This window comes from Anabrus simplex, chromosome 1 (assembly GCF_040414725.1).
Source record: "Anabrus simplex isolate iqAnaSimp1 chromosome 1, ASM4041472v1, whole genome shotgun sequence".
NCBI lineage: Eukaryota > Metazoa > Arthropoda > Insecta > Orthoptera > Tettigoniidae > Anabrus > Anabrus simplex.
The window spans coordinates 780,572,738-780,644,826 of NC_090265.1; the positions used below are offsets into that span (position 1 = coordinate 780,572,738).

The window sequence follows — 72,089 nt, forward strand, 5'->3', positions numbered from 1 at the left end:
GAAAGGGACTGTTGAGTAATATCACCATCATTGTCATCATAGCTGCTGGCTTCTTGTACATGATTATAATTCATCTACTTCAGGGTGTTTCATACGTCCACGGAGGAATGGCCAAAGTGGTGAGGGTGCTTCTAGATTTTGAGATGTTTGTATTGCTAACGGTCACCTTGATACCTTTCTTAACCAATAATATCATAAAGTTTGAACAAATGTATCTCAAGTTAGCTAAAGTGGAATTGGTATTACGCGTGAAGTTCGCTGTTGAACATAAACACTCTCAGAGGATCCCATCACAAATTCTGTTCCACATCGCTGCCCTGAGTGCTATGTATGCGATCGGACTCTATGTCACTCCTAAACCAGTGTATATTATACACAATTTTGCACACATGATTGCAACGGTTGTTTATTTGCAGTTTATTAACAGTATTATTTTTCTAAGAAGACTCTTACGAATTCTCAATGAATTACTTGATAGGTTTGTTCGTGATTGTCATGCCGTTGATGAGAATCGTGGTGAGTACGATATCTCTAGTTATGGCAGAGAGAGTGCATCAGTTCCCAACAAGAGGACAAGTGGAGACCTGTGTTCTATCAGAACAATTCGCTGTCTACATGACAATGTCAAAGAGGTAGCTCACCTCATCAATTCCATCTACGGTCCTGATATCCTTTTTAGAATGATGTACTACTTCATTGGTTTAATATCCGATATCTACGAATTATATCGCTTATTCCAAAGTGAGTTATCAAGCCATTTGCCAGATGCCTCGTCTCTTGTGTTATGGGATGTATTCCACCTGATACAGTTGATTACCATCACGACAGTTTGCTTCTTGGCTTCGTCTGAAACTAACAATACGGCTTCTTCAGTGACCAAATTAATCCTTCATCAACCAGTAGGGAGTAGAATTGCCCAAGAATTAAGTTCCTTCTCACAGCAATTAGCTCATTCTAAACTGAGATTTACTGGTTGCAGCTTCTTTATACTAGATCTCAATTTACTGTGTGTTCTCTGCGGGGCTATGACTACTTATATCATGCTCATTATCCAGTATTCTAATTAGAAATACAGTGTCATCAATGTTAGCCAGTTTATTATTTGTGCTGTATTAGGACTCTTCCTAAAGAAGATATTTTCAAAACGATGCGTTTGAAATGTTTGAATTTGAAATGCCTGCAGGCTTACAATCTCGGACAGTCATGTCTGTCCATAGCCTGATTACCTTTCTGTGCTTCCCATAAATATGAAAATACTATTCAGGCCTCTGACTTGTTTCTCATTGAGAGAGAACACACGATCACGCGGAATAAATGAAGAATGTATGTACTTTGTGTGGAGTCTATGTAGTACTCCACTTACCATCCATGCCTAATCAGAAGTAATGCCTGAGATTGGAGCGCTTTTCCAAAAATGTATTCCTAAGAAATAAAAGTATATACAGTGCATCTTATTTGAAACTAACATATTACTGAAGGGCGCGTGCAACGAATTTGTCAAATGAAGCCCTAACTAGCAAGAAAAATGTACCAGGGTAAGCTCAGAGAACTCAACCTTCGTTGGTCAGTAACTCTTCTGCTGGAGTATCTTGGGAATTGCAGTTATTTCACGAGCAGAAGGGGCTTGTGTTATTCTTGAAACTTTCCATCCTCACACCAGACATGTAATGTAGTCATCAGACCAGACCACATTGGATTTTTTGCCAGTATTTAATTTTTGAACGAACCATTTCCATACAGATTTATAATGTAGAAAAAGCAGCAGTTAAAGCGTACTCCCAGGCGTTGACATCGGCAAATATTGTCAAACGTGCTGAAGTATGCGGATTGTGTCCTTTAAATTAATTTGTAACATGCAGTGGTGGTAGTGAGGGGAGTACAACCGGGCAACCATCCCCTGTTAGCATTCATCAGAAGGAAAATGGAAGAGATCTGACACTTTGAATAATGAAGGACTCGGCAGAAGGAAAACAAGGGTCAGACTCCCTAGGTCTCCACACGGAGTAGAAAAAGAACAACGGTTGACCAAGAGAGGTCGGATAGGACAGATGAAAGTGAGGAGCCTGGCACAAACACAGTAGGTGGAAGTGATTATTATTATCAGAAATATCATTTGAACAGTTTCATTATGCATACTAAACTACATAACAAACTATAACACAGATACAAAGTCAAAGCACTTCACACCAATCTCGAGCAGAACCTAGCAACATCAAGTGAATTCCGTGTTGCATGAAAAAGATCGTATTCAGTGCAGGAAGATGGTCACAATGAACACTGGAGCATATGCTGCATAGTTTGTTCTTCGTCACAGTCCCATTTGATATAGCCCCATTTTGCTAGGTTGAATTTGGATCTGCCCACTCCTGTTCCCAGTCTGTTCAAGGACTTCCAGACAAGACCAGTCTTTATGGGATACAGATGGAAAACGTTCTGTCCTCTGTCCTGGGATGACGGGGACTTCGGCTTTTACAGTGTCAGGCGATCCAGTTAGTTCCTCAGACGTTCGTAGGAAAGTTTTTCTTGACTTCAGTCTCTGGGATGAAGGTGTATGGCCATGATGGTCCACTCTAGTCCTCTCCTTGCCTGCAGCTACTTTCCTTCGAATACAAGGTGGAGCAATCCCTGCAAGACAATTCTTCTTCTTCTTCTTCTTAAGCCGTCGTCTCCAAACGGAGGTAGACGATCCACACGGCCAGCTCCGATCTTAACGTTGCAGCCATGCTATGTGGATTTATTGGAATATCTCTCAGGATCTTTAATGCAGTGGTTTCCCGTTGTCAACTGTAGTAGACTTTAAGCAGCCAGTCACTTGCTTGCATGTCTCGTTGAGAGCCACATCTATCTGTCTGGCATGGGATGATGAATACCAAACAGGGCATAGAAGTGATCCCAGGACGAAGCTAAGGGCCCCGTAAGCGTCAACCAACGCTCTCAAACTAAGAAACCTTAGTCGCTTCTTAAAATAGGAAGGAGACCGTTCCCATCCACAGAAGGATCTAAACTCGAGTACATGTGTGTGTTCCGAATCAAGCAAAGAACACTATGAACCGCTTCGGAGCACGGCATCAGCCATCATCATCATCATCATCATCATCATCATCATCATCATCATCTGCATTAATTCCTACTACCTCTGGTACTTGTGGAACATATGTACTCGAGTGTGCTACAGCTGAAATTAAAAGGAGGAAAGAAATCCTTCGAACAATCAAGGAGAAGCCTGAAGAAAGAAGGAGAGTAAATCTGGGTTGGAGGATATGTCAGTGATGATTCAGGCGGATATAGAACAGTGATATCTGCGTAGGGAATTTTATACTTACCAAAAAACAAATGAAACTAGCAAGCAAAACGTTGGTAAAATTTAGGACAAAGATTCAGGAGAATGTACAGTATGTGAGGAAAGCAAAACCGCATTTTACATTCACATACAGTTCTGAGGTTTACAGTCTTCGTTTTGAAGACGTTCTTTTAAACCTTTCCCCAACAAATATTTTTGTTGGTTCTTCCTCGGAAATATCATGAAAAAGTGTTACTAACGAAACAGTTCTTTTTTTACCATAGCTGAATTGTTAGAGCAACCTACGTGAAGTCGGGAGGTTCTGGGTTCGGATCCCAATGGTGTCCGGTGGGCCATTTTTGTTCTGTACTTAACATCACTTCAACACCTACTGTACGTACAACACAGCGCAATAGGTTGAAATTCTATTACAATGCGGTTGTGAAAATTCAATATTCATTCTAAATAACATAACATTTTGAAACATAATCTCCCTGTAAAGAACCTATGTCGCTACTATCGGATTCAAAGGTACGGATACTCAAATGTAAACATCCATAAAAAATTAATGAATACACCAACCTTAAATTACCAAACCAAACCCCATGGTGCAACAGCTCCGAAGGGCCATGGCCTACCAAACGACTGCTGTTCAGCCCGAAAGCCTGCAGATTGCGAGGTGTCGTGTGGTCAGCAAGACGGACCCTCTCGGCCATTATTCTTGGCTTTCTGGACCAGGGCCGCTATCTCACCTTCAGATAGCTCCTCAATTATGGAGTGGCCATCGAACCAGCCCTCAGGTACAGGTAAAATTCCCTGACCTGGCCGGCAATCGAACCCGGGGCCTCCGGGTAAGAGGCAGACACGCTACCCCTACACCGCGCAGCCGGCTATCAACCTAACTTAATTATATTAAATTAAAGCTCTGTTCATTTAACGTTTAACAATGGCATGCAATCATTTTGCCGAATGAATTTTTGCAGCTGTTGTAATCGGAACAAAAAATGAACGTGTTCTTCTTTGCATTGTACGGACATACCTCGATTTTAAAACAGCGTAACATCAAAACGCGTCATCCAAACGTGATTACATTTTCATAATTATATCATAGCCTTATAAAACAATATCTCAAACAAGAGTTGTTCAATGTAGCTTAGAAGCTGAATAAAATATAATGTTGTATACTTTTCAACCTTTTTGAGGTAGAAATTGCACTGTTACCACCAGTTATCATTATTACGCTATGATCGAACATAATTTCATGGACAAATGTTCAAGTATTGTTTCTTATTATTAATTTTAGTTCTGTTTAAATCAAGACTAAAGTCAAGGCACACTGGAATGGTATTATTAGGACGGGAGAGAATATATAATCCATGTTTTACACTCAAAGGGTATTGACTTATCAATATATATTAACAACTTAAGAAGCAATGTTAGCCATTATATTTCAACTGATACATGCTGACCTAACATCTTTATTTAGTATCAGCAGAAATCAAAATAAACGTGCATTACAATCAATAATATTATTTATATATTATATCCTAACAGAGAAGTATGAAGATGAAATTAAAACTGTTTATATTTTGTTTTAATGATGTAATTCCTATGCAGCTTATACGACAGTTTTTAAACACCATTCATTTTCATTGTGTATACTATAAGATGTGCAAAAATAATTAAAAAATTATAAACATCTTTACTCTCATATATCTATTTGAATAAGGCCAATATTTAGGTTGTACTCTTAATAACTGGATTTTATCTTGGACTAAGTATACAAATATCAAAGTAGGTTGAGTTATTTTTAAACATCGGATTTGTATCCCAATGCATATTTTGTTTGCCGATATGTAGACTTCCAAAAACGACAAGGAAGTGCGTTTGAACGTGAAATTGGACAAATTATTTTAATAGTGCACATATATTTTAACAGGAACGCCCGTACTTCAGCTTTATCGGAGAGCATGGGTTGACGCCAGGGCGTGTACGGTCCATGCTAGGAGCCACAGAAAGAAGGGCATTTGAATAAGTTCTTTTGAAATTGAAGCACTCACGAAACCATCGAAAGAGGACGATGAATCACAGCACGACGATCCTTGAGTCCAATTAGTGGAGTAGGCCGTGGATAGTACGGCCATGACTTCCACGTTTCTTTGAATTTCTTTGCTCATTGTCGGAAGCAGAACTTAACATGCCCTGATGGAGGCCAATGCAATTTGGCTGAAAGCTCGGCTTCATTAAATAAATATAGTGGCTTTAATCCAGTATTCATTTATTTACGTTAATACAATGAGCCACGAAAACCTACGTTCATTACTCAGATTACAAGTTGTTTGCAAACATTCTGGCCATACACTTACGACTCACCTTACCTAATATCGTTTGTTCCGAGCAACATAATGTGTTGAATAACTCCAACACCATGCATGGCCTCTCAACTCTACGTAACTTTGTGCTGCACATGTCCTCTCAACCCAAAAGCTCTGCCGCACTCGTCAGTATAGACTTTCAGCACGCTTTTGACCGCGTTAGACATTCTTATCTATGGTCTGTCCTACGAAGATTTGCTTTCCCCAATAGGATAATCACAACACTACGATACTTATACAACAATGCAACATCCAGCATACAAATTAATGGCTTTCTCTCCAAAACAATCCACAATCACAGATCGATTTGACAATGTTGTCCACTCTCTGCAGTCCGCTTCGCCATCAGTGTGGAACCATTCATTAGACAATTAACTTTGAAGCTTCAAGGAATACAACTAGGTGCAGCGTCCTTACAATCGCACGTCTATGCGGACGACGTCACTGTTATCTTGACAAAGCCCAAACAGCTCGAAGACTTAAGATTGGTCGCAGATGACTATCAACATAATTCTGGAGCAAAAATTAATCCACACAAAACTGCCATACTACCATTTGGGCCCTGGCCGACGAAACATAAATGGATTCCCTCTACCGAAACAGATAAAATCTTCGGAATAAAACTTTCTGCGAATTTGACTCAAATGATAGATGACAACTGGAGAAAATTGCTCAATACAGTTCTCTCTGTCCTATTTGTTCTACACCTTCGAAATCTCAATCTACGTCAAAAAGTCTGGACAGTTAACACCTTTGCACTAAGTTAAGTAAACTGTGGTACATAGCGCAGATTTTACCTCCACCACCTATGGTAGTCAAGAAAATCGATCTAGTTATAGGGTATTACCTATGGAGAGGACACCCCTACAAGCCAGAACACAATTGTACCAAAGCATTAAGTGTGGAGGGTTAGGACTAATTTCTGCAGAAACTTAATGCACTTCACTTGTCGTGCGAAATATTATTAACTGTGAGTGCAGACCAGATGATGATTATACTAAGGCGGTCTGACTAATATTATCCGAAGTGTGGCCTTTCTCACTTCCAATCATAATTTGCCACTGAATTTCAAACGAGTTTTGAGCTTTGTAGATAACATTACAAGAACTTGAATAGATCCAACTTCAGTTGTAACAACAAAATGCATCTATAAGCATATAATGAACCAGAATATTAAACCACCTACAATACAGGCAAAGTATCCTTCACGACACTGGAAACTAATATGGAATAATATTGCTAATAAATGGATTCCTCTTCAGTAGAAAGCACCTTTATACTTAACAATAAGTGAAACTATACCAACAAAGGATAAGTTATTCCGACATCGACGGTCTGACTCCAATATCTGTGAACATAGTCAACAAAGAGATGCATTAATCCATCGCGTTAAGTCTTGTGTAAGTGCGGACATATGGGCGTGGTCTTTCGCAAAAATATGCACCATACTTCACATGACTCCACAGCCCGTATTAAAATATCGACTTATCAACATAGAATATGCTTTCCTCCCGGCCACGGTCAACAACGTAGTTCTGTGGCGCACTGTAGCAACCATTCACTTCATTATGGAACACCGACGGAAACCAAGACAACTGAACTTACGATCGTTTCAGCAATACATACGGATGGTAAGATGTACATATAAGTGCAATCAGAAGATGTTAACAGGTTTTGGTTCATCATTATATCAGTTTTAATTCATGGCGTAACAGTGTTTGAATATTGTAATCATTAGATCAGTAAAAGGTGTTAATGTGGCACGGGCTACTTAAGGAACCGACAAAATCAATCAAAGTTAAAATGTGATCTGTGCTTGACATAATTTTGTTTAGCATTAAGGAACCAGGACAATGAACTTCAGAGAGTGTGTGTCATCACTTTTTTTGTGTACATTATACATGTTTATTGTAAAAGTTAAAAAAGAATATTTTCAACCACACGCTCACACATACTTCAAAATTGATATTCACGGTAGTGGCGGCACCATCATAACTTAATCTACAGCAGATTTTAAACAATGTACTTATAGTTCCATCCGGTGACGTTTCGTGATAGTACAGTCATGGTTTTCACAAAAATACACTCGGACTATCTAAACTAATCAGAAAAAATTAACTGGTATGTTACCGTCGTTGAAGTTTTATAGTTTCACCTGCATGCTGAGTGTACGAGGGAAATATTTGTTACGACGTATAACACACGTTATATTCATGAAGATTGGTACATAATTCGCGAACCCTTCACTTATAATCCAAGAGGAACACTACAAAATTCACTATATACCACCATCACAGACAACCATTCGCGCTTAACTCTGTGTTCATGCTGGGCAACCTAAATGTTTTTCTGCGGCTATCGGATCACACACTCTACACGTGCCATCAATGAATTGCTCGAAAAAACTGTATACAAGCCAAAACCCAAGACTAAAATTTATTCTTCTGTATTACAATTTATTTCATATACTGGCTTTATTTTTATTAGCAATACGATGTTGATATTTTTGTTACAGTCTCTAGTGTGAGGCACTGAAGACTTCCAGTGTCAAGTATTAAAAATAACACCCCTCACCTAAGGTAGCTGGCCTGTCCCCGTAAATTCCTGTCGGAGGAGAGGCGACAGCTTCGCCTCGAGGATGCTTCAAGTGCATGCGTCACCCAAGCGACCTTAAATTTCGCTCTTTCGCGCCGGCAAGGAAACCCAGCTCACTGGAGAAGCTGAACTGCGGCAGTGCGAACGGTTTGTCGAGACAGCTGTACTTGGCTGCACTTAGACGTTCGCAATTTTTTAAGGGTTATAAAAAATCGTTTAAGGAATAATTAGAAAATGTTAATACAAAGTTCCTTACCCCAGCAGCGCTGGGGTAGATGGGGTTCAGTGCACGCCACTGTTAAAACAGAAATATATGCATACGTGCATTGCCGTGTACATTAGGAGTATCTATTGGAATTTAGTATGTTACCGCGCTTTCGTATATCTTTTGTTTGTTAAGCCTTTCCGCAATTGAATTTCTTTGCTCGGCTTGATTTGTATGTATTCTATTCCGATCCTTTCTAATCTGTTGACTTTTGACCATACTTCATTAATTAATATTTCAAAATTTTTACTTTTGGTGAAATACCTTATTTTAATATTAGGTTTTGCAATTTTCGTAAAATACGCTCAGTGTCCTCGCTAAATAATGTTATTATATCCTCGACACGTTTTCAGGTTTGAACTGCCCCACGCTAGTCATGATGCACAAAGATATTCAGTTTTCACAGACATAGCACTTCCATTTATCGGTGCTAGCCCTGGACCTCAGGAAGGAAACCTAAGAAGGCACGATGTAGCGGAATGCCACAGGAGAGAGTCGTGTTGCAGCGAAGTAGTCGCCGTAGTTACATGTGTATATTTCTCTAGAAATAATGGTATTTATTAATTTACCGCTAATTTCACTGTTGATTTTCGTGACAATAATTATTGTCCTTCATTTGGGACAAAAATTGTAATGAAATTTCACGAATACGATTCGTTCACATAACCGGGACTAAATACGTTGGAACGCAGTATTTAAGAATAAAATAAATTGCAAATAGAATATTGTTGATTTGCTTAGTTAATTCACAGAGGATTGCGGACTGAACCCTGAAAGTCATAACTGTCTGTGATGAAGGTTTATTAAGTATATCAATTGTATACTAAACTTACGAATCATTACGTTCACATTTTCGAACACGTACATCTTATCTGTTCATTTTGGCCATGTACTGCGTATTGGGGAGAGATAAGCGACAACAGAGGAGATAGTAATGGATAATCAGCAGTGTTTTGTGGTAATTTACCATACGTCTGTTGTAAGAGACTGGCGTAATGTGATATTATCTAAAACCTGCTCTCCTTGTGGTAAGGTTACTATATAAGAAACGCCGAAGTTCCTTATGCTTATCAGATTGTACACCATGTCTTCTCTTGTTCGTGTTTCTTGCTTGCTGGTCGTGCTGCTAGTCTTCTGGAATGGTAAGTTCTCCCTCATATCCCCTTCGGTCTAAATGTGACATTGCCTCCACTTATTTAAGTCAGGTTCCTTGCTTCACCTACCTCATTCCACCTCCCTTGGTCAACTCTTGCTCTTTTCTGACGTCGATGCTATTAGCTTTGTGAATGTTAGGGAGTCTTTCATTTTCACGGCCTTCGTGGCCGACACCTTCAGTTTTTGAAGTGCCGGTCCTCTTCCTTGTTTCTCTCTGATTAGTGTTAATAGAGGATGGTTACCCACCTGTACTTCCTCTTACATCACTGTCAATACAAACAACCCAAACAATTGTGTTGGGGTTCCCACGTTTCAGAGAGGAAAAGTAGGAACACTTGCATTTACTTTTGGTACAACAACGGATTAGAACATTGGCTGTTGTTTGGTTACCTTCTTTATTTCGATACAGTGAGTCAAAGTTGAACTATAACTCGTATGTGTTTATTTATGAATAGACATGAGGACAATACATGTTCGCATTTTGTGCGTGCAACTATAAATGTACTTCTTGAATTTATTTTTCACAGTTGACTTTACGTCACACCGGCATTAGGAAAGGGCTAGGAGTGGGAAGGAAGCGGCCGTGACCTTAATCAAGGTGCAGTCCCACAGACTAGGTAGCGTATTCCTGAACTTACCACGATATAACAGAGTTTTTGTACATATGTTGCTGGGGCACGTCAAAATAAAAATCATACCATTGTAGATGGAAAATGAAATGAAATGTCGTACGGCTTTTAGTGCCGGGATATCCCAGGACGGGTTCGGGTCGCCAGGTGCAGGTCTTTCTATTTGACGCCCATAGGTGACCTGCGCGTCGTGATGAGGATGAAGACAACACATACATCCAGCTCCCGTTCCGTAGGAATCAACCAATTAAGGTTATAATCCCCGACCCGACCGGGAATCGAACCCGGGACCTCGTGAACCGAAGGCCAGTACGCTGACCGTTCAGCCAACTAGTCGGACACTGTAGACGGAGAGGTAGCAGGACAGTATAAATTATATAGGGTATGTTTGTGTTTCGACTCATTCAATTTGTTGTGGAGAGCTGTGAATTACAAACAAGTTCCGATGTTATCATGGGGCGTCAAAGACGACAGTCTTCGAAAGAATAAATAGAAATATTGAATTTTTATAATAATAGAGGAAAATCACTCCGAGAAGTTGGTACCATAGTAAACAGGAGTCAAACAACTGTAAGGTACGGTATAAATACAGTAGATATAAAAGTACACGCAGCATTAAGAATAAAGACAAAATGAGTAGGACAAAAATGTTAAACTTTTGGGAGAAACACACCAGCAAGAGATCATATCCAGAAACTATTCGAGTTATCTTAAGGAAAAATAACCGGCATGAAAGTTTAGCTAGGAGCAAACCATTTATTAGCGATTATTAGCGAGATTATTGGGAAGAGATGCTTTTGATTTGGATTCCTGTAAACCGTTAATCTGTTAGATTAAAGTAAGTACAATCTCTTTGGAACAGAAGGGAATGTTAGTGACTGCAGGAAACCAAATGAATTGGTGAAACCTATTAATTTAGGTCCAGGTGTCAGACATGATGGAGGTAGTGTAAAACACTGGGGGTGAATGTAACCAGTGGACTAGGAGAGTTGACTTTTCTTGATGGGACAATGGATAAAAAAGTGTATCTAAATATAATGAAAGAACATTTACGACCGAGTGCTCAAAATCTTGAGTTAATTGATCGATTTAAGTATCGTCTACGGAGTGGGCAAACGCCCTTAAAACGTCGACTAACATCTGGGCGGTTCGAGCATCCCCTGGAAGGTGCACAAGTACGAGCCGCTGCTGTCATCCTGACTGTGACCAGACTGAAACGTTAGCTCACTTGCTTGGTATCTGTCCCAAGGGAGCACTGCAAAGAAATAATCGCCATCACAGGGTTAGGTCAGGTCTAGCTTCAGCATTAAGGGAAATGAAGTGGCAAGTTTGTGAATAAGTTCACTGTGTGTCTTCTACGGGGCCGAATAGAAGAGCCGACATCGTTGCCATTCATCAAAAAAAAAAAACAACTCACTGCTTTAGTGTTGGATTCCACCATTCCTTCTGAAAGAGACATTGAGCAGGCGATTGAGGCTGACAGAGAAGAGAGATATATTATTGAACCATGCCTCCCATATGTAAGCCAATATCACAACATCCGCCTTGAGCATTGGTCAGTTAAAGGACTCTTATTTGCTAGCACAGGAGGAACTACAAAACAGATCTGGAATATTTTTAAACAGTTAGGTATCCCCATAAATACACTAAACAGTATCATAATAGGCATTATCAAAGACTCGTTAAGCATTCTGCATTACCACCTTTATGTTTCATATTGTTAATCTAGGCCACTTTGTGTAATAATCCCCTATGGATGTGTTGCATACCGTAAAAGTCCAAGGAGTTTCTATTTGTACATACGAATAGCTTTTTACTTTTTCAAGTTGTAACATTACATATATTAATGTTTTCTTGTAAAATTTAGGATCTTTGTGGTCACAGAGAGCACGTGTGCTGATGTCCTTGTGAAAAAGGATGTGGCTGCTGTATGATTGGCCAAAAGTACTCGAGACACATCTACAGTCATCAAGCTTAAATGTGACAGAAATTGTTGATATTACTTGGAACCAGAAATTAGAAAACACCAGATTAAGAACAAAGATGATCTGGAAAGGCTTTATGCGAAGAATGGGAGAAATTAGATCCAACTTATTACGAACAATTGGTACAATATATGTCTAACCACTTATGAGCCATGAAGAGTGTTAAAAGGCTCCCTACAAAGTATTTACTGCTAAAAACGTTGCTGAGAGAAATTTGCCAGGATCTTGAAAATGTGGCATTGAGGAGTGAGATATTACAAACAGAACAGTGATCAGAAGAAAAAATTGCGGATGTGATGGATCTGTTCGCAGAGAAACCCAGGAGAACAAGAAGGGTGGTCTCGGATGAGGAAGGAGCAAGAGTGAGCCAGGGAATGAAGGAGTATTAGCGTAAAAGGAAAGAACATCAACAGTCTAGGAAGTTGTGTAATCGTAACCTACAGGAGGTTGAAACGATCCTAATGAAATAAAATAATAAAAAATAGGAGTTAATTATTTTGTACCTTAGTAGATAAATATGGTATTTATTAAACTAGGACCAAGACCAAAATAAACTAACACACATATTTTTCGTTGAATAATATAAGTAAGTTTTCTCCCAGGGAATAAGTTATATTTTAACTGACTTTATACGAATCTGAAAGGAACTAATTGCATTTCACAGAGTATAGCTATTTATTACGTTCCGATGCTGAATTGAACGAAATAGAGAGAGTCGTTTCAGAGTCAGAAAATATAAGAATAATACTGTACGTTATACAGCTTCGAAGAAATCAGAACTGAAATTAACGCCAGGAAAACCAAAACTATTTTGAAGATCAAGAAGACTGGGGGAAGTTCTCTCCGGTACACGGAAAAGCTGAATCGTGGACATGTTTCTATGGTTAGAAGATAGGAGAAGCGTTCATAAGGATGGTTCAATGTTTTTCCGTACAGTACTAGATTATAAGAGAGAGGAAATATGCTAGCGTTCTAATAGCAATGTATATAATATTAGATTACTGACCTAACATACTGTGCATAGATCAAATATAGTGCAAACTTGTTTAAAATACGGCGTCATTTGTACCCACTATATGTAGAATGTGGTGCTGGTGGTGATTATTATTTTAAGAGGAAGTACAACTAGGCACTATCCTCTTTATAACACTAATCAGAGAGAAAATATGGAAGGTGTCCGACACTTCTGAAAATGAAGGTATAGGCCAAAGAAAGAGAAGGCCCACAAGGGGAGTGAAAATGTCTCTCTAGGTCTCCAGACGTAATACCGACGGGGTGGGGAAAGAACAAGAGTTGACCAAAAGAGGTCGGATAAGATAGATGAAAATTAGGAGCCTGGAACAAGTAAGTGGAAGCAATACCAGGACTCAGCTAAGGGCCCCGTAGTCGTCAACCCACGGTCCCAAATTAAGATCCCTTCGGGCCCCGTTTAGTCGTCTCTTACTACAGGCAGGGGATACCGTGGATGTTATTCTAGCGCCCCCATGCACGGGGAGACTGTATTTAGAAGGGAGTGTTCTGGCACGCGGTAATAACGTGAGGAAGAATATGATGAACACTGGTTGTCTACTTACCAAGGTGTTCGTTTCCTGTACATTCCCATGAAAAAACTAACAGTAATAGAAATTCAAAAATGGGTCAGATGAAGAAATGTTGTTACCCTACTAGTTTAATCACGAAATACAGCAGAAGTACAGATCAAGTCAGGATAAGTATAAAATTTGCGAAGGAAGCTTTCAGCAATAAATACAACATTCGACATTTTAGTATCGAAATTCGAAAATCATTTTGTTTGGAGAACTTTATACGTAATACATCTACGAGGGATGGCTAATAGGCAAGTGGCAGCTGCTGAAATATGGATATTGAGGAAAATTACCAAAACACCTTGGACAGAGAAGGAGTCCAATATACAGGTCTTAAAAGAAGAGAAGGAGAAGGCAGAACTCTTCGTGGAAATTAAATGAGGAAAATGGAGTTCTTAGGTGATAAATTAAGGCACAATAAGTTTTTGGAAGATATTATTGAAGGAAATATTCATGGGAAGAAGAAAGAAGTACATGGATGACGTAACGAGCAGGATGGGTTTCAAAAGAACTCAAGAGAGCAGCGACAAGATGTAGTCTTTAGTTCATGAAGATGACGAGACCTGAAGTAAAAACTCTAAATAACTGAATTGGTTTCTGAACAGTCAATTATGAAATAACTGCACTTAGTTCATTTTTATTCTACGTAAATGTAAGGAATAAAAAATAAATATTATTGAAAGTGACGCTACATTTTGTTTTGAAACAGATTTAATGTGTTTTATGTACATTTGTTAAGAGCGAAAATATTGGTACAATTTATTGTGGTTCACTGAAAGATTTCTTTATGACATAATCAAGAGGGACGTGGGTACTGAGTTTCTTAATGTCTATCATTTTATTGAGTGTCATAGCATCTCTTCCTATTACAGAGCAGGTTATTTATGAACTGTTTATGTACGTTTTGCCAAAGGTCGACATGATAAACTATAGTTAGAGCCAGTACGATAAGGAGAGTGGCGTACGGCACAAGGTTGGACTGTTGTATGATCATTTACAATTGTTTATTGCTGGGTTCTGCTTGCACATACGATAGTATTACACATCTCATCTTAATTCCTGAGAAACATACAATAAAGTACTCTTAAGAAGATATGACCAACACAAGTCACATACGATACAAATATCAAAATCGTCGTTTCTTGTCTTTACAACACTCAAATATGATCTAAAGTATCGTCTAAGGAACCTTCAATTTCAGCTCCCAAAATATCATAGACGGCTGCACCTACAGCCTAACAGAGACTATTTTGGGTGCAATATATTTCTTGTTGTTCTACTTTCTTTCTTTCTTACACAATTTCCATTAATATTGATAGCTTCCAATCGAATTACCTTTGTTTCCAAAGAGTCCCTCCCGAGATGGAACTCCTTTACTCCCAAAGGCCCTAAGTTTGCTTAAAACGTTCTGAGCGTGTGTGGTAAAAAGTCTATGAAGCAAGATGCCACCCTGCTTACACATAGTTCCAGTGACGATCTCTTCTTTAACAGGTTAGGGGCCACCGGCGGATTGTGTAATTGTATCAGCCTCAGCCCAACGAGGACCATGATTCAGAATATGTCCGACATGCCTACTACCATTCCACAGTAACTGGTATCCCGGCTCTCAGGACCACTTACTAGGCCACTCAACTGTTGCCCATGGTTCACGAACTAGGACGTGACTACATTAACCCACACTATAAATAAAATAAATGTGAAACAAAAAAAAATTGTAAAATATTTGAGAAATTTGCGAACATTTGCAAAATCTCTCCATAAAAATTCTAAAATATTTGAGAAATTTGCGAACATTTCGAAAAGGTGTCAGTAGTTTAATTTAAACAATGTCCAGATCTACTGCAATTGGAAAGGAGTTAAAAGAATGAGACAAATATATTGGAGAATTGGCGTAAAATAGCTGGTAAATATACTGAGGAAGTGGTTGGTGGTTCCGGTCACGTAGCTATCAGCCTGCAATCGAGAGATAGTGGGTTCGAACCCCACTTTCGGACACACTGAAGATGATTTTTGGTGCTTTCCAATTTTCACACCAGGCAAATGCTGGGGTTGTACCTTAATTATGGCCACACCGGTTTCTTCCCAATCCTATCCCGTCGTCGCCATAAGACCTATCTGTATCGGTGCGATGTAAAGAAGCAAATTGTTGTAGCTATTGAAGAGCGTAAGATAAGCAAATCGCCTTGAGCCACAATGAAGTAGGTCTTAATTTACTACTCTATGTAGCCTATGGAGATAGATATATCCAGAAGATATAATCAATTCGATGAAGATTGGACATAATGTAATTTAACTAGAGGAGATCCCATGCATATACGGCACGGCCGCATGTTTTAAAGCGTTATAATGTCTACATACCGAGTCTAGTGAAATGAATCGGAACGTAACAGATTTATTCGTGACTAATGGAATGAATTGAATGAATCGCTCTGCATCGCTGCGACCTCTCTGATTGGTATTCTTTCATTCCTGCATTTGTTTTCCGAGTCAACAAGTAAGCAGGAGGACAAGAGCTATCAAGTAAGCCATTACAGAATTTGTGTGTGTAGTGATATTACATTTTATAAAGTGAAAATAGTTAAAACGCATTATGTAAGCTTTATGCAATATACTTCAAGAAACATCACGTGGAGATTTTTTAAGCGGATATCGTCGGCTTACTTCTAAAACCTCGTATGTTACAATGTTCTTCCTACCCATTAAATTCCTTAACACTGGTCACGCCTCCCAGCCACATATTTATATGCAATCCATCAGAACCTTTTTCGTAGTGTTCATTTTCCTGTGCAAACGTGTAAAGGAAAATGGACCTTACCATAGCGTATTGTAGGGATGTTGTTTTCATGGTGAATTTAAGCACTCCTACAGTTTAACGTATTTAAGGTTCATTTCCCTTTACACATTACCATAGGAGAACGAACACAACGAAAATTGTTTTGATGGACTGTACATCCATATGTGGCTAGGAGGCGTGACCAGTCTTAAGGAAGAAAATGAATAAGAAGTGCATTGGGAGATACGAGGTTTTAGAAGTAAGCCATCGATATATTAGGACCATACGCCATATAGCTATGACGTATGGGACTGTTTTGGTCAAGAGCCAAATGCCACCTCATCTGGAAAAATCCAAAGAAATATATAACTCCAGGCTGATGGGTGAACAAATACCCTTCAGACCATGCGAGGGTCGACCGTACAAAGGAAAGATATAACTGAAGGCTGCTTACCTTGAATACTCGTTAGTAAATCTCTCTTCCAGCTAAGGAACGATACCTTAAAGTACCCCCAACCAGCTATGCGAGGGTTCAGTCGTCCCTGGAAATTTATGGCGTGCACGCCCTTTCCTTTTAAATCGTATCTCGTCCCTTCTGTGGTTTTCTTCAGTGCCGCCACCGTTTGGATATGCACCTTTATTTCCTCCGCCATGGTCATCGTCTGAGATTCAACACGTTCAACGCGCTCGATCACCGTGCCTATCGAGTTTTAGATTCGTTCCTGTTTCTTGACCGCACTGTCCAGTCGTTTTTCTAACTGAAAGAAGTTTCTTTCGCATTGTTCCTTATATGTCGTCTTTTGTCCCACAAATTCGTTATAACGTTCCATCGTTTCGTTACTGGTTTTCCCTAACTTAACATTACATTTTCTTAACTGTTTATTCACCTCTTCTCTCCCTTCCTTACATTATTTTTCTACATACATACATACATTATCATTCAGCGTTCAGTCTGCAAGCCTCTGTGGATTTACTAAACGTCGCCACAATCCTCTATTTCCAACTAGTGCTGTGGCCCCATTCAGTTCTATACCTCTTATCTTTAAATCGTTAGAAGCTGAGTCTAACCATCGTCGTCTTGGTCTCCCTCTATTTCTCTTACCCTCCATCCCAAAATCCATTATTTTCCTAGGTAATCTATCCTCCCCCATCCGCCCCACATGACCCCACCACCGAAGCCGGTTTATGCGTACAGCTTCATTAATCGAGTTCATTCCTAACTTAGCCTTTATCTCCTCATTCTGAGCACCCTCCTGCCATTGTTCCCACATGTTTGTACCAGCAATCATTCTCGCTACTTTCATGTCTGTTACTTCTAACTTATGAATAAGATATCCTGAGTTCACCCAGCTTTCGCTCCCGTAAAGCAAAGTTGGTCTGAAAACAGACCGATGTAAAGATGGTTTCGTCTGGGAGCTGACTTCCTTCTTACTGAATACTGTTTATCGCAACTGTGAGCTCACTGCATTAGCTTTACTACAACTTGATTCAATCTCACTTACTATATTACCATCCTGGGAGAACACAGAACCTAAATACTTGAACCTATCGACCTGTTCTAGCTCTGTATCACCAATCTGACATTCAATTCTGTTGAATTGCATACCTACTGTCATCAATTTAGTCTTCGAAAGGCTCATTTTCATACCATACTCATTGCACCTATTTTCAAGTTCCAAGATATTAGACATCAGGCTTTCGGAACAATCTGCCATTAAGATCAAGTCGTCAGCATAGGCCAGACTGCTTATTACATTTCCACCTAACTGAATCCTCCTTGCCATTTTATACCTTTCAGCAGATGATCCATGTAAACTACGAACAGCAAAGGTGAAAAATTACAGCCTTGTCTAACCCCTGTAAGTACCCTGAACCAGGAACTCATTCTACCATCAATTCTCACCGAAGCCCAATTGTCAACATAAATGTCTTTGATTGATTTTAATAAACTACATTTAATTCGATAGTCCCCCAGTATGGCGAACATTTTTCCCTCGATACCCTATCATATGCTTTCGCTAGATCTACGAAACATAAACACAACTGCGTATTCCTCTCGTAGCAATTTTCAATTATCTGGCACATACTGAAAATCTGATCCTGACAGCCCCTCTGTGGTCTGAAACCACACTGGTTTTCATCCAACTTCCTCTCAACTACTGATCGCACCCTCCCTTCCAAGATGCCAGTGAATACTTTGCCTCGTATACTAATAAGTGAGATATGTCGAAGGTTGTTGCAATCCTTCCTGTTCCCTTGCTTATAGATAGGTGCAGTTACTGCTTTTGTCCAATCTGAAGGTACTTTACCAACACTCCATGCTAATCTTACTACTCTATAAAGCCATTTCATCCCTGCCCTCACATGGTGAATACACTGAGACAATTCTCATCCTAATTCCTCCAACTGCCAAATCTACCCACATCATTTACGTGCCTAACAGAAATTATGTTGCGTGCAATGGTATTCCTGATAAAGAGTCCTACCCCATACTCTGCCCTTCCCTTTTTAACACCCGTCAACTACACTTTATAATCTCCTATCTCTTCCTCTTTATCCCCCCTTACCCGAATATCACTTACTCCTAGCACATCCAGATGCATCCTCTTTGCTGACTCAGCCAGTTCTACTTTCTTTCTTCCATAAGCCCCATTAATATTGATAGCTCCCCATCGAATTCCATTTCGTTCGCCAAGTTGTTCGACTTTGTTGAATAATTTCTTTAACGTTCTCCTTTATTTTTGCCACAAAGGACCGCAACGCTTCCGTATCCATCTTACAAACAATATTCGACGAAAATGAGCCTCCCTCGACTCGAAACTCGGACTAAGAGAGATCACCTCGTAAAGATAAAAATTGTTCCTGTGTTTCTTTAATCCAGCTTCGCTAATTTCCACAATAATCTGAATCAAACCAAATCAAGCCTTTACACGGCTATCTCAAAGTTGCCTAACATAGCATTTTAGGAAGAGTAATCCCCGTTGTTATAGGTCACCGTAAAATTCGAACAAGTAGCCTTTAATCGGATCAACTACATTTTCCGGATTTGTTCAAAAAACAGATGAGCCCGAATTAAATACCAACACAAGTGGTATATGCCAATAAATTAGGCCATCCTTCCAGTATTGAGAGTGATACACCGATTACAGAGGTTAGTGTCGTCCCAAAACTTTCCATATGAACCCAATTTACTGCCATTTAACAACAAATGCTTAGGCCTGAGGTCACCTTTACTGCAAATAGTTAAAACAAGAATCTTATAAAATGACTTAATTTCAATAATGAGGTCTGTTGCTTCAAATACCTCTTGACTTGTACCCATGAATACTTCTACCTGAAGGTTATCAATATTTATTTTCCCTCAGAATTGGGAAATGGACTTGGACTTGATTATATATCCCTACTTGACTTTGGGTATGTCATTTACTATGAATTACTATCATACTTATCGCCAAGTTTATTACAAGCACGACTATGTTTCTATTCGCCTTCGATGTACAGGATTAAATTTAATCTGCCATTCATTCCAGAATACTGTTCCAATATTAGCATCCTATAACAAGAGCACCATAGTGTTCCTTATTATAACTGGCCTGTTCTACAATTTTGAATGTGGCATTACTATGCCTTGAGCCCATTTTCGCAATTATAATCTATCGAAACTGCCTTTCGATAAAGCCGACAATTCATCTTACGTAAAAGCCGAAAATGCCAAAAATGTTGGGCTCCATATGGGACCATGCGCCATATAGCTATAACGAATGGGGCATTTTTGGTTAAGATTCAAATGCCACCTCATCTGGAAAAATTAAAATAAATATATAATTCCAAACTGATGGGTGAACAAATGCGCTTCATACCGTGCGAGGTTCGACCGCACAAAGGAAATATATATGTGCAGACTTGCGACACGACCAGACGTCTATTTCCCTGGAACACTCGTTAGTAAATCTCTCCTCCTACTACCCCCATCCAGCTATGCGAGGGTTCAGTCGTCCCCACTTTAATTTCTATATCTGGTGTTCTAATGGTCATCTGGCATTGGCGATGCGGTCAAAACGTGCAGCTCATAATTTCATGACAGACTATCATGTGCGGAGAGTATTTCGACCGATGATTAGGTTAATATCTTTGTTAAAATAGGGACGCCCCTTCTGGGATTTCCGTTTCTGAGCCTGAGTCTACTGCTAGCGTGGCTACCCTACTGACGCCTACCTTCTCATCTGCGGCGCAATTTGTATAATACTGAATTTTAATAATCATTTATAATTTTGTCAGAGGTATAAGATGCTCACGCACGACTTGCAGATCGTTTACCCCAAGTAATGCAATCATCCCGAAATATCCTCTCTTAAACCAAGTTAGCAAGTTGGCACTATTGTATTTCGGACATTTTTAGTGGGCGGGGCGATTAGAATGTTGTCTTCCCTCTTTGTTCTTTCCTGAGCTAGCTTTGTCTCGTCGGTGATTTTCAAGCCTCAAAGTACTTGAGACAAAGTCGGAGGTCTTGAGCAATCGGATGCAGCACAACTTCCCATACGACTAAAGAAAGCTGATAAACGCCTTGGTTCCCTCAATCAATTACCGATACGTTTACAATAAAATCGGGAAACATCCTCCCTTAACAATAACCAGGGCTGTAGTTGAGGGTACACGCGGGTATAGCCGTATGACCTCTGGTTAACTCCACTCAGTAGAGTACGCCTTCTGATTTATTGCGTTTACTTTCTACTTCGGCTTCTTTTCGTCGTTCTGTGAATGAGTTTCAATTCCCCAGTTACGCTCGTAATGATGAACATGGAAGGTTCAACTTCATGAACAACGTAATCAGCCATCACTTACGTAAGATCATAACTGTTCGTTGTCCCGCTTCATGTCTAAATGGTTAGCGTGGTGGCCTTCAGTCCAGAGAGTCCCAGGTTTGATTCCCGGTGGGGCTGGGATGTTAACTTTCATTTGTTAATTCCGATGGCTCGGTGTGTGTGCGCGTGTGTGCCGTCTTCATCATTAGAATTCATCTTAGGTAGGGTACCAACCTAACAGACGCGCAAGTTGCTTGTACGGAGTCAAATCGAAAGAGCTGCACCGGGTCTCTTCATAGACCTCACGACATTATACACCACTGTTCGTTGCTTACGTCTCCAGCCTTATGTTCGTGCATTCAAATGTCTAACCAGTTGACCGATTAAGCCTGAGAAATACAGGCGGCCCATGAGCGCCGTACTTTCTACTCACCAATGTCCCGCACGCACTAGTGATGCATGAGATGCCTAAACACTTGTTTTCGAAGGAGTGCTACAACGTTCTGTATTGTGGATGTTGTGGAACAAATAGCAGTCATTTTACTGCACACGTTCCATAACAGGGTGCATTTATAAATACGGAAAAGATGCAGAAAAATTAATAAATTATTAATTTATACACATGTAGACATTCCTCTCCATAAAAGAGTTGTTTGTATGAAACAAAAAATTATACTGTTCGGCGAAATACATGAGTAGAACGCAGACGTCTTTTAGGAGCTTCGGCTGCATTCCTATCAGATTCTCCACAGATTAAAATGATGTGTCTGTGTATTCGTCGTTGCTAACATCAGCCATTGCAGATAAGCAAACAGCAAATTTAGTGCTGCTGTACACCAGTACATACACCAGACTAGTATATGCGGTCGAAAACGAGGTTTAGTAATTTAAGGGGTTGCATTAGACGGGTAGCACTGAGGAAAATGCAGCTAGCGACCGTCCGGTTATTATCCCTTCATATTCCGACGCAGTCTGCCTGCCAGAAGTAGTGCTCCTGTGAAAATCAGTCAGTAGATATCCCCTTCATCATTTGTGCATGCGTGATAGTTTTAGGTAGAAAGAACGGCGCTTGCGAGCCGCCGGGTGTGCAAAGACGTGGCTGTAAAATCATCGTACTGCAACATACACTAATTCAGAAGTTTGTTCCAGTGAAAAGTGTGATCGCAAATCCAAAGAGGCACCTTGGATTCTTTCGTAATAAATAGCTGGAAGTAGGTCCAGTAGAAAACTACTGTGTGACGAAATTAAGATTTTCAGACTAAGTATATTCAAATATGGATTTCTGCTTCGTAATCATAAAATGTCTTTTGTTTGCCTGATTTATGCCAAATTGAGGGAGGATTGTTGTAACCCACTAATATTGAATGTCAGAGTGGTCTTACATCCGGGATTTGTCACGCGCTGTCTTACAGAATACGCTGTGAGAATCCATCCATCCATCCATCCATCCATCCATCCATCCATCCATCCATCCATCCATCCATCCATCCATCCATCCATCCATCCATCCATCCATCTGCATTTAGGGTAGTCGCTCAGGTGGTAGATTCCCTATCTGTTTTTTCCTAGCCTTTTCTTAAATGATTTCAAGGAAATTGGAAATTCGTTGAACATCTCTCTTCGTAAAAAATGAAATGGCGTATGGATTTATTTTAGTGCCATGAGTGCCCGAGGACATGTTCGGCTCGCTAGGTGCCGGTCTTTTGATTTGACACCCGTAGGCGACCTGCGCGTCATGATGAGGGTGAAATGATGGTAATGAAGAAGACACAAACACCCAGCCCTCAAGCCATCGAAATTAATCAATGTTGGTTAAAATTCCCGGCAGGGTCGGGAATCGAACCCGGGACCTCTGTGACAAAAGGCCAGCACGCTAACCATTTAGGCATTGAGCTATTGAGGCATCTCTCTTGGTAAATTATTCCATCCCCAACTCCCCTTCTTATAAATGAATATTTTCCCCAATTTGTCCTCTTCAATTTCAACTTTATCTTCATTACTTTTAAAGACACCATTCAATATTATTCGTCTACTAATGTCATTCCATACAATCTGTCCACTGACAGCACGGTACACACTACTTTAACGGGCGAGTTGGCCGTGCGGTTAGGGGTGCGCACTGAGCTTGCATCCGGGAGATAGTGGGTTCGAACCCCAGTGGCGGCAGCCCTGAAGATGGTTTTCCGTGGTTTTCTATTTACACACCAGGCAAATTCTGGGGCTGTACCGTAATTAAGGCCACGGCCGCTTCCTTCTCATTCCTAGGCCTTTCCTATTTCATCATCGCCATAAAACCTGTCTGTGTCGGTGCGACGTAAAGCAAAAAGAAAACATACCACTTAGACTAGCAGCTCGTCTCCTTTCTCCCAAAGCCTTCCCAGCCCAAACTTTGCAACATTTTTGTAACGCTACTCTTTTGTCCGAAATCATCCAGAACAAATCGAGCTGCTTTCCTTTGGATTTTTTTCCAGTTCTTGATTCTAGTATAGGCCTACTTAATGAGGTTCCATACAATGGAACCATACTCTAGTTGGGGTCCTACGAGAGACTTGCATGCCCTCTCCTTTACATCCTTACTACAACCCTCATAATACCTTCATAACCATGTGCAGAGATCTATACCCTTTATTTACAATCCCATTTATGTTATCACCCCAGTGAAGATCTGTCCTTATATTAACTACTAGGTACTTGCATTGATCCCCAAAAAGTAACGTTCACCCAATCAACGCAGTAATTAAAACTGAGAGGACTTTTCATTTAGTGAGAACATATAGCTTGCTGGGCTGAGTGACTCAGACGTTTGAGGCGCTGGCCTTCTGATCCCAACTTGCCAGGTTCGATGCTGTCCAGGTCCAGTGGTATTTGAAGGAGCTAAAATACGTGAGCCTCGTGTCGGAAGATTTACTGGCACGTAAAAGAAACCCTGCGGGACTAAATTCCGGAACATTTGCGTCTCCGAAAACCGTAAAAGTATTAGTGGGACGTAAATCCAACATTATTATAATTATTAACATAAAGCCTACTTTCATGGAATTAACATTAACATAATTTGGTGCCTCCTACGTGAAAATGAGCGACAAAACCAATATAACGCAAAACGAACCTTGAAAACTGTACCGGAATTTCCAGATTTCTTACAATAATGTCATCAGTTGTACATCCGACCAACTACTTTTACGGTTTCTGGAGACGTCGCGGTACCCGTAATTTTGTCCCACAGAATAATCTTTCACGCGGTGCTAAATTTACCCGCACGAGGCTGACGTAGTTGAGCACCTTCAAACGTAATCGATCAGAGCCGGGATCGAACCCATCCAATAAGGGTTCGGAAAGCCAATGCTCTCCCATCTGATCTGCTTACCGGGGTTCTACAGTCCTATTTATAGTGCTGTAAAATATTGTACAAAAATGAAGAGATATTTCTTTCAGTCCGTTTCCGTTGCTAAATTCTCATCGTAGTGATCTTAGGTTCGGACGGTCCCCAGGTAAATTTCCATGAAATCGGAGATTTTAGCCAAGTTTCGTTAACTTATTTAGCTCGAGAATTGGTTGTTTGTTTCGGTTAAATACGACACGCCAAACTACCGACTCCCAAGGAAACTCCTTACCGAATTAATTTCTGAAGAGGAATCAAAACCCTCAGTTTGAGAACAGATACACTTCTCGAGAGAGTACAAACCGTCTGTTTTAATTTCAAACATAATGGAAGGTTATCGATTCCTGGGATACAATTTCACACTTCAGGTACCTTATTTGCGAGTTCATTAGAACAAGAATGATCATACTCGCTACGCTTGCTGAAATAGGGAAGTCACACACAAAGACGGACCGAAAGATTCAGAGCATAATAGGAGCCGAAGCCCATGGTATGCGGCCGAGAAAAGTACAGATATACGGTTAATGTAAAGGCCGAGGACAAAATGTCTATGCCTTTCCTGTTTTAGCTTCGCCTTTCTCTGGAAAACCTGGCATGCTTCTTCCTGAATAGAAAACGCTTCAGAATGTCATTAGGTGTGACCTCCATTTCTCTTAAATCTGTTTCCACTTCGTTGAACCAGGTCTTTTTTATTTTTCTTCTACTGAATTTAGATAATGAACCGCTTGGCAGTCTTCGTGGAATCATATGCATCATGTGCCCATAAAAAGTAACCCTCATTTTTTGGACTGTAACCCTTCCCCTCCATTTGGGGCTGGTCACAGTAATTTAAAGCACATATAAATCAAGGTAATAAGGTAATACTGTAATTAAAGTAATAAACCTGAAGGAACATATGTCAACCGATAACACGTCAATTATAACATCGCAAGTTTCGAAAACATACACATGGCTAGAAGCAAAGATAAGCATGATTACCAACATGACAACTAGAGAAAGGATGTGGGAGGCGGACTGGCATCCCTAAGAGGAGGTGATCTTACGTGACGTTGTAGGGGAAAAAACGTGCGAGCGGTTAACCTGCAGTCTGCATTTATAACAAATGAGGAAATTTTAAACATAGTTGAATAACAGCAATTCAAAATAAGGTCACATGATCAATAAAGAAAAACAAAGGTGAATCGAATCACGAGATTCCTATCGATGGTTCTTCAGAAAACCAAAATTGTAATAAAATATTAAGTTTACATTAAAGAGAATGAGAACAACTTCTGCAATTAAAATTCACAAGGAAAATTTAACAGGGAATATGAAATCAATTACAACAATCTTACAAGGAAAATAGAAAAGGAGCTTTACAGATTAGTACATACAGTTTACAAGGAAAATGCAGCTGCCTTTAGAGTAGCTGTCTTCCTAATACACATCAGCGAGAGACGCAGGACTACTGGAGGCAACCCCGGATGGAAAATTTAATTTTACATTACACAATTAAAAGGTTAATGAAAGGGAATTGCTCCCAAAAGAAAATGTTATGTCTAGCTGACGAGCTAAGGCATTACAAAACAAAACGGCGAAAACCAGGGCCTATGGTAAATTCCGAAGCAAATAAATTTACATGCTAATTTAAAATTTGAGAAAATGAAACATGCTTACTCTGAGGTGGCTGGAGCCGCTGACGGGACCACACTCGACGTGCGTCCGACCGCGAGGACGTACGAAAACCAAAGACGCGGACCAGAGCCCTGCTCCTACCGAGGAAAACACGCAAATAGCCAATCAGGGAAGCTTACTACGATTCGACCCAAAATTTTCGCCAATGAAGAATGTCGTTAATCCGACCAATTAAAACAAATTACCTAATATGGATAAATTCTAGAGGTTTCGATTGCGAAACGCAGCGATTTCGTTATCGAAGCCTCCACGTGGCAATTACAGGGTGATACAAAAGGTTGTTTAACAGATTGCAAGTTATAACAAGCACACTACAGGGGATCTTCAATACCAAGATAATTCCTTCCACCAACACTCATAATAATTAAATAAATATGTCTTTCTTGTGAGTCTTGATAATTCCATTAATATTTTTACATAAAATCACAAAAAACAACAAATATTTTATTGACTTCCACGAAAATGTCTTTGAATGTTTCTTAGTTTTTCTAATGCGATTTCAATTTTTTTTAGCATAATGACAAGACAAAAATTAACATCCACGTTATGAACTTCAGTCCACCGGCGACAGGACGGTATCGGTTATACTCTCCACGTGGTCTTGTCGTCTTCTTTATTCATGGTTGTGTTCGACAAAGCCCAGGATTCTTCTCAAAATCCTTTCCTTGGCCTCCAGTTGTTCAGCGAGTGTTCATTGTGAAACATTCCGCAACGCAAGGACACCGCAGTAGAGGCTCAGCTGTGCATTGAAAGATATATACATTTTATCGTACACACTCGTACTTCGCTGATATGCCATTTCCATTCTTCTTCTTTAAAAATCTATAACCGTTATGTTGTTCAGTCTGCCGAAACTAATGTTGAATAAATAAATCTATAAATTACCTGAATAAGGAAACATTTGGTAATATAATTATAGTAGAAAAATAAACAACTTAATTAAAATAGAATGGCACGTTTCGTTCTTTAAAGAAAGTTTTTTATTAAATCACGCTCAAAAATTTATAAATTATAAACAGAGTCTTTAAGTTCTGTTTAAGTCTTCAAAAACTTGAAATACTTGAAATATGCAACTTACCTTAATGTAGTCCTTACTTCTCTCCATTCTAGAATAGAATGAAAGTTGTTGCAATAGCGGTACTCTGTCGCTGGCTAGTCAGTCCGGTAATCATCCACCACCCCACGCACTCTGCCCTGGCTAGGTCTATGCCACGGCATTACTTTCATTTTTAATGCTCCCTTGATTATTATTATATTAACTTTTTAAACTATGTAGCGGTAATGAAAATGTGTCATGTGTGATAGGAAGGCTTCTATCCACTCTTCCAGGTATTTAAATGCTTATTATTATTATTATTATTATTATTATTATTATTATTATTATTATTATTATTATTATTATTATTATTATTATTATTATTATTATTATTATTATTATTATTGAAGTATTAGTGTTACTGAGCATCAAGGGAAGCTGATTTAAAACATTCATTCTTTTTAGCCACCGTCAGCGCCTTAAAAGGTGAATGGTGAGCCCAAAATGGTTCTCTTCACCTCCGAGCTGTTGATCGTAATTACATACATTTCTTATGCTCCCTCTGCTTCCAGGCGCCAATTGCCAAGACGAAGAAGAGACATCTCCGAACCGTTCTGGGAACCTTGCTTCAACAGCGATGAATTTGTTGCAGGAAGCCGGGAAGATTGACTGGAACCCGCTACAGATGTGCTGGATGAAGATTTCTGAAGAGGTGTGTTGACTCTAGCGACGAGAGTTCCTCTGTTTTCTGTATCGTAAGATGGGTATACATTGTACCACATTTTATAATTCATAAAAAGAAACACTGTGTCAGAACGATAAAACTCTGTAAATATAGTGTCGGGTTAGTAGGAATGAACATGTGTATAATTCAATGACCTAACAATTCTATAACATGTTTTATTGTGATCTAAATACTGATCCGAAGTAACCCATATGAACTGATAACTTCTGAATCATTTCTTATATATTCATATTATTCCATGAATAATGTGACAAGATACAAGGTTTCAGTATGGATTGGCCAATTGCACGGCAAGAGATAAAAGACATATACGGTTTCGCATGAGAAATAACAAAACTTAAAGAATATTTAGATGGAGTTAGCGGGAGACGTGCACGAGAATTGATTGATTTTCTAAATTCTCTGTAACTTGAACAATGTATGTGCTAGGTACCATGGAACTTCGCACACTGTTCTTACCTGTAAACATTAATTAGTTAATTTAGATAAAATGTTTTTGATCATTTTTATTCAATTTTGACTTTTGGTCATATTGCTGTACTTTTTCCTCTTCAACGCCGAGGTCCCGGACCTTGTAATTATTTTTAGTGATTCATAAGACCTCGATGATTAAACGCCTGCAGGCGATTTATAAGTTAATGCCTATTTCGATTTTTTAATAACAAATTAACTTTTCAATTTCAGAATTTCACCGAAAGTGCGTACATAGGGTGTTCGGAAAGAAACAACGTAAACCGGGTATATCAGCGTTAGAAGGTTAGTCATACTGATAAATAATTTGTAGAAAAGGAATTCGATATCTGGCGCCGATTGCATTTAATCAGATTCTGAAGTTGGCCAATCAGATCGTTTCGTGGGCGAATTCAAAAGGGCTTTGCGAGGTGTTGATAAATCTGCACGTGACTTACGACTGGATTTAGAGGCATGTCTAGAAATCAACCTCAAACCCTAACATACCGGTGTCACCGTAGCGTGATCCTGTCACCTCGGACGTCGTTGTTCAAATCCCTCCCACGGCGAAGTTTTTTTCTCCGACTGCTGCTCTCGACCGATCTTAAACACGTGGTTATGAGGGTATTTAGGGGTTTTAGTAAGGATGAAAAAGAGAGAGCATAAGACCCCAAATAGAGTATGGTTTCAGTTGTGTGCGATCCTCATCAGGATTACTTGATTAGAGAATGAAAAAATCGAAAGAAAAGCAGCTCGATTTTGTCAGGGTATTTCTGAAAAAAGAGTACTGTTACGAAAATGTTGCAAAGTTTGGGCTGGGAAGACTTGGGAGAAAGGAGGAGAGCTGCTCGACTAAGTGGTATGTTCCGAGCTGTCAGCAGAGAAATGGTTTGGAATGATTTTAGTAGACGAATAAGTTCGAGTGTTTTTTTAAAGTAGGAAAGAACTCAATACGAAGATGGAGTTGGAATTCAAGAGGAGAAATTCGGATAAATATTCGTTTATAGGGACACGAGTTAGGGATTAAAATAATTTGCCAAGGAAGATGTTCGATAAAATTTCAAATTTTTTGCAATCATTTAAGAAAATCCTAGGTAAAAAGGTAGGAAACCTGTAACTTGGGTGACTGTCCTAAATGCAGATCAATAGTGCGCCGTCTCCTGCGTTCAGGATGCTTGGCGTGGAAGAAATCCACGACTAGGTTCGGTAGGCATCTCAGCGTAAACGTTACACATTTTTTGTATACGTATGTTTTAACGTGGATCCAAATATAAAAGAAATACGATTACTCACGCCTTAGTTCAAAACACATTTGATGGACGTCTCCACTAATATCCAAACGTATCGACGATTATTAAAAATGTAATAGCCATAATCTAAACTTACATACTATATCAACGACCTGTAAATAATGTCAGGGTTTATCTCACAAACTAATATTAATTCAAGAGAAAAAATAAACTAATATGATGGATAAAGAATTTGTTAAAGTCTCAATTGAAAAATCCCAAATTAATTAATTAAATCTGAATATTATTCTGGAATAATTCATATGCAATCCTTTTTAAATCGTATAACTTTAAATAATCATCACTGAGCAGGATATTTAATTAAACTTCGCTTGGCATGAAAATAAATAATGAAAAAATTAACAAATATTTACAAACTTGCATGGGTAGGAATCATTTAAATTAATTATATGGTCTTTTAGTTTATAATGCCATTCATTGTAATTATAATGTATTTTCTTTATCGCGATAACGAAAATCTTTGATTTTCTTCGAGTTTTCTTAAGTTAGGCATATGCGGAATAAGAATAATTTCTCCCTACGTAGCTTTCAATAGTTACAGTTTATTTAAAATTAACTATTTATTATCTAACAGTATTGCGTTAATATCAACGTGCGTGGAAAATGAATAATCGTGTCATAAATGACTGGGGTAGCTTCACAATTGAATAATTATTCCAACATGTAATTTCGTGAAATTCAATTAATACCAATTGAACGGAATACTATAGATGAAAATCCTCAGTTACTCAGCCATAAAATGTTTTTGAAGGCATATTAGTGACTATATATATCAATAACTAACTGCCATTCCTTGTTATAACTAACTGCTACAAGGTAAGAGTAAGAATCTGTCATTGAAATGTACCTTAAATCGAATAACTGTAGGTATCAGGATTAATTTTTGAAGATAATGCCCTATCAATGTTCATCAAGTATCGTATTTATGCTGCCATTTTTCATAATATGGATAATTCACCATATAAGTATCGTCATTGCTTCAATAACATATTATAAATCCGTGTCTGTGTCAATAAATTCTCCTCTATCCATCACCATTTCCTTCATTTTATCTATATCCTCGCAACATTATCAGTATTTATTCAACCTTTCCTTCATATCACCATATAATATCATCGCATATTCCAATTCACTTATTTCACTTCATATATCCGACAAAACACATTTAAATATTCATCTTATTTAACTCCTATTCACGCACAATTCATTCCATCTTTTAATAAATTCGACCTGCGGATCGATATCGATATCCATTATTTCAATATCAGATACGTCTTCCAGAAATATATATATATTTATCCGTATTTAGCCTTAACTGCTTCAGTTATGGCAATAAACAATCTACCTTTATATAAACAATACTCTGGCATACGTAACATTACCTACAGCATCCTATTCACAAAATAACTCGTCTTAGTTATGGCATGATTTATAATAATGGAATGTTGTTATCGAAAATTCACTATTATTTCATACAGTCACTTCCCTACTTTGATATAGATCTAGGTTTTATGAAGATCACCCAACAGCCCTTATAAATACGTCACACTGTAAGATTACTCGCGAGAAAGTATCATATATTGAACAAATCTCCTACATTGCCTGAAAAAGTTAAAAATGAGCTTATTATACCGTCAGACCTTTCTCATTCTGCACTTTGCCTGCCAGGATTTGGGTGGGTGCGTGAGTAGGTTGGTCGGTCGGTCGGTCGGTCGGTCGGTCGGTCGGTCGGTCCGATAGTCATCCCCATCCCGCAGTTTACAGTTCCATCACGACGTTCTCTTGAGCATTACAAGAATATAATTTCAAAGAAAAATTAGTGCAAACATACTTCCAAATGCAAAGCCTTCTTATATTGGCAGTGCTGTCCATACATATATACAGTATATACAATATATCGGCTTAGATAAATGTTTCTATTTGGCTGTTGAAAAGACTACAAAAATGTAGGTTTTGGTTTTAAATAGCTTTTGTCCATATATTCTGCTATATGAACACTTTCTCTAAGATCTGTCTGCTAATGAAATCTCTTTTCTCTTGCGGACTAGGTTTATTCAGTGCCTTCCTCTTTCTTCTCTGCAAAGTTCAATGCCGTACTTCGTATTTTACGAAATTCGCTGGGTTTTATAATAAAACTATACGTACAATATCGCCTCCTGAATTATTTAAATTTAATGTCTGCATTTTATTCTTCTCAGTACCTCTTCTTTCCTTGAAGTCGTGTGTGCTTAATTGCTTGCGAGTTTCCAGTTCGATTCTCTTGTTCTCAGTGTTGTCTTCTAACAATTTTAATGTTACATTTGTCTCACTCACGGCCACTGTGATTCAGATTGTACTTGTATCGCAAAACTTGATCTTTTTCTAACGTTATTGACTTCTAGTGCGCACTGATTCGTTGCGTTCGCGGTAATCGTGTGCATTTTAACTCTGTGTATTCGCAAACAGAACAATGGAATGGCACAATAGTGATTGATTGATTGATTGATTGATTGATTGATTGATTGATTGATTGATTGATTGATTGATTGATTGATTGATTGATTGATTGATTGATTGATTGATTGATTGATCGATGTATGTGTGGAGCAGTCACGTGAGTTGATCGTGCGAGTTTACAGCGTTCGTGCGTTGTATTAGTCAAATGCAGGAAACTGTCGTGTGGAATGACTGGTGCGTGCGAAGCGAAGTGAAAAATGAGTGCCTTCAATCAAGATTACGGAAAGATCGCCCGTTGCGGGTAAATCCCAGCCTGCCGCAGATCCTCTATGAGGACATGATACCTTCGTAAGTGGCAATTAATGAATGAAATGTTGTTATCCATTATCAAGTAGAATCTTGAATGTGTGTTTTATGTGTAACAATACTCTTTTTCACTTTTTTTTTACAATTTGCTAGATATCGCACCGACACTGATAGGCCTTACAAGCTCACAGCTGCATAGATCAACACCCACCCACCAACACGAAAGTCCGAATGTTGCCCTATATTTTTTTTTTTTTGGTATTTTAAACATTTTCTCCTATTTTTCTTTTTCTATAAAAAATGTGTGTATTTTTCTTTTTATTGCGTACAACTGAGCACAGGTTGGAAATGCCATTCATGTCGAAGTACATCCCTGTAAATTACAATTTTAGTGAATGTTTTGTCACAATTCTTTCCTACTAGCAATTTTTTAATGTCGTGTAGTCCCAAATCTTCTTCGGATTCTTTGATAAATGCTGCTTTATTATTTTATATGCACAGTGTTAAAAATTTTGCTGTCTTTGCCCATTCTCTACAGTTGACCAAATAATCTTAATATTGCTTTGCTGAAAGCATGAATTATCTTTTCTGAAGCTTTGTATAAATCTTGTTCTGGTTTCAATATTTATATGCCATTCCTCCAAATAGGTCCCATAATTTTTCTTAGGTTTCTGCTTACTCTTCTACTTGAGAAGGCATTCAAGCACTGTGTTTCACGTAAAGCTGCTGACAGGATTACCGTTTCGTAGTCCCTCAGTTTATCGTTCCTGGATACAGACTTTTGTGTTGTATATGTTCATCTTTGCGTGACAAGATTTCTCCATCTTGCAAATTCGTGCCTTCGTGCTCTCTTTCTCTACCGCGTTTACTTTCATTAATTCACTTAAGTATTTGAATGTATGGGTTCTTTTAATTATTTAGTTTTTGTATATTTGAATTACTGCAGGAGCATTGTTGGTACTAGTGATCCATTCCGTTTTTTCATAGTAAAATTTTAATGCTATTTTGGACGCACACTTTTCAAATTCTTCAAATTTTAACCTTCCTTCTTCTGGGGATTTTGCTAGTATGGCTAGATCATCTGCAAAAACTAAGTGGTTTGTTACAATTAGCTTTATTATTATTATTATTATTATTATTATTATTATTATTATTATTATTATTATTACGGAGATACCGTTGTAGACAGAGGTGAAAAAGGGCGCGGGCATGAATGAGTGGATAGAGAAAAGATCGAATTTTAATTAATTACTTTAAAATTAGTTGTGCTATTCCTTTTTTTTCTTTTTGCCTTTCTTTTTTCAAATTTTAAACTTTGCTAAGCAATAACAAATATTCAAGTACAAAAGTATAGCTCGTGAGCTCGGGAAACAATCTTAGAAACTACTAGAACAATTATTAGACAACATTAAATAACAGCATGAGCTTGAAGCTCCCCAGTTATACATTTGACAAGAGCACTACTTCTACCTTCAATCAATACTCGAGGACACTGAGCTCCAGAATTTACAAGTTCAAGCCTCTTCAAGGCACAATCTACATTTTACCGAATCCAAACAGTATGCACTATCTTGTCTGCTCAGCAGTTACATTTAAAAAGGAAATGAATAATGGGAGTTTACTTTAACAGGGGTAACAAGTACTCATTCTACAGGGCCTCAGTTAAACAAGAAAAGGTTAAAGTTACTGGACTCTTGGATTCCTCAGAAATACACTTGAAAAATACCTAAAACCCTGTTTGGGCTGATGGCCGTAAGTTACAGAGGCTAAGCCTATACTACGGAGGTGAATAGATGGAGAAAAAGTTTAAATTACCAGGAAAAGATAAATTTGAGGTTTACAAAATCATAGTCACCTCAAAACCAAGGTGAGGGGAATATAAGAGGGTTGCCACTCTTTATTCCCTAAGTTAAATGAAGATCTCAAACCAGATGTAGAATGTAAATGACCAGATTACATCAATATTGAAACCTTCCCCTTGAGTTATATTTCTGAGACTATTACATGCTTAAAATGTGTCTGCCACTACTTTGAGCTGGTGGACCTTCCGGTGATGGACGAGGCAAGCCTCCTCTACAAACACACTCTACTGCTGGACTGGAGCGATCAAAGACAACATGGCCCGAACGGCCCCAGCTTTTGTAGCAGAGAGGAAAGTTCCAGATTTATCTGGGCCGAAGCCCTCACACACGCACAATTTTCATTCGACAATGAAATAAATATAAAATATCCCGATGAGTTACTTAAATAAATGTACAAAATTTCCTATTGGATACACTATTAAGTCAGCGGGAAGAGATAGAAGTGCTGGTAACCTTAGAACATCAAATACAATGTATAAAAAATTCAGTTTAGGAAACCTTGACACACAAAATTACTTTGAAAATTAATCGTTCATCTTCATCCCAGAAGGCGCACATAAGTTGATAGTAGCGACATGTATCGATAAATGATCAAACTTCTTCCGAAATGAGTTTCAATGTTCAAGTTATAGATAGCCTTCTAAAAGGCGCTTATTTTAAGTGCACGGTGCGGGTGTACCTCCGGTAGAATTATTATTATTATTATTATTATTATTATTATTATTATTATTATTATTATTATTATTATTATTATTATTATTATTATTATTTCTCCGTTATGGTCTAGTAGGGACCACGAGACAATTTCAGTGCTTCATCCTTTGTTATTCCTTATTTATCCTCCAATACTCTTTCATCTGCTCACTATGTCTCCTTTCCTTCTCCTCGGACCACTTTGAGCCTGTTTCCTTTCCCTCGCGACCTTGGAATCCTTTCATTTTTAACACTTTCTTTTTAAAGCCTCCCTGTTGCTTCTTCTTTCCTTATGCTGTTTATTTTCAAATCTCTCTTGACTTCATGCATCCAAGTAGTTAATGATTCCTTGTTCCAGATATATTTGAAGATCTGTTTGGTTAACCTGTTGTCATCCATTCTGTATAAATGTCCAAAGAATATCAATCAACTCTTCCGCATTGTATCTGTTACGTTTTATATTTTACAGTAAATTGCATCATTATTTCTTGATTTCCAGAGTTCTGTAGTTGTTAGCGGGCCGAGTATTTCCCGTATCATTTTTCTCTCCAGTACTTGTAATTCAGCCGGTAATTAAGTACTAGACGCTCACTCGCGTATAGGCATTCTGGTTTGACTAGCGTGTTGTAGTGTTGTATTTTGAGGATTTTAGATAAACGCTTTGTGTTGTAGATATTCCTAGTTTTACCGCATGCTCTTTCCACCTTGTGTATCCTTTCTTCTACAGCGAATTTTTCCAAACCATCTTCTTGAATTTTTTCTCCCACACATTTGAATTTCTTTACCTTCTTTATTCGACCAATTTCTGTTCCTATAAATTCTGGAGCGTTTTTTATATTTGTCATAAATTTGTTTTTTCTACAGAAATTCTTAAACCTGTTCTGTTGGCCTATTTCTTCCAAGAGATTGACTTGTATTGCTGCATTTTTCAGGTTTTATGAAAGTATGGCAAAATAATGTGCAAATGCTAGACAGTTTTATTATTATTATTATTATTATTATTATTATTATTATTATTATTATTATTATTATTATTATTATTATTATCTATATATTTAAGCGGTTTACTAAAACAGGTATGTTCAGTCCGTCCGTCCGTTCTACCGTACTGATCTGCTTCATTTTTATTTTATTCTCTCCGAAATTATCTGCCTATGAATCATTAGGCAATGATAGGATTCCTAAGGTCAGTCAACTTTGAGTAATCCTAAAATGAAGTCATTAAATGATCACTCCAACTGTAAAGCCTTCCCTAACTCACAATACATTCACTGCTTAGCGGGTTACACACAGTTAAGGAGCAGTATCTTGACGTAAAGATATCAGCTGAGCCACAGCCATCTTGATATATAGAGGCCTGCTACCAACAGTTGTGACGCCACGCGTATAGTGCTCACTCTCCGTCGTCGCGTGTAATTCCTATATTGCTGATAGGATACTTTTTATCATAATTTGACAAAGAAAATGCAATAATAAGCCTATAAACACAAAACACCGAAGAAACGCTATTAAAAGTATACATACGAATACACAAATATTTGCTCTCAAGGTAATATAAATGTTCGACTGAAGGCTACTCACCTGGACTGTACGATGACGGTGAATAGGCGAATGGTTTTCTCTCAAAACAATGCAATTCTTTTATGCTTGTCTGAGCACATGAATAAGTTAAAAACGTATTTTCCAAAATATGACAGATCTTGGTCACAACACTCATTAACTCAGCAGCACGCACCCACACTTGTCACGGGGTTTTCAACTTTCATTATCAAAACATTGAAAACATTGAAAGAAACATCCCTAGAATTTTCACTGTCTAAAAATATATCTTTGAATCAGATATCAAGGCATGAGTTAATATGTAGCTTTCCACAATTTAAAAAGTAGTATGATGGTCACTAGGCAAACTGTTGCTGTTTCTAAAATGCCATTATATTACACTTATTTGAGCACATAGTGTTATTAATTAATTATTTATGAATGACAAGAAAATATTTGCTATGATATGATAGATCTTGGACACAACGCTCATTAACTTTGCAGCTCACACCCACACTTGTCATAGAAATTACCGGGTTTTTCAACTTTCATTATAAAAACATTGAAAGAAACATCCCTACAATTACTACTGAATGAGGTATCAAGGTCTAAATTAACATGTACCTTTCCACAATTTGAAAAGTAGTATGATGGTCACTCGGCAAGCTGTTGCTCTCTCTAAAATGCCCTTATATTACACATTACACTTATTTGAGCATATAGTGTTATTAATTATTTATGAATGACAGTTAGCAAAATTATGTGCCATGATATGACAGATCTTCGACACAACACTCATTAACTCTGCAGCTCACACCCACACTTGTCACAGAAATTACCAGGTTTTTCAACTTCCATTATCAACTAATTGAAAGAAAGATCCCTACGATTTCCACTGTTTAAAAATACATCTTTGAATTAACATGTAACCCTCCATAACAAATCATTTGATGCTCAATAGGCGAACTGTTGTCTCTAAAATGTTATTATTTTACGCTTGTTTGTGCGTACAGTTTGTTGTTAATTATTTTTGAGTAATTGTTACAAAAAATGTGTCCGAAAATGTGGCAGATGTTGGACACAATACTAATGAACTCTATACCACACATACACTTATCACAGTAATTGTCATTTTCCTCAACTGTCATTTTCAAAAAGTTTGCAGAAACATCGCTCTGACTTACGGTGTTCAAAAAGGCATCTTCAAAATCATATATCAAGGTCTGAAATAAAGTGTAGCCCTCCACAGCAATTTGAGAAACAAAATCTGTAGGCTGTTTCAACCCCTCTCTGCATAGCTTTAGCAAGTACGAATTTGGTTTGAAGCTTGTAAAACAAAACTTCTTTGACATCAGTTTTGGTAGAAAATTCAAGTATATTTAGGGTTGTTAACTTACCCAACAAGTCCTCATAATTTGATATCTTGTCTCCTTCTTCTGGCGATTTTCGTTTGGCAGGTGTTGGTTGAGACATATATGACGGCTGCCCAGGAAATATGGTTGGCGCAGCATCGTCAGTTAGTTTTGGCTTTACGCTAGGCACAGTTAAAACGGAACCATACCGAGCTCGATAGCTGCAGTCGCTTAAGTGCGGCCACTATCCAGTAATCGGGAGATAGTGGGTTCGAGCCCCATTGTCGGCAGCCCTGAAGATGGTTTTCCGTGGTTTCCCATTTTCACACCAAACAAATGCCGGGGCTGTACCTTAACTAAGGCCACCGCTATCTGTGTCAGTGCGACGTAAAGCAAATAGCAAAAAACAAACAAACAACGGAACCATCTGGTCGTTTTGCAGTATCAACTCAAATTATGTGATTTTCGGAAAAATGTTTAATACAGACACAGGCATATTTACTGAGTTCAAAATTAGATCGGTGTATAGCATAATCCATTTTGCTCGCTTCTCCTTATAGCTAGGAAACGCAAATGTTGAGATAGCCACGTACTTATTTGAACGGTAATTGAATGTAGGCCTACATCCAGGCACTCTACACGTTCGCCCCATTTTCAAAGAGGAGCATACAATACACTAACACATTATAGTAATAACCATAATTAAATGATACACTTTAGAGTACTTTAGACAATTCATAATAGCTCAGTAGGTACACTTAACCTATCACATAACCTAGCAATACTTCCTAACATCAGGCTGCTCAAATTAGAATTATATAGTATTTAACAAATACTATTGCTGAAAATGCATCATTTACTGATGCGTTTTCATACAGTCATGACTTTTAAACACGAACGAACACTTCTAATAACGTTGAAATAACAACAACGTGCTACAAAACCACCATGTAAATAAGACTCGTGCCTACATATCGCTGCACTAAAAAACTGACCTTATCACTATGGAACTGTCATGTGTAGCAGGCCGGAACTTCGAGTTGGCCGTGGCTGAGCTAAACGATTAGAAGTCCGACTCGTTGGCTGAATGGTCAGCGTACTGGCCTTCGGTTCAGAGGGTCCCAGGTTGGATTACCGGCCGGATCGTGGATTTTAACGTTCATTTGTTAATTCCATTGGCCCGGGGGCTGGGTGTTTGTGTTGTCCCCAACATCCCTGCAACTCACACACCACTACCTTCCTCCACAATAACACGCAGTTACCTACAGATGGCAGATGCCGCCCACCCTCATCGGAGGGTATGGCTAGAAATAGCCACACGAAATTATTTTTATTATTAACGATTAGAAATGACGGTGACTATATGCAGGCCTACAATTTCAACCAACCACATACACATATTACTTAATACTATGTGGAGAGAAATACCGTGGAAGTGAGGAGGGAGTGGTATGTAGAAATAATCGAAAAAGACCCATATAGTGTTGAATCCACAGTTTTCGAGGTCGCTGAGATGAATGGTGACACTCCGGAGACATTTAAGTCCAAGTTCATCCAACATCGGCATGGGGGTGAGAAGGGGATGAGAAAGAAACTGTCCAAAATGACCGAGATTATGAACGTATGTATGTATGTATGTTCCAGATAACCTGTCAACCAAACTTGTTATTGTTATTATTAATTTAAAACTTGTTTTTAACATGAGATTGTTTGTTGTTGCAGATCAGACAGCAGTGTGATGGCGGCATTAGCAACGTTCGGGATTTGTCCTGCGTTAGCCCCGATGTTGCTGCAAACGCAGGGAGATGCCTACAAAAGGAACTAAGTAAGTATAAATACACTCATGTTCATAAAAACTTGAAAGACTAGAGATAGGATTTTCATATTCACAGGACACGTTCATTAGTATGTTCTGGAGAAACAATTAGCATTTCAGTTACCTAGGTTCAGCATGTGTCCTGTTGCCAAGTAGGCAGTGGGTTCTCCATGGGCACTAATAATTTGTTCCATGCGTGATGGCATCGACGCGTATAAGGTGCAAATAGTGTCCTCGGATATAGCTATCCATGCTGCATTCGCCTGGTTCCATAGTTCATCTTTGGTGATTGACATCGAGTCACAGCGCCGCACTCGTCGTTTCACCATACCCCACATATTTCCGATTAGCGACAAGTCCGGTGATCGGGCGAGCCAGGGCAACAGTCTGACATCCTGTGACAACAAGAAGGCACGTGTTCATGCAGCAACATGTGGTCTCTCATTGTCCTACTGAAATGTGGCGTCTGGGGTGTCATGCAGAAAGGGTATGGTTACGGGTCGCAGGATGTCATTCGCGTAGGTCAAACTGATCACAGTGCGCTGGACACACACCAACTGTGATATGTGGTTGTACCCAATAGCACCCCACACTATAAGGTCTTGAGTTGGCGCTGTATATCTTGTGCGTATGCAGTCAATGTCATGCCCCTTCCACTGTCTACGGTGAACCGAAATACGGCCATCATTTTCAAGCAAACAGAACCTGGATTCATCCCAAAACAATATCTGCTGCTATTTCTGTCTCAAGTAACGTAATGACATACACCATTGCGTCTAGCATGTTTATGTACATTAGTCAAAGGCAGGCGGAGAATTGGACGACGCGCTGGTAACCCAGACCGTAATAAGCGGTGACGGACTGTCACTCTAGATAGTGTACGATGTGTTACTCTGTCCCCCCAGAGCCGAGGACGCAGATCTGTCCTGCAATGCCATTCAGATGAAGTGCCGATCTTCTCGAGGAGTGGTCTGGGTGGTGCGACTAGACCCGCCTCGTCGTGTTCTGCGGCCTTCTGTGAACCATTCTGTACACACCGGTTGCACTGCGGACACACTTTGTCCCACACGGGCAGCAATTTCCCGGATGGTTGCATCACGTTCTCTCATGCCAGTAATGCGCCCTTTTTCAAACTCACTCATTTGACGGTACGGTTCTCGCATACATCTGCGAGGCATCCTGCACGTCTGCTCAAGTCACACTGATCCATTACCTTCGGTTTGTAGCGAAAACGAGAGCCTCAGGCACATTTTTCCACTCAGTGTTTGTGGCCCGTGATATCGATGTGGACTTTGATCCTAGGGGTCGACATCGTTCAAAAGCTAATCATTTCTTCAGAACATACTAATACCATGTCCCTTGAATATGAACTTGCTATCTCTAGTTTTCAAGGTGTTCTGATTTTTATGAACAAGAGTGTATATATTTATAGTAAAGTGACCCTTGATCAATTCATAGGCGGCCTAGAAGACAAAGTATTCACTACGCCTTTCTGAAATTGTTACGGAGAGGACCCGCCTATTTTAACGACCCGATTTGCCAGAAACTTCGCTCAGTGGAAGAGCGGTCGAAATCAGCGAACACATGTTTCGGCTTATCCGTAGACACTCGACCGTTTCCGAGAAAATGACGGTCGAAGTATCCGAAATGTTTTACGTAGCTTTTAGCGCGTAGTACGTTCAACAGACGCACCTTAAGCGCCTCTTGGCGCGTAGCACGTTCAACCGAAGTGCTTTACGTTTCTATCAGCGCGTAGGAAGTTCAACCGACCTGCTTGACGTACCTTTTAGGGCGTAGCAAATTCAACTGACGTACTTTACCTACATTTTAGCACGTAGCAAGTTCAACCGACGTACTTTACCTACATTTTAGCACGTAGCAAATTCAACTGACGTACTTTACCTACATTTTAGCACGTAGCAAGTTCAACCGACGTACTTTACCTACATTTTAGCACGTAGCAAATTCAACTGACGTACTTTACCTACATTTTAGCACGTAGCAAATTCAACTGACGTACTTTACCTACATTTTAGCACGTAGCAAATTCAACTGACGTACTTTACCTACATTTTAGCACCTAGCAAGTTCAATCGACGTGCTTCGCGTACTTCTTAGAACGTAGCAAGTTCAATCGACGTGCTTTACGTGCCTATTAGCGCGTAGCTTGTTTAAGTGATGTACTTGACGTTCTTTTAGTACGTAGCAAGTTCAATCGACGTCCTTTACGTGCCTATTAGCGCGTAGCATTTTCAAGCGACGTACTTTACCTACATTTTAGCACGTAGCAAGTTCAACCGACGTACTTTACCTACATTTTAGCACGTAGCAAGTTCAACCGACGTGCTTTACCTACATTTTAGCACGTAGCAAGTTCAACCGACGTACTTTACCTACATTTTAGCACGTAGCAAGTTCAACCGACGTACTTTACCTACATTTTAGCACGTAGCAAGTTCAACCGACGTACTTTACCTACATTTTAGCACGTAGCAAGTTCAACCGACGTGCTTTACGTACTTTTTAGCACGTAGCAAGTTCAACCGACGTGCTTCGCGTACTTTTTAGAACGTAGCAAATTCAACCGACGTGCTTTAGGTGCCTATTAGCGGGTGCGCAATTGCTTTTGCCGCGGCTTCACAATTCTGAGTTTCGTGTTCAAATCCCAATGTAATGTATTTCCTTTTTGTTACTTTTTTTTAACTTTTGTTCATTGACGATTACATCGAATTATTTATTTCAGATTATTTATCTGTATGACCAACCTTCTTACGCTCATATATCCGGTGCACGTTATTTCTGACATACGATGAGATGGCAGTTGGATCATTTAAAAGAGGAAATGCGTAGGTTTAAAAGTTGTCTTCCTTGGAATAAGGGTCTATGTGTGAACATATGATGGATGCCAACAGGCGAGGTGTGAGTTAAAGGCAGATAAATCATGCACAGTGGAAAGGTAATGAAAGAGAAGTGAAGGGAAATCATGGAGAAGAATACATCCCACTGTATTAATGATTTATCGACAGGGTTAAGACACTGTATATACCACTTGTATGCTGACGATCTACAAATCTACTATCACTCCAAAATTTCTGACATCAAACAACCAATAGGTTATATAAACTCTGACTTCATCGCAACGTCATGGGGGGGAGGTATTTTCTCCCCCCCCCAAGTGATCTTAGGGGACCAAGTAACATTTTCCCCCCTCAAAACTTCTTCACCTAGATTGTAAATTCCCTTAAAACGCGGAGTCTTTGCTGCTAAGGCGTTAAATCTTGAGAAGTTGGTAGATGCTTTTGTATGAAGAAATGGGATTAGAAAGCGAGAATTCCTTCGGATTTCCCATTAGAGACAGTTTAGGCGGTGTTAGGGTTTCCACATTTCGTGTCAGTACGGTAATTGGATATTTATTAATAAAATGTATTTATGAAGCAAGTTCTAACTTTTTTAGTTGTGATTATTTTTGATAGCTTCGTACATAAAACACTCCTTCAAATTATTTACTGTATTTATGAATCATGTTCTATTTTTCTATTTACTTGTGAATATTATTGAAAACTCCGTACATAAAACTCGTTCGAAAATTATTTTGAGAAGCAAGCTGTAATATTGTTCCGTTTGTGAATATTGTTATTAAAATAGGATTGTTTGCGTTAATAGTTGTTCCTCACTTCACATGCTTGTATTCATGTTAATCATACCCCCCCCCCCCAGAATAATTACCCGAAGTCGCCGAGCCTGCTCTGACTTAAATAATAACTGTGCATGCGCTCATGAAAACCCCATATTAATTAATCCATCAAAATCTTGTTGGACAGTTGAAACAAATCAGTGCGATAAAGAACAAAAACATTCCTCCAATCACTTTATCCGGTATAATTATACAGTACAAAAACTCGGTAAGTAATCTTGGTGTAGTTATAAACTGGAGAGAGCACATTACCAATGTCTGCAGAAAAGTGTTCATTTCAATTGTCTATTCCTGTCATAGCAGGTTTTATTTACTCGTATTTGATGCATACTGGTAATCTGGTCCTGACAGCCCCTCTGTTGTGTAAATCCACACTGGTGTCCATCAATCATGACATCCGAAATGGAGTATGATCAGATATTCATGGTTGAATGCTTCTCTCATTTCAGTGTCCAACGGCGATAATCTGAGAGAGTTGGTGGTGAATGTGATGAATCGGCGTCAATAAATGTCCGGTAAGTTGAAAACCTGTTGTACCTTCAGACTTTGTCGCAGTGCCTTTTTGGGGCACCATTTTTAAGGTATTAAAATTAGAATGTATGATTGGGAATACAAAGCTAGAACAGGAAGATCATAGGCTGTGTATTCTCACAGGATCGTAGTATAGTAAATGCGGTTGTATCAAGGTGCAGTAATGTAATGCAGTGAGCTCGCAGTAGCGATCAACAGTATTCTGTAAGCTGGATGTCAGTCACCAGACGAAACGATGTTTACATCGGTCTGGTTTCAGATCAACTTTGCTTTACGGGAGTGAAAGCTCGGTGAACTCAGAATATCTTATTCGTAAGTTAGGAGTAACAGACATGAAAGTAGCGAGAATGATTGCTAGTACAAACAGGTGGGAACCACGGGGGTAGCCAATGGTCGGGAGTGGGGTATTGTGCGTTAGAAACCCCTCCTCATAGAAATTTTACTAAGGAAAATAAACAGAAACTGACAATAGACAAGTGAATGTCGTTTATTTAACATTCACAGGCAAAATTGTAAAACAAACTGATCTCTTGAATCTATTTTCTAAGAAGCCTCGAAAATTGTAACCTGAACATACCATTGCCGGTAAAACTATTCACTTTGGTCATATTGTTCTTATTCTATATTCTGTAGTGTGCTGCAATCTGAATATCAACATGATTTACTTGTATCATTGTCCTCATGACACTTGCAAGCACCTTCAGTATATTCTATAATCCTTTTGTAACTAGAACCCCCATCGGTCGATCCTGGCTACGCCACTGGTGAGAACAGTGGCAGGAGGGTACTCGGAATAAGGAGATAAAGGATAAGTTAGGAGTGAAATCGATAGATGAAGCTGTACGCATAAACTGGCTTCGGTGGTGATGTTATACGAGGCGAATGGAGGAGGTGGTGGCGGTGGTGGTGGTGGTGATTATTATTTTAAGAGGAAGTACAACTACGTAACCATCCTCTATATAATACTGATCAGAGGGAAAATGGAAGGGACGCGACACTTCGAAAAATAAAGATGTCGGCGAAAGGAAGACAAGGGCCACAAAGGGTGTGAAAATGAAAGACTCCCTAGGCCTCGAGTGCTCTCATACTGTCGGGGTCGGAAAAGAACAATAGTTGACCAAGGGAGGTCGGACAGGATAGATGAAAGTGAGGAGCCTGGCACAAATAAGTGTAAGCAATGCCAGGACTCACCTAAGGGCCCCGTGGTCGTCAACCAACGCTCCCAAGTTGAGAGCCGCTGGGACCCCTTTTACTGGCCTCTTACAACAGGCATGGAATGCCGTAGGTGACTGCAGGGGGGGAGAATGGGGGAGGAGAATGATGGACTCTGCTATGGAGGGTAAGAAAAGTAGAGGGAAACCAAGATAACGGTGTTTAGACTCAGTTTCTAAGAGGTAGAGAAACTAAACAAGACCACAGAGCTAGTTACAAATAGAGGATTGTGGACGGGGTTTGTAAATTCACAGAGGTTTGCAGACTGAACGCTGAAAGGCAGAGCAGTCTGCAATGATGTATGTGCTGTATGTGTTATTTCGTCCTCCCTTATGAGCGGCATCACTGCTCGCTTCTCAGTGGTGGTGGTGATGATGGCCATTGTTGTCAAGGGAAAGTACAACTGCGCAACCATGTTCTCTAGGGGAAAGTCGTAGGGGGGAAGCCACGAGTTCTTTATAACGTGAATACGTCGTGAGATTGCAATAATATGTCATTTGCGTTACGTCACACTGACTACTTTTACGGTTTTCTGAGGCACCGAGGTGCCGGAATTCAATCCCGCAGGAGCTCTTTTACGTGCCAATAAATCTACCCACACGCTGCTGACCTATTTGAGCACATTCAAATACCACCGGACTGAGCCAGAATCGAACCTGCCAAGTTGGGGTCAGAAGGCCAGCGCCTCAACCGCCTGAGTCACTCAGTCCGGCTCGTAAGAATGCAGGTGTCGATGCCCAGGGACTGAGTGGTGGTGGTGATTATTGTTTTAAGAGGCAGTAGAACTACAACCAACTAATCAAAGAGAAGAATAATGGAAGGGATCCGACACTTCGAAAAATGAAGGTATCGGCCAAAGAAAGACAGGAGCCACGAAGGGCGTGAAAATGAAAGACTCCCTAGGATTCGCAACCTAATACAGTCGTGGTAGAAAATAACGAGAGTTGACCAAGGGAGGTCGGATAAGTTAGATGAAAGTGAGGAGCCTGGCACAAGTGAGTGGAAACAATGGCAGGACTCTGCTGAGGGCCCCGTGGTCGCAACCCACGCTCCAAAGTTGAGAGCCCCTGTGGGCCCGTTTAGTCGCATCTACAACAGGCAGGGGATACCGTGGGTGTTATGTGATACGGGGAGGTCCATATTAACCTTTCCACCCGATCCAGAGAGGTTGGCTAGACAGTAAGAGGAGTGAAATTTAAGAAGGTCTGTAAGACACGATGTGAGTATTTCCATGTTATATATACGCGATTTTTGAAATGGAGCCCGAGGGGCTCTCAACATCGGAGAGTGGATTCGCGACCACGGGGCCCTTAGCTGAGTCCTGGCATTGTTTACATTTACTTGTGCCAGGCTTCTCTGGACCTCCCTGGGTCAACTCTTGTTCTTTTCAGACTACCACGGTATTAGGTTACAAGGTTGTAGGGTATTTCATTTTCACGCCCTTCGTGACCCTTATCTTTCTTTGGCCGATACCTTCATTTTTACACTTGGCGTCTTCCCCTTGTTAAACCGACTTTGAGAGCCGAGCATCAAACACACCGTATGCCGGAGATCTGTGTTCGAATCTTTACCACGGCGAAGTTCTTTCTCTGACTGGTGCCCTGTGCCACATGCTTATTTAGCGACACCTTCTCGCCTGCGAAGTGATCTGAATGGCCAAGTTCAACAACTGATAAAATGACAAAGGTGCAAGATATCGAATTATTTCTTTCAAATTATTATCAGAATAACCAACCCTGTAACGCTCACGGTGTTTCCGACCAACATCTATAACTTGTACTACACTTCTTGCAGAGCAGAGGATAAGAAAGAAGTCCACCTCTGTGGTCCAGTGGTTAGAGTGATTAGCTGCCGTCCCCCGAGGCCCGGGTTCGATTCCTGACTCTGCCACTAAATTCGAAAAGTGGTTCGAGGGCTGGAACGGGGCCCACTCAGCCTCGGGAGGTCTCTTGAGTAGAAGGGGGGGGGGGATCGATTCCCTCCTCAGCCATCCTCGAAGTGGTTGACGTGGTTTCCCACTTCTCCTCCTAGCAAATGCTGAGATGGTACCTTACATAAGGCCACGGCCGCTTCTTTCTCCTTGTCTGTTCCTTCCAAACTTTCCATCCCCCCTTGTTCAGCATAGCGTGTGAGGCCACTTGGGTGAAGTACTGGTCCTCCTCCGGACTCGTGTCCCCCGACCCACGTCTCGCGTTCCAGAACACTGCCCTTGAGGCGGCTGAGGTGGCGCCCTAGCTGAGTGCGAAGGAAAAACCAAACTGATTAAGAAAGAAAGAAAGAAAGAAGGAAGGAAGGAAGGAAGGAAGGAAGGAAGGAAGGAAGGAAGGATAAGAAAGAGGACGCGAGTATGGTTAACAACACTAATGCACTCTGGAGACCGTTCTTCCTGTCACACCTGCCGATGGTGTGTACGTGAACGAAGTTACATTGACATCCAACCACTTTTTCCGGATGCTTCAATTATTTGTCATGAATTGTATTTGAGTAAGGACAGCTATTTGCTTTTTTTTTTGTTGCTATTTGCTTTATGTCGCACCGACGCAGATAGGTCTTTTGGCGACGATGGGATAGGAAAGGCCTAGGAATAGGAAGGAAGTGGCCGTGGCCTTACTTAAGGTACAGGCCCAGAATTTGCCTGGTGTGAAAATGGGAAACCACGGAAAACCATCTTCAGGGCTGCCGACAGTGGGGTTCGAACCCACTATCTCCCGATTACTGGATACTGGCCGCACTTAAGCGACTGCAGCTATCGAGCTCGGTGACAGCTTTTTGTAATACCTTTTTATGTTTAATTAATTTCAAGAGTGTGTTTGTAATTTTTCTGCACCCATGTTTTAGTATACTTAGTTCATCAAGACAGCCTCAGTAAATGTACAAATAGTGTGAAATTTCTTCCTCATGTCAGGTGTTTCCAATTTATGTTTAAGGTTCTACGCAATAATGCCAAGAGAAGTACAGCATTGTCCTCACTGAAGAGAATAATCCTTGGAGATGGTTCACTTAGGCCTACGTCCCTTGGTACTTATACAAGACTCAACAATATTTGATATTGTAATCACAGACTGTATTCATTTCATAGGGATATAAATAAATATTGTAATAAAGTTTAAATGTGATATACCCATGTCTATCCACATTCCCCAATTTAGCAACCATACTCTGACCAGCAGGTGAGGTGGTTTGGAGGTATGGTGTAAAAAGGAGTTAGGTAAGTATTTTGAGAATATTTTATTTTCACGACTGCATTGTGCTCTAAATAAATATTTCACGTATTAAATTATGTTCAATATTTGCTTCTTTTTTTTTTTTACAATTTGCTTTGTGTCGCACCGACGCAGATAAGTATTATGGCAACGATGGGATAGGTCTAGGAGTGGGAAGGAAGCTAACGTGGCATTAATAAAAGTACAGCTCCAATATCTGGCGGGTGAGGTAATGGGAAACCACGGAAAACCATCTTCAGGGCAGTCGTCAATGGGGTTCAATTACGTTCAATACCCTTAGTAAATACTGAAGTGGTGTCAAGTTTTTTATTTCTTTACTTAATCAGTTTACAGTACAGAGTTGCTTTTTCCCTCGGACTCAGCGAGGTATCCCACCTCTACCGCCTCAAGGGCAGTGTATTGGAGCGTGAGATATTTGGTTTGGAATGAATCAGGGGAAGAGGACCAGTACCTCACTCAGGTCGTCTCACCTGCTATACTGAACAAGGGCCTCGTGTGTGATGGGAAGTTTGGAAAGGATAGACAAGGAAGAGGGAAGGACGGAGCCGTGGCTTTAAGTTACCTACTGTACCTGTTACCGTGTTGTCGCGGATCACAGATGTGAAATAAGGCTGGTGGGAATGGGTCTATCTACGCTAGTCAAAGATTAATTTATAACTTTAAAATATGGTTATATTTCTTTTCAGAAATTAAATTTCAACAAAACTCTTCACTTGGTGAAAGAACAAGTTTTCAGGCACATAGCAATTTTGGTACAAAACAGAGAAACCAAGAATTGGTAATTTACAATTTTGAGCTTGAAGCTCCTAATTTACAAGGTTCCAACATAGCACATGTTGCGTTTAGTTAGATAGACAAAGAGAGAAATCTCCCAAAACACAATTTTCAAGACCACTTTGCTCCGACAGTTACAAGTTACGGCCTTCCACAGGCACCACTCAATAGTACACAAATATCTATTACATTACCACAAAAGAGCTTACATACTCTACAAATTCTACCAAGGAGACAGCGCTCCTGAACTCTTACGGCCTATTCAAGGCAACCATTAACTATTACAAGACCGAAAAGAGCCTCTCTCCTCAATACAATTACACATTCAGTCCTCTCTAGGCACAACCTGCAATTTACAATACCATATGAATTACCTTTTAGTTTACACAGGGGTATCTGGTACCCATTACTACTAGGCCTTCGTGAAAACAACATATTAAATTACTGGCCCAAACTCAAAAATGTATGGAGGTGTACACTTGCACTCCTAGAAAACGAAGGTTAAAACCCTACTTGGGCTTGCAGCCCGATGATGCAGAGGCTAATCGCAAACTACTGACGTGACTAGAAAGACAAGTTAATTTATGATTTACAAGAGAAAAACCGTTACAAATCGTAGTCACCTCAAGCTTAATTGAAGGGAAATTCGAGAGGGAAACGCACCCTCTATCCCCGATTTACAGTTTAAGTCCTTAGGACTTACATGAAATTTTACATGAGAAAGACGAAAGTTTACATTTTAGGAACTGACTGTTACATAGTTAAAGATTGGAACCTTCCCCTCGAGTTCAGCTTACGGAGATAATTACAGAGATAGAAAACTGGTGGCTATTACCTGGGCTGATGTTCTGCCTGCCGAATAATGAGGATCCCCGTCTCCTCTCTTAACACACACACTCAGTAATTCGGCGATCAATAATACAAGTTATTTCGAAAAAGCGACAGCTTTTATACCCGAGAGGAAGTTTCGAGAAGGCTCTGGACTAAATCCGGACACACCCTCTCATTTTTATTGGCGGATAAAATAGGTACAAGGAACGTTTGATTGGCTGAAAAACAAATACATGACATTTCTGATTGGCCAGAAACCAACGCTGGGGGGATGAGAAGGAAGTGTTGCAAACCTTGAAGTATCCAAAAAATCAGGAAAATCTATGCAGTTCAGAAAACCCATAACACAAAACTTCTTTGAAATTTAGTTATTTCACTTTGCACCAGAGTGCATGACCTCACTTCTTTCATAGGGACATCTATGGAGAAAAGTCCAAACTTCTTGTGATACATCAAAACAAAACAAAGAAAGCCAGTCATTTTAGGAACCTTTAAAATAACATACTGTATTACTCCATCATTTAGTAGCGACATCTTTTGATCAACGTCCTAACTTCTTGTACTAGATGTTTCAATTTTTATATGATAGATATCGTTCTTCAAGGCGCTTCATTTAAATGCACGGGGATGAGGTGTACCTCGCGGTACAGTACCATACCGGCATTTTGCCTGGAAGAGAAGTGTGGGAAACTGCTTGTCCGTGGCTCTACAGCTTCTCAATTAGCGATCGTGGGTTGGCGACCACGAAGCTCTTAGCTGAGTCCTGGCATTGCCTCGACTTACGCATGCCAGGCACCTCACCTAACCGACCTCGCTTGGTCAACTCTAGTTTTTTCCGACCCCGACACTTTTAGAGCTTTCGAGGCCTAGGGAGTCTTTCATTTTCACGCCCTTCGTGGCCTTTGTCTTCCTTTCGCCAATACCTTCATTTTTCGAAGGGTGGGACCTCTATCTATTTTCCCTCTTATTAGTGTTAATAGAGTATGGTTGCTAAGTTGTACTTTCTCGTAAGGCAATCCCCACCAGCACAGCCAATGCAGCTCTGCATTCGAGAGACGGAGGGGGGCTGGGTCCACCGTGGGCTGTCCTGAGAAACGTTTTTCTCATTCTCCTGCACATGCCGGGACAGTTCCTAGTACAGACCACAGTCACCAAACCCTTTACCTTCAACATATCAAATCGCCGCCTGGCCTGAGAGATGGTGCTTCTCCGAGATGACAATTGAAAGTGTAGTGCCACTGACAACACGAGGATTCTTCCACCGCCTTCTAGAGCACATGAGAGTGTAATGCCACTTACAAGACGTGGATGCTGCCACCGCCTTCTGAAGCAAACAGTTCAGCTCTTCTTAAATGAACAAGTACTCAGGGAATCTGGAGAAATGGCGTAAGCAGTAACACAGTTTTTGAAAGTTATAAATACTTAAAGTCATCCAAAATTATTGAAATTTACATCAAATTAAAGACCAAATAAAAATTATAATATTTTAAAATAAAAAATCAATATTTTTTTACCAGTAACACCTTTTGTGTCCCCTTAAAATTATTACAGCATTATCAAAATGGCATAGCTTCACAACATCAGGTCAAACATATATTTGTGTTACGTAGCACATTAGTCGGTATTTCAAAACAGGCATTACCTCCATTTCATTCTCGTTAACTTGGCGTGAAGCAACACAACTAATGGCGATCAGTTGTTATTGTGCGCTAAAATGGCCCTTACTTCTTTGATGCTAGTTTCCCTTTTATTGTATTTATCGCTAAATAGTTCTTTAACTACGTGCATAATTGTGAGACTTGTGCAGAAGGCTAAGTGTGTTGAACCTTCAGGGCAAGGACATTAGTTAGAAGTGCTTGGATATGATTAGTGTAAAGCGGTGGTACGCGTACTATTAGCCCTATGCGAGGTCGTCTAATGGATGTATGTTCAGTCCGTCAGCGATGCCGCTGGTGGGATCCTCAACAGCTCTGCCAACAGCTGTCATAGATGGCCTAGGCATCGCATCGAAGAAGAGTGAGGTAGTTTCCCGTTGCTTTCCTCATCGAGCCAGAGTTGTTATTACATATCAGTCTGCCAAGCCCACTGAAATGCATACACCAACCGACCCTATGAGCAACATTTTCATGCCATTCATAGCAGGGACTGGCTGCATAAGGAATTGGCATCACTAGCATCGCTCATACCTCAGTCACTTTCATATTGTCAAAGCCAAGGATAAGACAGAGATAGATCTATGAAAGTAACAAAATTGCTCTAGCCTATACCAGAAGACATAGTGCACTGTAAACACTAGGTCCTGCCAGCAAAGGCATAGGTCGTCTAAAGGAGTACGCAAATTGATCGTAACTTCTGTTACCGGGCCAGCTCATTTTCAATAAAATATTGTTTTGATTTAGCGTCAGTTTGTACCTCCCATTCACTTGGTACGTTAAATGCTTACTTATGGTGCAGTGCTCTTCCTTTAATTTTTCATTTAGAAATCCACTCATTCATCATCATCATCTTCTTCTTCTTCTTCTTCTTCTTCTTCTCCTTCACCGAGCTCGATAGCTGCAGTCGCTTAAGTGCGGCCAGTATCCAGTATTCGGGAGATAGTAGGTTCGAACCCCACTGTCGGCAGCCCTGAAGATGGTTTTCCGTGGTTTACCAAATGCTGGGGCTGTGCCATAATTAAGGCCATGGCCGCTTCCTTCCAACTCCTAGCTCTTTCCTGTCCCATCATCGCCATAAGACCTATCCGTGTCGGTGCGACGTAAAGCAACTAGCCAGCCAGCCTTCTTCTTATTAATATGTTTACCCTCCAGGTTTGGCTTCTCCCTCGGACTCAGCGAGGGATCGCACCTCTACCGCCTCAAGGGCAGTGTCCTGGAGCTTCAGACACTCAGTCGGGGATGCAACTGGGGAATATGACCAGTACGGCTTCATCTGCTATGTTGAACAGGGGCCTTGCGGGGGGGGGGGGATGGGAAGATTGGGAGGGATTGACAAGGAAGAGGAAAGGAAGCGGCCGTGGCCTTAAGTTAGGTACCATCCCGGCATTTGCCTGGAGGAGACGTGGGAAACCACGGAAAACCACTTCCACGATAGCTGAGGTGGGAATCGAACCCACCTCTACTCAGTTGACCTCCCGAGGCTGAGTGGACCCCATTCCAGCCCTCGTACCACTTTTCAAATTTCGTGGCGGAGCCGGGAATCGAACCGGGGCCTCCGGGGGTGGCAGCTAATCACACTAGCCACTATACCACAGATCCACTCATTCACTTACATTTTTTGCAGTAGCAGTGCACTCTATACAGGGCAACAGTAATTGAGGTGCTTAGAGAAAAACGGGATATGCACTAAATAGTATTTTTGAGTTATATCAATTTTGTACATAATTCTGTATAATAATATTCCTACACCTCTATGCTCATTACGAAGATTAATGTTATATACCAAGTAATTATATAGTAAAGACACATACTAGGATATTGATGTAGAAAATGACTGACAAGTCCCGTTTACTATTTAAACAAGACTCATTTTACCAAAAATAAAGTTTAACTAAAATAATTCGTACAATTTTATAGCAAGGTATGTTTGTAATCATTTAAGCATACTAATGCGCATTCAAACGAGTGTATAAACATGCGTCATGTAACAAAGCAAGGCAAGTCAATAACTTATCATGTAACACGGAAAGGATAATACAAAGGGATTTTCTTACTAAACAACCCAGATTGTATAGTGAAACATCTATGTTCATATTTAATTTGGACGCCAGATTTCACTCTTGACCACTGTCCCAAACTTCACTTCAGCACGTCACAAAATTTCAGCCCTGGTTTAGACAGGGAAAGAGTTATTGAACGAGTCCCACTTAAGCATCAACAGATGCAGAATCATATAAATATAAGAACCACGGTAATAAATCTTATACTATCAAAACGATCACTAGTCCCGTTTTAGAGCTCAGTGCCTCAGTTGTTGCATTAATAATTATACTCGTATCGGCCGGCGGTGGCAGTTACTCGTTTCCGAGTTTACAGATTTCCTGGCTAATGGCTCACTTCAATTCGCAGCAGTTTGTGTTTAAACTTCCCGTGAGTGTACAGGCCAATTCTTGCGTAGAACATATCTTGCAGCTGAGGGATGTGGGAAATCTTGGCTGGGATTGGCGATGTTTGTGTTCCTGTCACTTAATATATTGGTGTCTGCGGCTTTCTTCTTTGAAGTGTTGAACTGAGGCACAGAGACTTTGCCGCCAAAGTAAACGATCCTTGGCAAGTGTTTCCCCGGTTTGTGAGTTTATTTCTGCAGTCTTTAACGTTTGTTTCAGTTGGTCTTTGAAACGTCTCTGGGTGGCACCCCGTCTTCTTGAACCGGAGCTAAGTTCACCATAGAGGACCTGGCGCGGTAGTCTGGTGCCATTCGTACGGTGCACATGTCCTGCCTACCTGAGGCGATGGCCAACGGCCAATGCTTCTACACTCTTAGCACATGCTTTCTTGTGAACGTCAACATTATAGACGTAAATTATACTAGTATACTCGTATATACTGTAGGTAATTGTTTCATTAATAATACTACAATGGTCGAATAAATTGTCCAATGAAAATGCCATGAATAGTTGTCCGGCCATTGCTGACTACTTAGTTTTGGACTTCTTCTCTAAACTTTACTTCGATGAAATTATGAGGTTTCCTCTTCCCAGCGACCATTAATTACAATGTATTATTTTTATTATTGAGGAAAAGGGTGGAGTAGTGGCTTAGCTGCTTGTCTGTCATTCACCGAAAGGTAAGCCCCAGTGTTAAATTATTATGAACGAGCAGTAAAACACTAGAAGTTAAAAATACTCTGTTATGATAATAACACTAAAATATATCATTCTTTCAGTTAGTATCCCAGTCCGATGCCCTGAGGGGAATTATTTAAAATTTCATCATATTAATTTTTTACGCAGTATTCCTCGCCCGGCTACTCATTCCTGCCATCTGGCTAACGAAAATTTCTGCGGAGAACACTGATGTAGTTTTAGAGTTATTTAGATGTGTTTGATTTCTAGTCTTAAATTATTTAACCAGTAAAATACTCGTGCTTCGCTACGGTTTTAAACTGAAAGTTATTAGTCAAAGTTTTACATTTTGGAAAGTCCACTGTCAGCTGAGCCTGTAAAATACACCCTTAATTCGTACGCTAAACGTTTTTGTGGGAATGGCTATTTATTTTATGATCTAACACTATTTTTAAAAGCCACAGAGAAGATATGGAATGTTTTAAATCCTATCTCATTTAACATCTAGGACGTAAAATTGACCAACCTGTAAAATTTTGATTTTGTAGTCGAACAATAATGGAGGAATGAGTGCTGTTTTAGGGGGTGAATGTTTTCAAATATTTATTAATATCTGGGATATAGAAGACCACCCTTCATGTAAAATTTTAAGTTCGTACCTGAAAGGGTTTCGGGAGAAGGGATATTGTGCTTTTGAGCGTCAACCACTAAGGGAAGAAATATTTTGAAGTATACGACACTTTTTACCTAAGACATAAGAGACCGAGCTCGATAGCTGCTGCAGTCGCTTAAGTGCGGCCATTATCCAGTATTAGGGAGATAGTAGGTTCGAATCCCACTGTCGGCAGTCCTGAAAATGGTTTTCCGTGGTTTCCCATTTTCACAGCAGGCAAATGCTGGGGCTGTACCTTAATTAATGCCAAGGCCGCTTCCTTCCCACTCCTAGCCCTTCCTTGTCCCATCGTCGCCATAAGACCTATCTGTGCCGGTGCGACGTAAAGCAACTAGCAAAAAAAAAAAAAAAAAAGAAAAAAAAAGATAAGTAACTTCTCATAAAATTACAACTTTGTACATCAAACAGTTTTGGAGGGATGAATAATTTCTTTTCTTGAGCTAACCCCATTTTAACACTTTAGGGGTGGAACATTTAAAATTTCTTATTTCACACCTAGGATTTAAAACTTAATCCGCTATTGCCTTTGTACGTTAAACCGTTTCAGAGGAAGGAAGGAATATATTTGTTTCCGAATCTGAATCCCCATTTTACTCTCTGAGGGGTTAAATTTGCTTCAAACCTAGGATATCACATGAAGTTTGAATTTCGTAATTCAAATGGTTTCATATAAATGGTTGTCATCATTCCTCATTCCCCAGTCAAAACCTCCTAGGAGTGTATTGTATTGTTATTGTTTATTTAAAATTTAAGGCAGAATTTTATTTTTATAGAGGGCAGCAGCGATATCTGATAAAATTCGAGATGAAACCTCCATTACCTCCGTTATTGCCTAGGCCTAGTATATGTATTAAGCTTGTGGAATTAGAATAGTTATTTGAGAGGTTTAATTCTTTGTAAATTAGACATTCAACGTACACAAGACTAGTATACAGTCTCAAAAATGTCCCTCCAGTCGTGTACTAAGTTTAATATTGTTTCGGTTAAAGTACTAAGTTTTACAAATAAATATTTTCGGCGCTCAAATGGCCTTCGATTAAACCGCAGTGGTTCATGTAAATGAGGAAATTTGTTTAGAAGAGTTACTAGCAGGTACGTTAAGGGAAACGGGGTGGCCTAGGGAGCGGTGATAAGGAAACAGGGAACTGGAAATCAAGTAGGTATGACATAAAAATGTTAGTGCTCAACTGTAGAAGTATTGTAAAGAAAGTAATAGAATTAAGTAATTTAGTAGATATATACTTACCAGATATTATAATGGGGTTGAATCATGGCTGAGAAATGATATAATTGATGCAGACATTTTCTCGCCGAACTGGAGGATGTATCGTAGAGATAGAATAGGAATGGTAGGACGGGGAGTATTCATTCTGGTGAAAGAAGAAATTCAAAGCTACGAAAAAGTTAAAGATGACAAACATGAAGTTCTAGGTGTAAGGCTCATATCTAAAGATAATAGGCAACTTGATGTATTTGGAGTATACAGACCGCGAAGGGGTAGCGCTGACGCTGATTCAGAATTATTTCATTAGATAAAAAGCTACGTAGGAAACGATAAGAAAAGGGACGTGATTGTAGCGGGTGATCTCAATTTAGCAATTGTCAATTGGGAAGGTAATGCGAACGACAGTAAGCATGATCAACAAATGGCAAATAAGTTAATATCGGAAGGGCATCTGATTCAAAAAGTGATGGAACCAACGAATTCTGGTAAAACCAGACGAGCTCTATAGAGAAACCGAAGTAATAGATGGTATTAGTGATCACGAAGCAGTTTTTGCGGTAGTTAAAAATAAATGTGAAAGAAGGGAAGTTATTAAAATTTGGGCTATTAGGCAGTACCATATGCCTGATAAAGCAGGCATGAAGGAGTTTTTAAAATTTAACTATGATCGGTGGACAACGGTAAATAAAAATATAAACAGGCTCTGGGATGGCTTTAAAGCAATTATTGAGGAACGTAAAAATAGTTTTGCACCTTTAAAGGTGGTAAGGAATGGTAAAGATCCACTATACTGTATTATAACAGAGACGTAAAGAGACTAAGAAGGAGGTGAAGGTTGGAAAGTAATAGAGTTAGAAATGGCTGTGAAAGTAAGGAGAAATTGAAGGAACTTACTAGAAAAATGAATCTAGCAATGAAGTGAGCTAAGGAGAATATGATGGCAAGCATAAATGGCAGCCATATAAATTTTAGTAAAAAATGGAGGAACATATATAGGTACTTTAAGGCAGAAACAAGTTCCAAGGAGGACATAAAAGGAGTGTGTATGTGAGGATCTTCAAAATGCAGAAGTACTCAGTCAGTAGGATGTAAAGATTGTTGGTTACAAGGATAATGTACATATAGAGGAGATGACTAATATTAAAGAAGTATTAAAATTTACCTATGACAACAATGACATTTACAGTAGGATACAAACGTTGAAAACCAGAAAGGCAGCTGGAATTGAAAAGATTTAGGGGGATATACTAAAGACAATGGGTTGGGATATAGTACCATATCTGAAGTACTTATTTGATTATTGTTTGCATGAAGAAGCTATACAAAATGAATGGAGAGATGCTATAGTAGCCCCTGTGTATAAAGGAAAGGGCGATAGACATAAAGCTGAAAAGTAAGCTTTGGGAAAGCATTCTCTTTGATTATATTTGAAATGTTTGCAAAATTAATAACTGGTTTGATAGAAGGCAGTTTGGGTTTAGGAAAGGTTATTCCAGATTTCAGATCAGGGTGAAGCTCAACTTGTTGGATTCCAGTAAGATATAGCAGATATCCTGGATTCAGGAGGTCAAATGGACTGTATCACGATTGGCCTATCTAAGGCATTTGATGGCGTAGATCATGGGAGACTATTGCCAAAAATGAGTGCAATTTGACTTGACAAAAGTGTGACTGAATGGGTGGCTCTGTTTTTAGGAAATAGAAAGAGAATTAGAGTAGGCGGAGCTTTATCTGTCCCTGTAATAATTAGTAGGGGAATTCCTCAAGGCAGTATTACTGGACCCTCATGTTTTCTTATGTATATGTCAATGATATGTGTAAAGAAGTGGAATCAGAGATAAGGCCTTTTGCAGGTGATGCTATTCTGTACAGAGTAATAAATAAGTTACAAGATTGTGAGCAACTGCAAAATTACCTCGATAATGTTGTGAAATGGACAGCAGGCTATGGTATGATGATAAACGGGGTTAAAGGTGAGATTGAGAGTTTCACAAATAGGAAAAGTCCTCTCAGTTTTGATTATTGCGTTGATGGGGTGAAAGTTCCCTTTGGGGATCACGTTAAGTACTTAGGTACCTAGGAAATATCTTCATTGGGGTAATCACATACATATGATTGTAAATAAAGGGCACCGTTCTCTGCACATTGTTATAACCAATGTACAGCGGCTACCTTGCCTAGTAGCCCCTGGCTAGCCCCAGAAGCTACTGCGCAATATGGCGGCTATACATAGGCTCTTATGGAGAAAGCTGGCTCAGGGGAGACATAGGACTTAAGGAGACGGTCTAGGGGCGATTGCGCAAAATGGCGACTGCGTACTTCCTAGTGCTAAGGCCCCCCGAGGCAAGATGGTTGCTATACATTGGATCACGTTAAGTACCTATGTGTTAATATAAGGAAATATCTTCATTGGGGTAATCACATAAATATGATTGTAAATAAAGGGCACAGTTCTCTGCACATGGTTATAACCAATGTACAGCGGCTATCTTGCTTAGTAGCCCCTGGCTCAGTTCCCAAAAGTAAGGTGATAAAACTAATGGGTTATAAGTTACAAGTTGTGAGCCCCTGAGGTAGCTCTCTAGAGTTTGGTCGATGAGAATACAGTATAGCATCCATCTTGTATAGTAGCCCTTGCCTCATTCCCGAAAGTTAGGCTAGTAAAACTAATAGGTCACAAGTTACAAGTTGTAAGCCGCTGAGGCAGCTCTCTAGTTAGGTCTATACGAATAGAATATATCACCTATCTTGCAAAGCAGCACTTGCCTCAGTTCTGGAATGTCAGGCTGATAAAGCTAATAGGTTTTAAGTTACAGGTTGCGAGCCCTTGGGGCAGCTCTCTAGTCTATAGGAATAGAGTATAGAGTCTAGCCCCACGTTGGGCGCCAAATTTAATGCGACCTTTGACAACGGTGTTTTTCTATTCAACTTGCCCCAAGTATGGGCGATAAATTTAATGATGTTGCCCACGCAATATTCCCACTTAATTGGTACTAATTAACTGCCCAAAATTGGGGATGGATATACAGATCAAGCGCGGTGGTTGCATGTCAATATTAAGTCAATATCTCAGGGTAAAAACATCTATACATATTCAAAAATACTATTTACTTTCGCAAGTTCCGTTGAAGAGGGTGTATATTTCAATAAGTCACTCATTTTTCTCCAAAATCCTACCGTAGAATCAATATGAGCCTCTTAATATCGTGATTTCCGAAATACCAGTCTAAATATATCCTTACAACTAAACTTCCCATCTCTACCTTTGAAAATAAACGCTTGAATAATCTTAAAACTAATTTATTAGCATGCCAATACTGTAACTAACAAAATAATGACCATCTCTGGTAATAGAGGAAAATAAATTCGAATATCACATATTATTTTTCTTGACAGCTCAAATTAATGAATTAACATAATTAAAATTGGGCAGGTATCTTTAATTCATTTGGGCAATTATTATTTTGCTGCGTGACCACATTTCATCATTTTATTATCATCATGGGGACAATTAGGATTTACTCTTTATTAAAAGAGGGAGTGGTCTTTCTTTCCTTTAGGTCTATTTGCAGTATTCTTTGGGATTGGTTTGGGAATTGCGTCTTTGACTTGTTTATGACATGAGATAAGTAACTCTTTCCAATTATGGCTTCAAAATGCCATCTTAAGTATCTAAAATAAATTAATCCTAACCATTAATATTAATCCAACATCCTTATATATTAAAAAATATGTGCCAAAATAAAATCAAATATCTTCATTTACGAGTGCCATCTCCATGTTCTTCAATCATCATAACCTGCCAGAATCGTACAGATCAATTAAATATTATGTGTATTTTCAATTAAAATGACTCTTTCTACTGCCTACAAATGTTACCATTTTCAGGTTAACGCGTGCTCCAATACTGTATATTCACTATGTGAGACAAATATATTATTAGGCGACTGTATCTCTTTCCCATATACACTTCAAATACATGTAAATTACGCTTAAACTATCTCCATATTTCACTTAAGTTCGACCAATCGACCATCTAACCTCTTTACTACACTTAATATTCACGTATCTAGGCCTTAATTCCACTGCTTGCCTCATTTTCAATCACAATATAATTGTGGCTAAGCATAAATTCGCACCTATTTCCTTCAATCATTTACTTACACAATACCTATTCAACATCTCAAATCTCCAACATATTATCATTCATGCTTCTAATTACTGCGATTCCTCCGCATTCAATCAATATCTCTACTCAACTTCTTCATAATGACTACTACGTCACAGTAAAACACTTCTTTTACCTTAATATCTTTTCATAACATCGCAAGCTGCTACTATTTATTCCAACTCATCGTAAGTATGGACGATATTGGCCTAGTTATTCAATCTGGTCATTGGGTAGCCTAGGTTTATTATTATTACACTGCACTTTCATATCTTAGCCTTGCTTAGCTTAATATACGACGTACTCTTAAACATATTGGTTCAAAAACATCCTTATTCATTTCCCGATACTGCTCACATTAACCTCAGATCAAACTTATGAGCACGGCAGTATATTACTACACATAAATAATACGTATCTGTGGTTATTTTCTCCGGCATATGCCTTAGAATTCACATATTGGCACAAACAGGTCATATCTTTGGCACTTCAGCATTCCTACAATTATACTACACTGAATGAAATACTTTATAGTTAAATTTCTTAAAATGTTACTTACCTCAAGCCATTTTAGGTCTGACGTTGCTTTCTTCTTCCTCCTCACGGCATCTCGGAACGTCTAGCCTTGCACTGGATTACGTCATGCTGGATCTCTAGGTCGCCAGGCTTGAGCTTTCGATGATCTGGTCAGCCTTCCTCCATCACTTTACGCTCGCTCCATTTCGTATCCAATTTACATGCAACGAAAATAGATTATTAATTTAACAGAATACATCTTAATTCTCCGTATATTTAGCTCTTCCAAGGACTTTGTCTAATTGTATTTATATTTCTTATCCTCTCTAGATAAAGCTCAGAATTAATTATATTCTTATAAATTGGTTCTTTCTTGGTAAAATCTGTTGCCTGAATAATGTTTTTTGAATCTTATGGATGGGTTATACGGATTATTTGAGGAACTCTGGCCGTTTACTAAATCAGTTTAGGCCTTATTTACGATTGCCGTATTCCTACACCTCTTCTTCGGCACAGTATTTGAAATGTATTATACGTGCTTCCCTGCCGTTTATACGTATTTTTCAGTAGTTTGTTTCTAGATTCTTCCTTCGTATGGACTCTGATATGGTTGTATTGATTATAATAGTTGTTCTTCTGGTTAGGTAATTGCAATTCACAGTTCGTTTCTGATGAAATCTTATTGCCAAGGTAGATAATAATAGAACGTTTTTCCAATTTTTTTACGTACAATGGTTCATTTCTCATAGAGTTTCCTTTTCCATCTCGCCAGGCACTGCCTCCTAGTTGCGGTCAACTTGTCACAAAAAGTTATTCCGTGCATTCTTAACGCGTGAATCTGATCTGCACCATTTTTCTTCCGATCTATCTTCATGTCAACTGACGTCAATTGTAACGTAATGGTACATTTTCTCCATTTGCATAGCAGGCCTTGCCTCAGTTCACGGATGTTAGGCTGATCAATCTAATAGTTCATAAGTTACAACTTGTGAGTCCCTGAGGCAGCCCACTAATTAAGTCTAAACGAATACAGTATAGCAGCCATCTTGCATAGTAGCCCTTGGCTCAGTTCTCGAATGTCAGGCTAGTAAAACTAATAGGTCATAAGTAACAAGTTGTGAGCCCCTGAGGCGACCTTCTAGTTAAGATCTATACGAATAGAGTATAGCAGCTATCTTGCATGGTAGTCCTTACCTCAGCCCCCGAAAGTTACGCTGGTGAAACTAATAGGTCATTAGTTACAAGTTGTGAGCCAGTGAGGCAGCCCTCTAGTTACGTCTATACGAATAGAGTATAGCAGCTGTCTTGCATAGCAGTCCTTTCCTCAGTTCTCGAACGTTAGGCTGATAGCTCTAATAGGTAATAAGTCAGTGGCGGCTCGTGATGATAAAAATAGGTGGGGCACGTTCAACATATTAGGAACACTAGGAGTCAAATCAATTAAATTAATCTTACCTTTTTATTTCTTGATGGTTCATGTTTGTGGGTTACTGTAGTCACGTCCTAGTTCGTGAACCATGGGCAACGGCTGAGTGGCCTAGTAAGTGGTACTGAGAGTCGGGATACCAGTTGCTATGGAATGGGATTCGGCATCTCGGACATATTCTGAGTCGTAGCCCCACTTGTGCTCAGGTGGCTAGGACTATACAATTCACCGGTGGTCCATAACCCGTTAGAGGAGAGATCCTCACTTGGACTATGTGCAAGTAGGGCAGCATCCTGCTTCATGAATTTACCGAGCTCAGAACACTTTAAGCAAGCCTCGGACCTATGGGAGTAATGGAGCCCCACTCCCGTTTGACAGGTGAGGGACTCCTTGGAAACAACTTGGCGAACGAAATGGAATTCGATGGGGAGCTATCAATATTAATGGGGCTTATGAAAGAAAGAAGGTAGAACTGACTGAGTCAGCAAAGAGGATGCATCTGGATGTGCTAAGAGTAAGTGATATTCGGGTAAGGGGAGATAATGAGGAAGAGATGAGATTATAAAGTGTACTTGACGGGTGTTAGAAAGGGAAGGGCAGAGTCTGGGGTAGGTCTCTTTATCAGGAATACCATTGCACGCAACATAGCTTCTGTTAGGCACATAAATGAGCGAATGATGGGGGTAGATTTGTCAGTTGCAGGAATTAGGACTAGAATTGTGTCCGTGTATTCACCATGTGAGGGTGCAGATGAGGATGAAGTGGACAAGTTTTATGAAGCATTGAGTGACATCGTGGTCAGGGTCAACAGCAAGGATAGAATAGTGCTAATGGGCGATTTCAATGCGAGAGTTGGGAATAGAACTGAAGGATACGAAAGGGTGATTGGTAAATGTGGGGAAGATATGGAAGCTAATGGGAATGGGAAGCGTTTGCTGGACTTCTGTGCTAGTATGGGTTTAGCTGTTACGAATACATTCTTCAAGCATAAGGCTATTCATCGCTACACATGGGAGGCTAGGGGTACCAGATCCATAATAGACTATATCTTAACAGACTTTGAATTCAGGAAATCTGTTAGGAATGTACGAGTTTTTCGCGGATTTTTCGATGATACAGACCACTATCTGATCTGTAGTGAACTAAGTATCTCTACGCCAAGGTAGAGGAAGTGAAATCTGTCTGCAAACGAATAAGGGTAGAAAATCTCCAGGACGAGGAAATTAGACAGAAGTACATGGATATGATTAGTGAGAAGTTTCGAACAGTAGACAGTAAGCAGGTTCAGGATATAGAAAGTGAATGGGTGGCATACAGGGATGCTGTAGTAGAAACAGCAAGGGAATGCCTAGGAACAACTGTGTGTAAAGATGGGAAAAGGCGAACATCTTGGTGGAATGATGAAGTGAGAGCAGCTTGTAAACGTAAAAAGAAGACTTATCAGAAATGGCTCCAAACAAGGGCTGAGGCAGACAGGGATTTGTACGTAGATGAAAGAAACAGAGCGAAACAAATAGTTGTTGAATCCAAAAAGCAGTCATGGGAAGATTTTTGTAACAACCTGGAAAGGCTAGGTCAAGCAGCAGGAAAACCTTTCTGGACAGTAATAAAGAAACTTAGGAGGGGCGGGAAAAAGGAAATGAACAGTGTTTTGAGTAATTCAGGTGAACTCATAATAGATCCCAGGGAATCACTGGAGCCTCCCGAAGGTATCACCACCTTGACGAAGGCAAAATATATTTTGCCGGGTGTTTATTGGAGGCTTGCGTGGTCAAATGATCCTTAGAGCTATACCGGCGGGAGCATCTGCTCCTGGTAGGGCCACCCAAGCCGGACAGGTCTAAGGTGATGATCCAGACTAAGAGTGATACCCTGGTCCTCCAGGTTGGGGGTTGAGCGTAGGGTTAACTCCCCTACCTCGTAAAAAACCAACTGTTACGGATACCTTAAGAATGAATAATGCAGGACTGGAAAACTTGGTGACGAACCGGCGAGAAAAACGGCTAAAGAGAAGGAAAAAGGATATTATATTAGCAACGTGGAATGTTAAGACATTGAAGAGACCTGGCAAGTTGAAAGAATTAAGGAATGAAATGGATAAGTATGGAGTGAAAATAGCAGCTCTACAAGAACTAAGATGGAAAGGGCAAGGGATGATGATGTCTGGACAACATATTTTGATGTACAGTGGAGAAAAAGCAGACAGTAATGGCACAGGATTCCTCATACATAAGTCAGTAAAGCAAAGCGTGATCAACTTTACTCCAATCAATGATAGGATGTGCTCTGTGAGAATTAGGGCAAAATTCTTCAACGTAACTGTGTTTTGTGTGTACGCCCCTACTGAGGAGGCAGAAGATGAGAAGAAAGATGCATTTTATACCAAATTGGAGGAAGAAATTAATAAAGTTCAAAGGCATGATGTGAAAATTATCCTTGGAGATTTAAATGCAAAAATTGGAAGAGAAGAAGTGTACAAACACTTAGTAGGGAAAGAAAGCCTGCATGAAGTAAGTAATGAGAACGGATTGAGATTGATTGATTTTGTGACTGGAAAGCAGATGATAATTAAAAGTACCTGGCATCCTAGGAAAAACATTCACAAGGAGACCTGGATTTCACCAGATGGTGTGACAAGAAATCAAATAGACCATGTTATCATAGACAGGCGACATGCATCAGATATTATGGATGTTAGAAGCTGCAGAGGTGCTGATGCAGATACAGACCACTATCTTGTTAGAGTCAAGTACAGACAAAAAATAGATTTGGCAAGAACGGAAAAAGTAACAAGAAAGGCAAAGCACAATATTGAAGGACTAAAAAATGAGGAATTGCAAGAGAAATACAAAAAGAAAATAGCTGAATCTTTGGCAATAAAAAGGGAATTATGGGAGAAAGGAGAAGTGGAAGATAAATGGGAGATACTGAAAACAACTATCAGTGAAGTTGCAGATAGTACCCTGGGAAAGAAGAAATTGGTAAAGAGAGCTGAATGGTTTGATGAGGAATGTTCAACATTAATCCAAGAGAGGAATGATGCTAGGAACAGAATGCTTCAAAGGAGAATAAGACAAACAGTAGAAGAGTATAGAGAGAAACGAAGAAGAGCAGATAAGATATGTAGATATAAGAAAAGAGCTTTTGAAAGAAAGAGAATCGAAGAACTGGATGAAATGGAGGATAGGAACGAGGTACGAAAGTTCTATGAAAGAACAAAAGACATTAAGAGAGGGTTTCAACCAAGAGCTGTTTTCTTCAAGGATAAAGATGGAAACCTTCTGGGTGATAAAAGCAAAGTGCTTGGAAGATGGCAGGAGTATTTTTACGAGTTACTCAATGGAAATAATGAAGATGATAGAGAGGAGGAAAATATAAATGTTGATGGGGAAGAAAGAGAATTGGAAGAGGAATCAGTAAAAGAGCCAGACTTAGAAGAGGTCAAAGCTGCAATTAATGCATTAAAGAATAATAGAGCCCCAGGTGAAGATGGAATGGAGTCAGAGCTGTTGAGATATGGGGGAGAGGGAATAGAAATGGCTGTTTATGAATTGATTAAGGAGGTTTGGACAAAGGAGGAAATACCCAAGGATTGGACATTGGGTATAATTTACCCATTACATAAAAAGGGAGATAAGGCAGTATGTGGAAATTATCGAGGGATCACCTTGCTGGATGGAACGTACAAGGTTTTTGGTAAGGTACTAGCCTTAAGATTGGAATTATGGATGGAAAGAATATTAGGGGATTACCAAGCAGGTTTTAGAAAACATCGCTATACTCTGGATCAGATATTTATATTACGACAAGTACTAGAGAAATTTTATGAATATGACAAACAGCTACATCAGCTGTATGTTGATTTTAAACAGGCATATGACAGTCTAGATAGGGGTAAAATTTACAAGATTTTGAAAGAATTTGGAATCCCAAGGAAACTGATTAGATTAACAGAAATGACTTTGAAAACAACGGTATGCAAGGTGAGAGTGGAGCAAGATCTGTCAGAGGAGTTTTTAGTGGAGAGAGGACTAAGACAGGGAGATGTACTTTCCACACTGCTTTTTAACCTAGCATTGGAAAAAGTAATCCGTGAATTGCCCATCAACCCAGGGGGAACCATTTTGAACAGATTAGTACAAGTGATAGCATATGCTGATGATGTAGCAATAATTGCAAGAAATGAAAGAGCTCTTGAAGAGAGCTACTCAGTATTAGAAGGGAAAGCACGGGACCTAGGACTAGAAGTGAATATAAACAAAACAAAATATATGAAGATGGGAGATACAGAGGGAGTAAGAGGAAGGACCCCAGTAAGATTAAATGGGAAGGAATATCAAAGAGTCACATCTTTCAAATATCTAGGCTCTATAATAACAGAGGACAATAAAACCTCCGTGGAAATACAGGAGAGGATAACAAGTGGAAACCGATGCTTTTACGCCTTGCAAAATATGTTTAAATCCAGGAATGTCAGCAGGAATACAAAAATTAAAATATACACAACAGTACTAAGACCAATAGTTATGTATGGCTCAGAATGCTGGGTGATGACCGCCAGAGAAGAACAGTGGCTGTTACGGTGGGAAAGGAAGATATTGAGAAAGATATTCGGTGCAGTAAGAGAGCAGGATGGGTGCAGAATGAGGAAAAATGTAGAGCTGCAAGGACTGTTTGGCCAGCCAGATATTGTTGCTAAAATTAAGCAGGGAAGAATTAGGTGGGCCGGTCATGTTCAGAGAATGGCAGAAACCTGCACCGTAAAAAAGGTGTTTATAGGGAAACTTGATGGAAGGAGGAGGAGAGGAAGACCCAGGAAAAGATGGATTGATGATGTTGAGGATGACCTTAGAAAGTTAGGAGTTAAACGTTGGAGAAGAAAAGCTGAGGACCGAGATGAATGGAGGCAGGTGATAAAGGAGGCCAAGGACCTACAAGGACTGTAGCGCCGACCAGTAAGTAAGTAAGAATCACTGGAGAGGTGGAGGGAATATTTTGAACATCTTCTCAATGTAAAAGGAAATCATCATGGTGGTGTTTCAAACAGCCAAGCTCCTGGGGAGGAGGAAAATGATGTTGGTGAAATTATGCTTGAGGAAGTGGAAAGGGTAGTAAATAAACTCCATTGTCATAAGGCAGCAGGAATAGATGAAATTAGACCTGAAATGGTGAAGTATAGTGGGAATGCAGGGATGAAATGGCTTCATAGAGTAGTAAAATTAGCGTGGAGTGTTGGTAAGGCACTTTCAGACTGGATAAAAGCAGTAATTGCACCTATCTATAAGCAAGGGAACAGGAAGGATTGCAACAACTATCGAGGTATCTCATTGATTAGTATACCAGGCAAAGTATTCACTGGCACCTTGGAAGGGAGGGTGCGATCAGTCGTTGAGAGGAAGTTGGATGAAAACCAGTGTGGTTTCAGACCACCGAGAGAGGCTGTCAGGATCTGATTTTCAGTATGCGCCAGGTAATTGAAAAATGCTACGAGAGGAATAGGCAGTTGTGTATATGTTTCGTAGATCTAGAGAAAGCATATGATAGGGTACCGAGGGAAAAGATGTTCGCCATACTGGGGGACTATGGAATTAAAGGTAGGTTATTAAAATCAATCAAAGGCATTTATGTTGACAATTGGGCTTCAGTGAGAATTGATGGTAGAATGAGTTCTTGGTTCATGGTACTTACAGGGGTTAGACAAGGCTGCAATCTTTCACCTTTGCTGTTCGTAGTTTACATGGATCATCTGCTGAAAGGTATAAAATGGCAGGGAGGGATTCAGTTAGGTGGAAATGTAGTAAGCAGTTTGGCCTATGCTGACGACTTGGTCTTAATGGCAGATTGTGCCGAAAGCCTGCAGTCTAATATCTTGGAACTTGAAAATAGGTGCAATGAGTATGGTATGAAAATTAGCCTCCCGAAGGCTAAATTGATGTCAGTAGGTAAGAAATTCAACAGAATTGAATGTCAGATTGGGGATACAAAGCTAGAACAGGTCGATAATTTCAAGTATTTAGGTTTTGTGTCCTCCCAGGATGGTAATATAGTAAGTGAGATCGAATCAAGGTGTAGTAAAGCTAATGCAGTGAGCTCGCAGTTGCGATCAGCAGTATTCTGTAAGAAGGAAGTCAGCTCCTAGACGAAACTATTTTTACATCGGTCTGTTTTCAGACCATCTTTGCTTTACGGGAGCGAAAGCTGGGTGGACTCAGGATATCTTATTCATAAGTTAGAAGTAACAGACATGAAAGTAGCAAGAATGATTGCTGGTACAAACAGGTGGGAACAATGGCAGGATGGTACTCGGAATGAGGAGATAAAGGCTAATTTAGGAATGGACTCGATGGATGAAGCTGTACGCATAAACCGGCTTCGGTGGTGGGGTCATGTGAGGCGAATTGAGGAGGATAGGTTACCTAGGAGAATAATGGACTCTGTTATGGAGGGTAAGAGAAGTAGTGGAAGACCAAAACGACGATGGTTAGACTCGGTTTCTAACGATTTAAAGATAAGAGGTATAGAACTAAATGAGGCCACAACACTAGTTGCAAATCGAGGATTGTGGCGACGTTTAGTAAATTCTCAGAGGCTTGCAGAGTGAACGCTGAAAGGCATAACAGTCTATAATGATAATGTATGTATGTATGTATAATGTTTTATTTCTTGCATATAAAACTGTGATTGTATGTTCTATTTTTATCTTCGAACACTTGATTTTTGCTAAGCTCTGGTCTTGGTCGGCCCATTTCTTTAGCTAATAATTTGTTTTCGTAATTAAGCGAATTTGTTTGTAAGTAGCTCACTTAATTCATTTTAAAAACACTTATGCTCGCACAGGAATACACTCAGATACATCACAATAATCTCCACACACTTTTCAGACTTACAATGAACATCGACATCGATGGACACGATTAATCTAACAGACGTACAAGGTAAGCACAGGTTTGCTACAAACACTACTTTTGCGAGCGTTAATAATATATATGCCGACAAGAAAGTAGCCGGGTGCTATCTAGTAGGCTGTAGAAGAAGTAAGTTCAAAATACGATCTAGCGCTGAAGTGTCACGTCGTAGAAATACTGTGACCTGGTCAATGGAATTTGCCATAACCCCCTTCACCCCTCAAAGCTCGCAGAATGAGGGGATGATGTTCAGGTATAAGAACGAGTCGGTCCCATCCAGGATTAGACCTTTACTATGTTGCCTAGTTTAGTCCAGGGCTGCTAGAACAAGAACAACCATGGTGAATCATAGCCTCTTGAACTAATTGAAGGTGGTCGTGACACTAATCGGGCACAAAGTTGTTCTGATTTTTATGATAGTTTTAATCGATGGAGGGGCACGTGACCATGTGACCTAAAGGCAGAACGGCGCCTGTAATAAGTTACAAGTTGTGAGCCCCTGAGACAGCCCTCTAGTTGAGGTCTATACGAATACAGTACAGTAGTCATCTTGTATAGTAGCCCTTGCCTCAGTTCTCGAATGTCAGACTGATTAAACTAATAGGCCATAAGTTAAAAATTGTGAGCCCCTGAGGCAGCTCTGTAGAGTTAGGCCTATAAGAACAATGAATCGCCATCAGCTCCTGGTCCATCTTCTTAAAGTTAGTCTCATATAACCAATGTATAGCAACCATCTTGCCTCGGGGGCCCTAGCACTAGGAAGTACGCAGTCGCCATTTTGCGCAATCGCCCCTAGACCGTCTCCTTAAGTCCTATGTCTCCCTTGGGCCAGCTTTCTCCATAAGAGCCTATGTATAGCAGCCATATTGCGTAGTAGCTTCTGGGTCAAATTTCTCCATAAAAGCCCGTGTATAGCCGCCATCTCTCGCAATCGCCCTTAGGCCATCTCCTTAAATTCTATGTCTTTCCTAGACCAGCTTTCTCCATAAGAGCCTATGTATAGCTGCCATCTTATGCAGTAGCCTCTGGACCAGCTTTCTCCATAAGAGCCCGTGTATAGCCGCCATCTTGCGCAATCGCCCCTAGGCCTCTCCTTAAATCCTATGTTTCCCCTGGGCCAACTTTCTCCATAAGAGCCTATGTATAGCAGCCATCTTGCTCGGTAGCCTCGGGGCCAGCTTTCTCCATAAGAGCCCGTGTATTGCCACCATCTTGTGCAATTAACGTCGAAAAGGGCATCTGCTCGTAAAAATGAGGTTAGGCCCCTCCAAGATGGCGAATGACCACGTCGGGAAGTGCATATTCCCGTAAAACTGAGGTTAGGCCCCTCCAAGATGTCAACTGTCCACGTCGGGAAGGGCATCTGCCCGTAAAACTGAGGTTAGACCCCTCCGAGATGGTGACTGTAAGGTTAGGCTTGCTCTCTTATGGGCCAAGCCAAGAAGGGCAACTGGCCATAAAAGTGAGGATAGGCCTCTCCAAGGTGGCGCCTGTGAGGTTAGGCTCGTTCTGTTATGCAAAATCCGCGAATCGACATAGCCCTACTACTAGGGGTCAATGACCTCGGCCGGAGGAGGATTTGGTACCAGAACCTCTGCAAAACCACTACTGATTATGTTTATATATCACTCTCCCCTCACCTCCAACTCAATGGGGCAGAAATTGGATTTTTAAAAAATCCGGGTTGTCACTATTCACTTTAGCGACCGCGAATACTTTGCATTCGACACTATTTTAAATTCATTTGATATCTCACTCCCTCCTTGCCTCCCCCCCCCCCTCATTAAGGGGCTGTACTTGGACTTGTAATAAAACATGGCGTGTCACTATTCATCTCAGCGACCCCTAAAATTATGAATTCAACACTATTTTCAATTATTTTTATATATCACTTTCCCCTTGCCCCGCACATAAAGGGGGCTGAACTTGAATTTATAAGAAATCCGGAATGGTAGGGGTATTAATCTCAGTGACCCCAAAAACTACGGATTGGACACTACATTCGTTTAATATTTTTATCTCACTCACCCCCTATTTTCGACTATTTTGTATATCGTTCACCTATTCGCCCCCACCCCAAAGGGGAT

The 72,089-nt window shown here is 39.9% G+C and overlaps 1 protein-coding gene across 1 annotated transcript; it reads left to right on the forward strand.

Moving 5' to 3' along the window:
• The first annotated feature begins 9,599 nt into the window (after nt 1–9,599).
• LOC136856940 (uncharacterized) lies at nt 9,600–48,542 on the forward strand. Its single transcript, XM_067135215.1, has 5 exons — nt 9,600–9,657; nt 28,107–28,246; nt 39,950–40,052; nt 44,187–44,252; nt 48,408–48,542. The coding sequence occupies exons 1-4, from the start codon at nt 9,600–9,602 to the stop codon at nt 44,243–44,245; spliced, it is 360 nt and encodes a 119-aa protein (XP_066991316.1). The 3' UTR covers nt 44,246–44,252; nt 48,408–48,542.
• The last annotated feature ends 23,547 nt before the right edge of the window (nt 48,543–72,089 follow it).

What these genes read in the sequence shown, in the direction of transcription:
- LOC136856940 (XM_067135215.1), top strand. Translation starts at nt 9,600, where the DNA reads ATGTCTTCTCTTGTTCGTGTTTCTTGCTTGCTGGTCGTGCTGCTAGTC. An exon ending in GGATGAAGATTTCTGAAGAG is followed by an intron (nt 28,247 to 39,949) that starts GTGTGTTGACTC and finishes TTGTTGTTGCAG; the next exon opens with ATCAGACAGCAGTGTGATGG. An exon ending in ATGCCTACAAAAGGAACTAA is followed by an intron (nt 40,053 to 44,186) that starts GTAAGTATAAAT and finishes CTCTCATTTCAG; the next exon opens with TGTCCAACGGCGATAATCTG.